The 72,089-nt window shown below is 41.4% G+C and overlaps 3 protein-coding genes and 1 long non-coding RNA gene across 6 annotated transcripts; 1 reads left to right on the top strand and 3 right to left on the bottom strand.

The window, feature by feature from the left end:
- The first annotated feature begins 6,657 nt into the window (after positions 1-6,657).
- On the top strand, positions 6,658-9,206 carry tubb2b (tubulin, beta 2b). The gene is made up of 4 exons (XM_078250298.1): positions 6,658-6,784; positions 7,635-7,743; positions 7,821-7,931; positions 8,031-9,206. Exons 1-4 carry the CDS (start codon positions 6,728-6,730, stop codon positions 9,089-9,091), a joined length of 1,338 nt encoding a protein of 445 aa, XP_078106424.1. The 5' UTR covers positions 6,658-6,727; the 3' UTR covers positions 9,092-9,206.
- Positions 9,207-9,345: 139 nt separating this feature from the next.
- bcl2l16 (BCL2 like 16) lies at positions 9,346-16,326 on the bottom strand. The gene is made up of 3 exons (XM_078250299.1): positions 14,836-16,326; positions 14,119-14,730; positions 9,346-9,930 (listed from the first exon to the last, which is right to left on the bottom strand). Exons 2-3 carry the CDS (start codon positions 14,599-14,601, stop codon positions 9,802-9,804), a joined length of 612 nt encoding a protein of 203 aa, XP_078106425.1. The 5' UTR covers positions 14,602-14,730; positions 14,836-16,326; the 3' UTR covers positions 9,346-9,801.
- A 1,073-nt stretch (positions 16,327-17,399) lies between these two features.
- LOC144517988 (uncharacterized) lies at positions 17,400-31,199 on the bottom strand. Its single transcript, XR_013501986.1, has 3 exons — positions 31,107-31,199; positions 17,913-18,121; positions 17,400-17,570 (listed from the first exon to the last, which is right to left on the bottom strand). It is a non-coding gene; the product is annotated as an uncharacterized LOC144517988 (long non-coding RNA).
- A 24,481-nt stretch (positions 31,200-55,680) lies between these two features.
- lmo4lb (LIM domain only 4-like b) lies at positions 55,681-64,921 on the bottom strand. 3 transcript variants are annotated; one of them, XM_078250301.1, is made up of 6 exons: positions 59,544-59,621; positions 58,767-58,788; positions 58,431-58,669; positions 58,219-58,315; positions 57,669-57,827; positions 55,681-56,526 (listed from the first exon to the last, which is right to left on the bottom strand). In XM_078250301.1, exons 3-6 carry the CDS (start codon positions 58,643-58,645, stop codon positions 56,518-56,520), a joined length of 480 nt encoding a protein of 159 aa, XP_078106427.1. In that variant the 5' UTR covers positions 58,646-58,669; positions 58,767-58,788; positions 59,544-59,621; the 3' UTR covers positions 55,681-56,517. The 3 variants fall into 3 exon arrangements, with proteins under 3 accessions (XP_078106427.1, XP_078106428.1, XP_078106426.1); XM_078250302.1 differs by lacking the exons at positions 58,767-58,788; positions 59,544-59,621 and adding an exon at positions 64,798-64,921; XM_078250300.1 differs by lacking the exon at positions 58,767-58,788 and having other exon boundaries at positions 59,544-59,629.
- Positions 64,922-72,089: the final 7,168 nt, after the last annotated feature.

Raw genomic sequence — 72,089 nt, forward strand, 5'->3', positions numbered from 1 at the left:
TTAAAAGCAGGGCAAATATACCGTTTTTTACACTCCAAATATGTGTTTATGGCTAATGTGGCCTTACTTATAGAACTATATAGTAAGCCTGTCATTGCCCCACCCCTGTAATGCAGTTAGTTTGACACAGATTTGTCATATTCATCTACATTTCCTGTTGTCAATGGGAGGCTCTCATTCCTTATCTATATATTCCACCCTACAGAAGCAGTGAGGTTGAGGGTAAAAAGGTTGACGGTTTTGTGTAACAGATAGAAAGGTTGCTTTGCCTAATCTTATTATTTTAGGCTGATCATTTCACCCCCAAAGCCCACATAATATTAATGCAGATACTCTGCCTTTGGATAATATTTAGGGAATGTGGAGATGCAGTATCTACAAATAAAATGGGTTCTATCTGATTTCTTGCCCATCTTAAAATTGGCTTCATATTGACAATCCTTAGGAATAAAGTAACTGTTTTGCTGTGTGTCTGTCTGTTAGTGTACTAATAGCTAATATTTATAGAAATGAATATGATAAATTAATCTGCAATATAGCCTAATACATTTGAATGCATTTTAAATTTCAAATTTCCCGTTGGCTTGATTGTATGACTTCCTTTTAAGGCAGAAGCTGAGATGCCAGTAACACTGCTGACTTAGTTAACTTTAACAAGAGGTTAGCTGGGGTTTTGTCTCCATAATGACTGGGATAATGTCTTATTTATTTAGATGGAATAATGAAACTTATTACAAAGGTGCCGGATCCTCAAAATATTTAGATAGCATCTTTACTCAGATAACATCTAGGCAAAAATCAATAAACTAAATTTTAGCTTTTGCTAAGGCTAGCTTTTTCTTGCTTTAGCTGTCAAGTTAAAAGTCTCTGTACAACAGAGTGCGTAAAAGTCAAATGGTTTGCTAGTTACTATACATGATCAAACATGTTTATACATCTCTATTGCAGACACATTTTAATGTAGTAACACAGAAAGTGAGATTCCAGAATTAACTTAATGTTGACCAAATCTGTTAATGTTTTGCTTTATTGGTTATATTGTAGTGATTACGTATTTCATGTAGCCTATGTTTAAATACTCTTTTTTTTAAATCTGCTCAATCAGTGGCCTAAATCCAAATTAGGCTTCAATGATACATCTCTGTAAAGACTCCTTTCATTCGGCTTCTTTCTCAGCTGAGCCTTTGTATTTCACAGCATCTTCTACAAAGCCAGCTCAGGGTGTAACCTGCAGTCAAACAATCGCAGTTTGTCTGATGTGTGTATGGCCTGAAAGTGATGTCGTTTGCAGCAGAATGTAAGACAGCTGAATTGCTGCGGCACTGGGGAGTCAGTAACCCGATATGAGAGTGAATCAGTGGTTCTCTGAGCAGACATGCTACATGAGCCCAGCTGTTCCTGTCTAACACCTGTCCACTCCAATAACCCCATTCCCCACAGTATCTACATAACAGCACCAGTCGCACACTGGAAGACCATTCCTCGAGCTGGTGCATTATTGACCTCAAAATGTGTTTACGTGTTTGTGTGTGATTTTCTATGACTGCATAATTATCCTACAGCCTAGTATTATGCAGTTCATGTTCTTACAGGCTTATATATTTTCAGCTCCAAAGGGGGGCATGACATAAAACATTCGGAAACCAGTGATTTACAATCTACATATCAAGGTGGCATTTATTGTACAGTAGGCTTACATATATTGTTTATCCGGTACTGATAGCAATCATTCACCTTTATCTATATGCACTTGCTACTGGTTGCATTTTCTAAGAGAGAAATAATTGAATTGACTTTATGATTTGAAGCTGTAGCCTGGAAATATGAGATAACCATTTTGTAGTCCATCTGTTTTGGTGGGTTTTTTACATTCAAAGCAGTGTACATTAACAAAGCTCCAACTTAAGTGGAAAATATGATGACTGCAGTGTTGGATCAGCCCAAGAAATTACATTTATAAATATAAAAAACAACAGCAACATTTTTTTTCCAGAAACAATGTCCAACAATGTATTGGAGAATCCACAGAACACACTATCAACAGTTTCCTTTGGAACTACTTTCTTTTGAAGAAATACTCCCTATGAAATATTTTGGGATTGAAGTTCTAAATCCTTACATTCAATCTACTTTATCTTGAAAATATTCAAATTAATTCCAAAGACTACGTTCTCTACCACATTTCCTCCCTGTTAGACAGACAGTGAGAGTTTCTGTGATTCTGTTACGGTTTTACTAAGTAAACATGTTTCATGATCAAATGACATCAGTGACTTTGTTACTGTGAAAGCATTAAATCATTACAATCTCTGGTGTGGGTGTGTCTATCCCAGCAGCATCTGTTTCCTTTTTTTAATATTGATCTAGCTGCTGGAGGCTGAGTGCTGAATGCTGCAGTGTTCTGAGACATGCTGAGTCATGGGAAGGAGCACTGATTCAACAGGGTTTCACAGAGACACACTGCGCGGTACCGTATGTAAGAACACTGTGGGAAGTGCTTCATCATGAGGTAATGTACTCATAAAAAGCATCAAACAGCAACATCTCCTTTCAATGCACTGAAAGGTTCATGCATTAATCTCCAGCTGACCTGCTCAAGCTGTCACCACAAACCACTCAATGCACTCCATCGCCCCAAACAAAGAGATCAATGAATAATGTATCAGTAATAGCACAAAGGCAGCAGACTGAAGAGGAACACAACTGACTGAGATCAAAGAAGGTATCCATTAAGTCTGTGATACTGTCAGCGTTATTACTGAAATATGCTTACATGTTACACAGTATAGTCAAGATATCTTGACCTTATTCTATATCCACGACGTTCCTCTTCCTCCCGGAAGAGGAACTTGCTCCGTTGCCGACGGGAATTCCACCGGATTTCACTTATTTAGGCCGGATATCCGTTGCCTTGGTCTTCCTTTGTGTTGGCATTTTAAACCCTGGTCGATTTATGAGGACTATGGCTAACCTTTTCTCAGATCTCTGCAAGGTAAATCGAGACAGCTAGCTAGACTATCTGTCCAATCTGAGTAGTGAAGATGTTTTGAAATATTAGCTTGACATGCCTTCTGTGTCCTCAATGGTACAGCACTAGATGCTTAGATTCACATAAAAACTGAATGATGGTGAAACTGAATCTTTACAATGTTGTGATATAATGTTTCCTCTATACAAAAGACATTGAGGCTGTCTTAACTGATAACAACACATGTAATACACTATATGTGTATATGACTTGACTGGCCTACAAAGAGCCTTGACCTCAACCCCATCAAACACCTTTGGGATGAACTGGAACGCTGAGTATAAGCAGAAAATGAATGCCCATGGTTATGGAGATGTTCACAACCACTTACAGGTGTAATATTTGGGTGTCCACATACTATGTTCGGGTTGGCCGTGTAGTGTCAGTCATAAGCAGAAAACTCAATTCAATCAGTGGACAAATGAATTAAAATATATGCCAAAATTGGCTTTTGCCATTATTAACATATTAGCAGGGCTTGAATTACTAAAACAGGCCCAACTCAAAGGCTTCAGAAGCCACACTAAGTAAGACTAAACTGATTTTAACAGTGACAGTTTTAACCAGCTGAAAACATGTGAGGATGTTAGACAGCAGACAATATAAATATTCAGTGTATAGTGTATAGAATCTTTATTTTTAGAGCTAGTGGAAATAAAGTAGCCTGCTGCTAACATCATTGATAACACTGGGAGTGGATGTTCCCCTTCAATCCAGTTGCTGTAGCCTCTATTTTAGACCTTCCTGGCTAAAGCAACCCTGTTCATCTGTTGTTACAATGCCAGCAGATCATTTTAATGTATTTTTTAAATTTTATTTGACAATTTCATACCTCAGTTACGATGTACAGTATATCAAATGTGGCTGGTGGGCATGCCTCCTAAAAATGAATTTGCATTATGAAGAAAAAATCATACTGAGCCTATGCAAAACATTCGGTGACAGTAGTTCATTTGTCAGCGCTGACTTTAGGAATAACTAAGTAGAAGATGGTTGTACTGTGTGAATAGCAGGGTTTTTCCTGCATAGAGGAAGTTTTGGCGCCCCCAAAAAAGGTTTTAGCCAGCGCCAAAGGAAAATCCCCACCACCAAGCATCAAAATAAAAAGAATTGAGAATTAAAAATATCAATTAAAATCCTCTCTAAATGTGTTTAAGAGCAATTTACCAAACAACCGAACAAGCGGAACATAAATTTGAATATGAGAGCTGGTCTCAGTTTTACCTCCAGAGTCAGGCTGTGTCAGTCTCTCACAGTGATTTATTTAAATATTAATATTATTTCTCTAACCAGTTTTGTTAATTGGGGTTTTATTTACTCAAGCAAATTGTCAGAAATAACATGTAAATGCATAGATTTCTGCCAAATGAAGTAACAAAAACTCATTGCCTTTACTGTACGCAGACCTATCATGCTTTCTGCCATGTGTATAGTGAGACAGTGAGAGTTTCTGTGATTCTGTTACGGTTTTACTAAGTAAACATGTTTCATGTTTCAGTGACTTTGTTACTGTGAAAGCATTAAATCATTACAATCGCTGATGTGGGTGTGTCTATCCCAGCAGCATCTGTTTCCTTTTTTTAATATTGATCTAGCTGCTGGAGGCTGAGTGCCCCACCCAAAGGACCATTCTGAGTCTGGAAAACCCCTGAATAGAGGACATCCTTTATTTGGCTCCAGTGACAGAGCAGCCCCCTCAGCAGTGTGGGGCTGTGAACCCTTTTCTTGTCTGAAGAGTCTCCTTTCCTGTTGCAGGTTGGTTTTGCCAAATAATCCAAAAGCATAAGGATGACTGATTACAGTGCGTGGGTAAGGATCAACTGCAAAATGTTGCCCTACAGTTACAGCAAGCACCTGAAAACAAGGCCCAATGCAGACAAGGGGATACAGTAGGCTACAAGCTAGCTGGTCATATTTCCTTGTATCCTGATTCATCCTCTCTGTGACATGGCACTGTCATGGAGCAAACAGAGGAGGCCTTTGTGTGTCAGATTACAATGCACACACAGAAGAGACTACAAGCGTGACCTACATACTGGTTTGTATGATATGGTAAGCACAGCAGTGGTGTTCCTGTAAAAAAAAACATCTAGGGCCCAGGCAGTGTGAATATAAATTCATAATAATACTACCGTATTTAGATTTAATGAGACTCACTCAATGAAATACTACACACCCACCTAAAGACTATAGTCTGCACAACAACTAATCTACATAAAAATGTATGGTATGCATAGATACTGTGCTAATGGCTGGAGAGGTTCATGGAAAGCTTATACAAAGCCCTGTACTAAGGCACAGAAGTCCGCAACGCCCAGTGAGAAAGCCTAATCGTCATGGCGACAACCACCTAGGATGTATCCCCCCCCTCAGTTGTTAGAGACATGGCCGTGGCCCATGCAGAAGAGCTGGTGTCACAGCCACATTCTCGCCTGGAATTCAGATTAACTATTAATAAGCCCATCAGCCCTCATCCCGCAACCCTGCTTTACAGCAAACAATACATGCACAAACACATACAGGCTTTTGTTTTCTCCAGGCATCCTGTGTCTGAGCCATGTCCTGTGTGTAAACCTTACATTGAAGCTAAATTCTAATATTTTTAGTCTTACATTATCTTAAGAATCAGCCATAAATCTGCAACATTCTCTGTCTCAGATGTGAGTCTGACAGGTTAAAAGCCTATTCAGACTGAAAGAAAGTACTTTACATAATATGGGCTATTAGAGGTTTGGTGTAATGCACATCCTGTGTGAAATAATTGTGAAGTTTTTTTTCTTGATTCTGAATCAGTTCTTCAAATCTGTGTGCATTGGCACATCACCATCACACATGATAATTAGGATTACGTATCTGTGCAGTGCCCTGATAGATAAAGCCTACTATCAGGGCACTGCACAGCTCTTTTTGGTTGCCTGCCTTGTTAATAATACTGTAGTCCTAGCCCTTCTGTCCACACACAAATATCACTGTCCCTTACAGTTTCTGTAAATATGAAGTTATTGCCTAGTGGTTTTAATGATGCAGCTTTTATTTAGAGTAGGCCTAAAGGGAACTAATATGTAGACTTTGCTGCTGTTGTGCTTAGCTGGAATGTAAAACTGTAGACTCGTTGACCTAAAGGCGCATGACTGAACATCACGGTTGTTGCCACGACAGTCGTGTCCAATTCTGTTGCGACAGTTTCCGCTAGCGAACCTCTGCTAAACTGGACCATTGTATGCTGTTACGTTAGTCCGCCACGTGGACTGTGGCTAACTAGCAGTCAACAAAGAAGTCTTACAACTGATCAAATTAAAATAATTTACTTTGATTGTCAAAATGAAATGTTTCACTGTCTTTTACAGACGCTAACGTGCGGCTGTTACATGCAGAATTAAATCTGTTGCCAGTGTCGCTTTTCTTTTCCGCCATCATGAGGAAGTAGGCCAACGTCTTCAGATTAGACGTTAGTCACACGTTTGAGATGAATGTGATTGGCAGGCGGATTAGACCAATGGCGGATAAGCATTGAAACAGTTGATTGGTTTAAAATTGTGTCTGTAGATGACGCGTTCGAAAATCAGCCAATACACATTCGATCTTAGACGTAAAGGGCGGGTCTTGTTGTAGTATAAAATAGAGTTGAGCCGTCGTTCACACACATAAAGAAAGGCGATATCAGTCGTAGAAAGGTCCATCCCACCTCCACAAAGAAAAATGAGGGAAATTGTGCATCTCCAAGCTGGCCAGTGCGGAAACCAGATTGGTGCCAAGGTTAGTAAAACTGTATTTGCCATTTGAGTTCAAAAATTGAATGATTTTATTCATAAACGCCGTGTTCTCTGCTTTAGGAGCCGGTGCTTTGTGCCAATAACTGTAACGTCAACGTTACGTTACTCTTCCGACGAACCACGCCCTGGGAATATTAATGTCTTTGTGTAAATTACATTTTTAACGTTTTGATTTGAACGATTTCTTTTTTGGGATGTATTTAGTACACAATATGTCGACGTATAGACTAATAAAACGATTTAACAATTTTTTTTATCTTTTTAAATGTATCGAAATTCAATGTAAAGCCCAATGTAGCAGAACATCAAACTGCTAAATAGCAATTGAAACACTGTAACGACGTTTACGTTGACGAACTAACCTTGGGATACTGTCGCCTTTGTTCGACTGGCATTATTACTGCAACATTACTGCAATGCGGAAAAAAAGTGAAGTGATAATTGTCCCTTAAAACAAGCGCCTACTCTTGTAACGTAAAATGAACAGTATATAATTGTATGTAAATAAAGAATTTTCCAAGGTAACGTTAGATATAGTAATTTTGGAACGTTCCCTGCTCATTGAGGCCTAGCATTACTTGGCAATGCCTTTTGAACAGCGCCCGGCTTTTGCTTGAAGTAGGCGGTCTTGGCGGTTAGTGACGTAGCAGGATTTTTCAAATTCATAACCATGAGTCGTAGCCAATAGGGGATCAGGCCGCGCGCGCCGTTGTTGCACGGCGGGAAATCAAGTAGTCACTCCAGCCTTGTACATTAAAAGAGACTGTTAAATAAACCAGTTATAAAACATTATTACACGATTTTAAACTCTGTCAATTTTTTTTGTCTTGCAGTTTTGGGAGGTGATAAGTGATGAGCATGGAATTGACCCAACTGGTACATACCATGGTGACAGTGACCTGCAGCTGGACAGGATCAATGTTTACTACAATGAAGCCTCAGGTAAGTATTTTTGTACAGGATAAAGTACAGACTTTTCTTTGCCATTTATTTCCCTAACCCCTGACCTGCTTTTGTAGGTGGAAAATATGTGCCCCGTGCTGTGCTGGTTGATCTGGAGCCTGGTACCATGGACTCTGTGAGGTCTGGACCGTTCGGCCAGGTCTTCAGACCAGACAACTTTGTGTTCGGTAAAAAAAATTTTTTGGTGCGCATTTGTCCAGAGAATTTCAGCTACTCATTATGCATGTTTTAATGTGTGAACCTTAAGCTTGATTCTTGTTTTACAGGCCAGAGTGGTGCTGGCAACAACTGGGCTAAGGGTCACTACACGGAGGGTGCAGAGCTGGTAGACTCTGTCCTTGATGTGGTGAGGAAGGAGGCAGAGAGCTGCGACTGCCTTCAGGGCTTCCAGCTCACACACTCCCTGGGTGGTGGCACAGGCTCTGGTATGGGCACCCTGCTCATCAGTAAGATCCGTGAAGAGTACCCCGACCGCATCATGAACACCTTCAGCGTGGTGCCTTCCCCAAAAGTATCGGACACAGTTGTTGAGCCCTACAACGCCACACTATCGGTCCACCAGCTTGTAGAAAACACAGATGAGACCTACTGCATCGACAATGAGGCTCTGTATGACATCTGTTTCCGCACCCTTAAACTCACAACCCCCTCATATGGTGACCTCAACCACTTGGTTTCTGCCACCATGAGCGGTGTCACCACCTGCCTCAGGTTCCCCGGACAGCTCAACGCTGACCTGCGTAAGCTTGCGGTAAACATGGTGCCATTCCCCCGTCTGCACTTCTTCATGCCAGGCTTCGCTCCCCTCACAAGCCGAGGCAGCCAGCAGTACAGATCGCTCACCGTGCCAGAGCTCACCCAGCAGATGTTCGACGCCAAGAACATGATGGCCGCCTGCGACCCACGTCACGGCCGCTACCTGACAGTGGCTGCCATCTTCCGCGGCCGCATGTCCATGAAGGAGGTGGACGAGCAGATGCTGAATGTGCAGAACAAGAACAGCAGCTACTTTGTTGAATGGATCCCCAACAACGTCAAGACCGCCGTCTGCGACATTCCTCCCCGTGGCCTCAAGATGGCTGCCACTTTCATCGGCAACAGCACAGCCATCCAGGAGCTGTTCAAGCGCATCTCTGAGCAGTTCACTGCTATGTTCAGGCGCAAAGCCTTCCTCCACTGGTACACAGGTGAGGGTATGGATGAGATGGAGTTCACAGAGGCAGAGAGCAACATGAATGACCTTGTGTCTGAGTACCAGCAGTACCAGGATGCCACTGCTGAGGAGGAGGGAGAGTTTGAGGAGGAGGGTGAGGAGGAGCTGGCCTAAATGTGTCACTTCTACAAAGCTCTGCTGAAGTTTCATTGAAATAACGTTCCATGTCTATCCAGTTTTCAGTATTCTGTCTGCTGTTCATGTTAATAAAATCTTATGCATTTTTGAACTATGCCTTCCTGATTTTAATGACTTTGATCTATATAGAAAGCAGATGCTCTACGCTGTACATAAAGTGTAGATGCATAACTGGTATTTTGCCAGTATTATAAATCCAGGTAGACTAATAAGATGTATATAAAAAAAAATTTTTTTTTAAATTGTTAAATTCTCTGAGGGGAAACAAGTGATTAAAATGACAATACAAATGTAGTTAACACATCTCAATTGGCTTTAATAAAGGTGAAATCACAAATGCAGTACATGCCACATTGCTCTACAATTCTGAATACATGTGCACAGCTGACATAGCACAGAGCAGATTAATCATATTAGATCCTATAAATTCATAAACTGTTAAAAATTGTTAGCTCAACTTTTGCCAGCATGTGACTATCACAATGGCTTAATGCTCCTTACATCACAAGTATGTACATGTACTATTACTAGGTATGCCAGCAGTGATGGAAATTATACTAATGTGTATCAGTTACTGATAGTTTCTGCAGAATTAAAAGATGTACTGTAAAATTCCTTTTCCCGACATTTTCATATGGTTCACTCTTGAAGAGTTTTTGGTTGTTGACACTAGGTGGCAGTGTTGGCTAAGCTATTCTTTTCCACAAGAAGTAGGTGAGGATGCCTATGGCCAATGCCAGCAGTGTCCAACAGCACCCTTTCTTCACCTGGCCCTCCAAGCCCTGCTTCTCTCCAAAGCGTGATACAAAACCACTCTGTCAGAAAAAAAATAAGTTGATGAAAGTTTCAAATGAAATGATACAAGTCAGGACAATAAACTGATAATTGGATGTCCCGTTCGAATAATACAGCATTACTTGTGGAGCATCTTCCTTCCTCGATGCAGTAAGAGAGCATTCACGTATCATTTAGGAGAGAAAAAGTAAGTAAAGAAGCAGGTAGTCAAAAGAATGTGGGTTTGTGTGGTTTAAATTGTTATTTTTTAAGTTTTAATTCAGCATGTGGAAACCAGTTAATTAAAATATAATGTTTTTGTTGTTTACAGAAATTAAAGGAGTTTTTGTAGTATATCCTGTGGAAGTATAGGTCAATTTTGATACAACTTCAGTTGCACAGAGGCCCAAAATTGACTGTGGCAGTTAGATTGTGGTCATTTGTACAATTAAAAAGTTGTTTAAAAATATGCACTAAAACATTAAAGCACAATGTAAAGTGAAATAAAAGCAGCCACAATGTAGCATTTCTTACTATATGTGGAAGGGATCCTATCTTAAAGTCTATCTCTAGTTTTTATAAACTTTATTGTTATGCTTAAATGGTGCATATTCCTAAATAAATGTATATTTTAATCAAATTACCACTACCTCACTGACAGAAAAAAGGGGTAAGATAGTATCATCAAACTCTGGGCAAATAAAGAAGCTGCAATGTGTAGTCTGCAGTGTGCATTGTACCCTAGGGCGTAATTTCCAATGTCCGCCCCCACTTTTAAAATTCCCGTTTGTGTCCCCCCCACTTTCAAATATGTTTATTATTTTATTTATACGTCCCTATTTTAAACAATAAAGAAAGTAAGACAACTTCTTATACATGGTTTAGTACTATTCTTTCTAGAAGAATTTATCATTAGGTGCTTTCCGACCGGATAGTACTTGCACTTTTTAGAGGAAAAGTACACTTCTAAGCAGTTCTAAGAACTACTCTCCCCCAAAATCTTTTTTTCCGTTTGCATTCCCACTGGCCAAGTGGCCATAGGGACTGGTAGGAGGGGTAAGGGAGTGACGCAAGCACGGCAACGGTCTTTATAGCATCGTCACTAGACCTTAGCGCCACATACAACAACAACAAATGATGCTAATACTTGTGCACTTTTCCTATATTAAATGCTCGTAGTAATTCACGTAATGTTTTACTCAACACAGACGGGGCTTTATTATACTCGGAACAGACCCCGCCTCTGCCTGCTGCTGCGCTGTGGACGTGTGTGTGTGTGTGTGTGTGTGTGTGTGTGTGTGTGTGTGTGTGTGTGTGTGTGCGCGTCTCGGCCGGCAAGCCGCAGGACACGCTTGTGGAGTTTAACTCCGAAAAGACAGTTAACCACAGGTTCCCGTTAATCTTATGATGGACATGTGTTTTTTATTTAAACAAACAAACCGTCTACGGCGAAATAAAAGTCTCTTATTTACGAGAGCGGTCTGAGAGACCTCCAGCTTACCGCGAGGTGTCTGAGCATGACTGGCCGAGCGACGAGCTAGAAGCCGGGGCAGGCGCTTGCTGGCTGTCGCCTCACTTCATGGAGCTTCTGAACTCCGAAGAGGAAGTGAATTTAATGATGAATAAGATGGTGAAAATTGTTAAAAATGTCCCGTTGTTGGTTGTTGCTCTGCCTGCAAGATCCGAGATGGCAGTGGGCGTGACTTATAAGTTCGACCAATCAAGTACACCTAGGAAAAGGGAAAAGGGAAAAGACCCTGCTCTGAAGTAGGAGCTAAAAAAGTACGCTACAGTGGCCAGAGGAACTTAAAAATCCCCACATTTTTCCTGTCGGAACACGACAAAAAAAGTGTTCTAGGAACGTTTAGTTCTAAGAACTGCAAAAATCCCTCCGGTCGGAAAGCCCCTATTATGATCAACTTAATTATTTCCTGGATTTTGTATCACCATAGTCCCTATAAATGTATGTAGAAATGCAGCAAATTGCATTCAAATAAAAAAAAAAAAAAAATGTTTACGCCCTAGGCCGTTTAAAAATATTTTTTTATTTTAACCGATTCACGATGCATCGTTACATCCCGAATGCTAAAGTCAATTTACTAATTACGAGAAGCACTGCACAACCTGTGAAAACAATAGTATCATGTCGTTTGAGAGTCTGATGGAGTTTAGTCTACTCCGATTTCATTTATACTTTTTTTTTTTACTCCATTGTTAGAACACACTGTACACAGGCCTGAAATACACACATGCTCAGGTCCTATGCATGAACAAATGGAGAGATGTGCATGCAACTGCTGTACAGGCCTTAGTTAAGAGCACCTTGGCAGTGCCTAGGAGGTGAACTGGCACCTCTCCAGGTCACACTCCGTATTTCGGTCCGTACAGGGACTTGAACCAGCGACCCTTTGGTTCCCAACTCCCTACGGACTGAGCTACCGCCACCCCAAGCCAATTCTGAGAAAATTACTGAAGTGACATTACTTCTCTGCTTGGGCATGCAGACAACAAATAACAGATAGTCTGTGTCAAAACCAGGGCCATGGAGTTTAAAAAGAAGTGGGCTTTAACCAGGCTCTGATTAAAGACACTACCAAATTGCATTATGGGAAGAGTAGGATCCAGCTTTTTTGGAGCTTAGCCCATAGGGACTAAAAGGATATCTCTGCCTCTGCTGCTTCAATTTAAACCATTCTTTTTCAAATCTGTCTCTCGCATGTCCTAGATATTTATTGAAGTGCAATATTAAATCACTGCAGTGCTCTCTTAAGGGAACTGGGTTTTCACAGTTTGACATGATGGAGCAAGGTGGCAGCAGTTTGAGTTAGTTAATCAAAAATCTATGAAGTAGCCTAGCCTATAATGACATTATGGTTGCATTATTAAAGTAGGTTGATGCTATATATAAAGTTAGAGAACCAGCTTGTTTAAAGGGTAACTTTGGTATTTTTCAACCAGGACCCTATTTCCCCATGTTTTTGTGACTAAGTAACTGAAGTGACAAAACAAGCTCGCAATGTAACGTTAATGGGCAATTGGGCACCTCCAATTTACATCCACTGAAAGTGCTTGTTTTTACCGCTGACATGCTCAGATTATTATTCTACGTGTCTGACAACATTATGGAAAGGAAGGATCCCTACAGCAGTTGACCCAAGAGTAAGATTCTTTTTGTTTAACATGAAAAGTTGTCATCTAGGCTGCCAATTTGTTAAATTCTCCCCAATTTCGGGTTGCATTCCTGCGGAAACATCTCCGATTGGGTAGTGTTTGGTTCAGAAGCCTTTATCTGCTATCAGTTTTTGACTGTATAAAGTGCTGCTTCGTTCGATTACAATCTAACGTTAGCCTAGTGCTAAATATTAGGTAGCTGCATGCTAATGCGAGATAGCTGTAATACTGGCGGCCAATGCTGGTAATTTCTCCCCAATTTTGAGGTCAAATTACTGCTGGGACATGTCCGGTTGTATAGTATTTGGTTTAGAAGCCTTTATTGGTGATTTTTCACGGTACAAAGTCCTGCTTTATACTCCGTTGTGGTAGCTCCAACTTCAACTAACGATACAACAGCGAGGCTGCGTAGGAGCTCAGATGCCAGGAACGCTCTGGCCAATCAGAGCAGACAGCAGGCTTTGTCGGGAGGGGGGGCTTAAAGAGACAGGCGCTCCTTTTTTTTTAACATTAAAGCATGTAAACACGTTCTAGTACAAACACAAAATACGTAAGTAAAATACTGAAAATGCTATATAATAGTTGCCCTTTAAGGAGGCTACCACACAGCCCACTCACAACAACCTGTTTCACAGCCTGAATATGAAAACTCTCTGGTTCTTTGGGAATTTTTGAGTCTCAATGTCGGTAAATGTGCCAAATTCTGCTTTAAGCGTTCGGATAATTTCAGTTTGAAGAGAGTTGGTTTGGCACACAACTAAGGGGGTCAAAACCTAAATTGATGTGTGGCATAGAAAAAAGGGGTACGGTTCAACCCGTGGGCCGTGAGTTTGACACGTGCTTTATAACAATCTGAGCATGTTAGTGTCAAAAACATAGTAGACGGAAATTGACGTTTAGGCTACGTTGCAGCCTGGTTCACAGCTGCCGCTAACAGCATTCTTACTCAGTACTGGACCACTGTCAAATCATTTTGTTCGCATTGGTCACTTAAGACACCAATGCATGGGAAAATAGGGTCCAGGTTGAAAAATACCAAAATTGCCCTTTAGTCTTACCCATCCTCCCTTATCTCGTATCTCAGGGCAGATGACCCTCTCCACATAGGACCCCACACACTCCTTCAGCTGTGGCAGGACCTCCAGCATGCCCCTCTCATGGCAATGCAGAGCCATCTGGCCAGCCAGCACATACACCGATAGCACGGCGCTCCAGGCCAGGTCCCTGCGCCGCCCCCCAGGGACTGGTGGGAAGAAGTGCTCATCCAGGATGCTCATGAGCGTGGGGCAGGCCGTGTTCTCCGTCACGTCCTGGAAGACCCGAGGCCAGCGCCGGAAGAAGATGGGGAAGCGGGTGAGGAGCTCGTCTCCGGCGTAGCGCAGGGCCGTGGTGCAGGCTGTAGGGGCTGGACCCATGGCGCCATCTGCCCCCCCTGTGGTTACATAGTCTATGTAGTCATGGGCCATCAGAAAAGCCTCTCTCACCAGCGGGTCAGGACTGTTCAGGCCCAGTCGGGCCCCTGGCACCTCCGACTGACACATGGTCTTCTCCAATTGCCACTTCACTAATCACCAAGATGGATGGTCAGTAGGACACAGATAACAGCTCCAGTACCAAGCAGCAAAGCCATTCTCTAAGTCACATCAGTCTGTCATGGCAGTGTGGGGATGCTGTAAATGTGAAATTTAAAGAAATCACAGTATAGAGAAGAGGGGAATGAACATCCCTAATGCAGTGTCATTTTAAAATGAGGAAATAAAGTATTCATAACTTACCTCCTCTTTGCCATACACCATACACAGATAAAAAAGAATCAGCCAGCAGGTGAACGAGTGTTGGGGTCTCAGTGAAGTGTGTCTGTACGTGTTGCAGTCAGACTGGGTCACCCAGTCCCCTCGCCAGCTAAATATAGAGTCCTTGTTGGAAACTGACACTGATCTCCAACCTCGTATATGCACAATCATGGCCGTCCTGACACACAGCCCCATTCCAACACAAGAGGCAAGGCAAGGCAGGGCAGCTTTATTTGTATAGCACATTTCAGCAACAAGACATCTCAAAGTGATTTACATAAAACATTGAAGAGCAGTTAAAAACAATTAAAAACATTTGTTAAAGAGAATATGAAAGCAGCTAAAATAGGATAAGACAGGTATGAAGCACAAGAAGAAAAGTTACAGTGCAGTGAAAGAAATGAACAATTAAAATGGCAGCATCAAAAAGCAAAGTCTTCAGCCCTTAACGCTTTTAGTGCGTAACTTTTTTATATTAATGAACGTCCGTTTCATTCTAGCCATTACCCAATGAGTTGATACAAAGCTAATTAAGACTATCAGCTCCACACAACTCTCTCTGTATTTCTTAGTATGGCTATGTTCAGAAGATTGTGTCGTCCAGCGACTTTCGCACGCAGAAATTCGAGTGAAGATAATTACCTCTTCTGAAGAGTTAATCTGTTTTCTTTAATCCTCGATGTCTTCCTTGGCTACTAGCAACTGCATGGGGGAGGGGGTGGGGGTGGTGCGCAATCACGGAAGGCTTGTATCATGTGGACACGCCGACAGTTTTGTTATTATTACTTAGAATTCCTCATGGGGGAGACAGAAACTACGCACTATAGCTTTAATTTAAAAGAACTTAGATTTGCAGCGGACCGGCATTTTTCTGATATGTTTTTGTTCCAGATATGTGGTGCATAAAAACTGAATGCTGCTTCTCCATGTTTAGTTCTGACTCTGGGGAGAGAAAGCAGACTGGTCCCAACGACCTGAGAGGTCTGGTTGGTTCATAATGTAGCAGCAGAAGATAAATAAACCATTCAGTGCTTTATAAACCAACGGTAGTATTTTGAAATCAATTCTTTGAGAGACAGGAAGCCAGTGTAAAGCCCTCAGATCTGGAGTGATGTGATCCGCATTCTTGGTCTCAATGAGGACTCGAGCAGGAAAAGTAGCACAAAGGAGGAACAGGGTAGCTTTACATGAGCAAAACAATCAAATGCAATACATGATGTTGATCGGTTACAGCTTTAAGTGAGGTATTAACATCATGCACATGATGAATGCACAGGAATATGACACTAAACCCCTCTTTTCTGTTTCATTTAATTTATCGTGTTTGTATTTTAAGCATTTAGCCTGAGCTTTAACTGATCATTTTGCTGTCATAATACCCAATGAGCTTATTCTCTTGAATATTTTTTAGCACTGGGAATCTTTCAAACAACTTGGCATACAAATTAGGTATTAAAGGATAAGCTCACCCATATTAAACGGAAATTACTGAACACAGCTTTGTTTATTTTCCATGGTAATGCTTTTTTGGGATAGCCCAACCAGAGATGTGGCAACAATGACTAATGCTAAATAAGTCAAGGCATCATTTGATTTGTAAAAAAACAACAACACATACTGCATGAAAGCATCATGCATTTACATAACACATTACATTAACACTAGTCTATATCCTTGACGTTCCACTTCCGGGATTGCTCGGGTGCCGCAGGCAATTCCGCTGGATGCATGTCTTTTCACCGATGTCCGTTACCTCCGCTTTCTTTATGGTGGAATTTTAAACTCCGGTGGATTTATGAGTACTATGGTTAACAGCTCCTCAAATCTGTGCATGGTAAATTAAGACAGCTGGCTAGACTATCTGTCCAATCTGAGTTTTCTCTCGCACGACTAAAACAACTTTTGAAGTTCCTTCCTGAGGCTATTTTGCAGCAGCTACATGCGGAGTTTAGCGATTGTGATTGGTTTAAAGAAATGCCAATAAACCAGAGTACGATTTTCTCCCATGCAGGAAGCGAAAATTACGAATCCCACTATGGCCACGCCAAGACCTGCCCTATGAAGCAGCTTGATTGGTTGAGGTTAGGCATTTGACCTCAAGTGGTTAAGGTTAGGATAGCGATTGGTCAGGGGATAGGACCTGTACAAATGGGGTTACGTTACCTTGCATAAGCATGGATGCCTGGCCAATAAATGTTATTGAAGGGCGGATCTTGGCGTGGCCATAGCAGGATTCGTAATATCGCATTGAGGAATGCTGTGTGGACTAGCCAGACCCTCCTCGGCAGTGCTGTGGAGGAAGGTCTGGCAAAGCGAGACTAACTTGACACAGTCTAAGCGAAATCATTAACAGGACTAGAATAAATAATTTTATGTCTAGATAGATTAAAATTGCAATTAAGCGTGCTTTAACCATATTAGTTATAGTTTCTACTTATGGACTATGGATACAGCTCAATGGTACCATTGCACACAGAGGCTCATTATAAGCTTATACTATAATAGCGACAAAATAAATGTGCATGTATTAGTTGTGCAGCCTTAACACAAGTCAATTGTTTTTATTCTTAGGCATGGACATTCAGTAATTCAGTTATTCCTGTATACAAATAGGCAATGGACTTTAATATTTAATTAGAGCAATTATTGGGCTATGCTCATGTCTTTGTTGGCAGCTTCTTGTACAATGGTTGGATGTTGCAGAATGTTCGGCTTCCCTTCAGAAAGTGAGAGAAGGAAGAAATGGTTGAACAAAGTGAAGAGTAGCAATTTGACTATCACAGGAGATGCCACCAACAAGAAACTATGCAAGGTAGTGATGTGAGGATACTGTATTCAGTAACATTTAGAACATACCCTTCATGTAAAACATATACGGTACAATTAACAACTATAAGATATGATCATATATCATATGTTCTTGGGGAGATGGTACAGGTTATTGTTTGTGCATTAATTAATCTCAAAATGAACAAATGTTACTCTGCAGGCACATTTTGAGGCAGATCAGTTTGAGAGATCAAACAAAGGAAAGAGTAGACTAAAAGCAGATGCCATACCTTCCATTCTTGCACATCGGCCCAAGGTGAAAAAAAAGGACTCCTGCACCAAGACACAACCTTGCTCCTGAGCATCTAGCTCCCTGTCCACCGTCTCCATTTCCTCATTCCTCATCTCCCATCTGAATATGCAGGTTGTTCAGATCATTGGGGTTGATTGTGGAGATTCTGCTCAGCTGCCACTCCTCAGACTCTGGCTCCTCCTTTATCTGGATACCAGGAAAGAAGATGCAGATTTAGGGTCTCATACCAATTGGACTATTTATGTCCTCTCCCTGTGTTTACTGAACTCCACCTTTTACTACAGAATTCACTGTGACTGGGGTGGCCTCTAGCTCACCCAGTAAGAGCGTTTGTCCCCATGTTGGCTGAGTCCTGCAGTGGCCCTGGTTTGAAACCGACCTGCAGCCCTTTTCTGCGTGTCATCCCCCATCTCTCTCCCCCTTTCCATTCTATCCATTGTCACTGTTGTATATTGTATATTAAACTGTAATTGACTGTCTGTAAGTCAACTGCTGGGGCAACTGGAGCCCCTGGACCTACAGAGAAGTGGGACACATGTTAGTAATCTGACATCTATTACAGCATAGTCTATATCCACAATGTTTCAGCTCCGGGATTGCTCTTTTGCCGCCGGAAATTCCGCCGGATGTCAGTCACCTTCCACTTTCTTTGTGTTGTAATTCTAAACTCCGGTGGATTTATGAGGACTATGGTTAACTGCTCCCCAGATCTCTGCAGGGTAAATCCAGACAGCCAGCTAGACTATCTGTCCAATCTGAGTTTTCTCTCGCATGACTAAAACAACTTTTGAACGTACACAAGTTCCTTCCTGAGGCTATTTTGCAGCAGCTACGTGCGGAGCTTAGCGATTGTGATTGGTTTAAAGAAATGCCAATAAACCAGAGTACGATTTTTTCCCATGCAGGAAGCGAAATTACGAATCCCACTATGGCTATGCCAAGACCCGCCCTATGAAGCAGCTGGCCAATATTGCAAAAAGGTACTTGGCTACACCTTCCTTAACAGTGCCATGTGAGAGACTGTTCTCTTTGGCAGGCAACATTCTGCAGAAGAAGAGGTCAGCTCTATTATCTGAAAATCTGTTTGTCTGCCTGAGCAACTGGTTGAAAGAAGACTAGACTGTATGATTTGTTGACAGGAGTCATGTTGCACAGATGCACACTGTTTGAAGGAATGGTTATTCTGTTCCCTCTGTCTCTTCACATTCATTATGATATTCTATTTCTAAAATAGTCCTACTTATTGTTGCATTCATTTGAAAAAGTATAGGTAAGCTATTTGTGACTTTGTAGCAAACATTACTTTTACCCCTTTCACACCGATGGCTCAATCAGGGTTATACCCATGTCAACTGTGTGTTTGAATGGGGTAACCCTCCTCGATCTACTCAGCTTTGCGACCCAGGTAGCATATAAATAAATATATAAATAAATGTTGATTGAGGCAGAGAGGTGGGTTTGATAAGAGTAGACTAGGGTTGATTTCAATGTGAATTGCGCATGACCTGGGTCGCTAACAGCCGGGGCGGGACAAATTATGTGATTGGTTGGACATAAGAGTAGGGCAGTTGTCACAGGTCGCCGCACACTTTGAAAAAAACACAACATAATTTTGTCTCACTGGGCTTTGCACTGGGGTTTCACCATAGACTGTACAAAACTAGGATTTTCACAGACGGCTTCAACAACAGTAGAGCGGAGAGGTTCAATTTATTTCCGAACAGTCCGCTGGCAGCGGGTGCCTGAGTGTTCACTAGTCTGCCTTTTGCAGAGCGGTAGCAGAGTTTTACCCAGCGTTAGAACGTAAACGTATGAAAATAAGTCTGGTTTAATTCTCTCGGCACCGACGCTCTTACCCGCAATTTCCACCAACTGCGGAACAGCTGCGGATCGGCTCCGCTGCGTGTCGGCGCCGTGCTCTGCCGTCCTTCAATACCCACCAGGTGTGGATTTGTTGCGGAACGGCTGCGGCCATGACTGACAGCTGAAGTCACGAAGACCCACGAGATCTCGCAAATTCACGTTTGATCGCGCGATATAACAGGATGTAGTTTCTATAAACAGAACCACAAACTTGACTTCAGGCCTGTCTCCGCCCATTATGACGTTTTCAAGGTGTAGTGCAGGGAAATATGATCCGCCGTGAGCACGGTGTATTTTATTTTGAAAATTACCCGGATGTTTTATTTTGTTTCTGTGCTCGACTTCCTGTCCCGCATAATCTACCCTGTGCTGAATTGCTGCGGATCAGTCAAAAATAGAAGCTTTGCGTATCTGCTCCAGAGGGCTACGGATCGCCGGAGCTGGGACAGAGTCGGAACGCAGCCGTTCCGCAGTCAGTGAAAATACACACATTGACTCTAATGGAAACCTATTGACTCCGCCGCCGTTCCGGAGCAGATCCGCAGCCATTTCGCAGTTAGTGGAAATTGGGGGTTACTCCCTCTCTCTAGCACCCGTCTGCAGCCTGCAGTTCTTTTTTTCTCTCTCCGTCTTTTAAAAAAAAAAAAGAGTCGTGAAGCCAACAGCAAAGCCCAACTTTACTTTTAATGAAATCACCAAAGAAATGTTCTCCCCTCGTATTAAAGGGTAAAAAAATCGATACTAGAGTACCCTACAATAAATATGCAGAGGAGGAGAATCACTCAGCACAAAATCATCTGAGAAGTGTTTGATGGTTATTTATTTGTGCTTTAGAACATAATCACTGCGAAACAATTATAAAATAAAACCTCAACAAAACATGAGTTCTGCTGGTATACAGCTGGACTGGAGTATGTGATGTTAGCTGTTCACTGAATATGACTTGTAAAACCCCGCCCATTTCTAGCACTTAAGGTAATTGTTATGCATTGCTCCCGGGTTGACCCAGGTTATCTCTGATGTCATGACCAGGGACAAACCCATGTTGACTGGCTTGGTTTGAATTTCCAAAAGGAGGGTCGAACCCTGATCAGACAACCCTGGTAGGTGGTGTGAAAGTGGTAACAGTTGTGACTGATGGCAGCATTAATGTAGAGCACATAAGTTTCTGCGATACTAAATAATGGACGGAATCGTGAAATTAAGAACTTAAAAAAAGCTATAAGACGGATTCCACCATCTTGCAATACACTGGGGGAAACACTGCAGTCAATTAAAACAAATCAAAAGGGTGTATAATAAAAACCAGGCAAAAGTCATTAAAACAATGATTAAAGTAATAAAAATCGAGTGAAGGTTTTGTGCAAAATTCTGACTAAACAAAGCAGCAGTGACCCTCTGCTCTGCAGGGACACAAAGACATGAGTTAGTGTTCACAGTTATTTAAATAGCATTAACATCAACCAGTTCCGACAAAATAGTTTACCTTGGCTGTATCAACGCTCCTAATCAGGGATTATCAATAACTCTCGGCCAAAGCCGACTTCCACGTTGGACTTTAACAAGCTGTTCCTGACTGTGGCGTGCAAGCAAGCAGCACACGGGGACATCAGTCTGGAATACATTTTATGAGCTTAATGATATTTAAAGAAACAAACAATGATGCTATCACAACCTCACCAGAGCACGCTACATAGCCTGCCTCACACAGGAGAAACAGGAAATCATGCAGAGCGAACGAACGGGGTTAACGACCACCAGTCTTTATTTCTGAAGGACTGATCTGGAAAATTTAAACTTTATTTGCATATTTTCACGAATAGCATGTGATACAAACAACTTTTTAACAATTCGGCATCGTACTTGAAAGATATATAATGAGGCATTCAATGAGCATTATAACCCTACACAATGACAAAATAAATAAACTTAAGGTACTTCAGGTACTAAAATAAATTACAATAAAAAATTACAATACAAATACAATGAATTGAAAGGTAGGCTATATAATCACATTTCATTGAAAAAAATATTGTAGTACATCAGCTATATAAATACTTTTCTTATTAGATCTGGAACCTCACGGCATTGGTTTATTGTGAGGGCAAGCTAAATGGAAAGGGCATGACAGAGGTGGACTTAACCTGCCGGTTATACAAACAAACATTGTGATTGGGTCTATAGAACGTAGATATCGTTAATCTTATTAGTAACACTTTTTTCTTCTTACACACTGGACTATTATTTTGGCAATGGTGGCCTAAAACGTACTGAAGCGAGTTTGTGACCGGGAGGTTGCCGGTTCATTCCCTGGACCGAACAGGATAAATCTGGGTGGGCACTTACCACCACTGAGGTGCCCTTGAGCAAGGCCCTTAACCCCAACTGCTCCAATGAAGCTGTTCAGTGGCCAGTAGATCAGACTGTGGTTGTACTGGGCAGCTTCCAAAGTGTGAATGTGTGAATGGGATCAGAGCGTTCCTGCAAAGGAGAGAGTTCCTCTCAGAGAACCTAATCTGAATAAAAAAAAGTTTAAAAAAAATCCCATTCACATCAGGCAGAAATACAGGTATCTCAAATCTGAACTAACAAACCCAAAACCCTTGCATGGAGAGATGTCTAAGGTGAGAAGGTATGTTGTTTTTCTTACTTGGCTGAATCAACCCTTAAAAAGTGCAGATCCAATTTCACCACATGGGAGCAGTAATGTATTACTAGAGACACACTAACTCTTATTTACCAGTGTGTGTGTGTGTGTGTGTGTGTGTGTGTGTGTGTGTGTGTGTGTGTGTGTGTGTGTGTGTGTGTGTGTGTGTGTGTGTGGCGTGCATGTGTGTGGTTGGAGCTGGGGCAGGCTCACATGGAATTTCATAGCTCTCCCTTGGATTTTAACTCATAACTTGTAATCTTACCTCTCTATAATTAAGAAATACATGTAAATGCAAACATGAAGAGCCATTCTAATTAGGTGCAAGCTAAAAGTATTTAAATTGTGGCTACTGCCTGTGAGATCTGGATTTACACACGGCTAAATCTACATTGTCCTTTAAGTGTTTACTCTCCTTAATTGAAAGCTCTGTGTATGGCATTTATGTACGTTGTTAGTAGCCTATACAGCGAAGACATGATCAAGTGGTACCATTAGCAGCTCTGTATGCTCCGGCCATCTGGCCATCATCCCATGCACATTGTGAATGTGCATGGGAGGGGAGATAAGTCTAACCATCCAGAAAGAACCCTAACCCAATCCCTGCAAACACACACACAAACACACACCTTCCGATGTACTATCAGAGTGTGTTTGTGTGTGTGTTTGTGTGTGTGTGTGTGTGTGTGTGTGTGTGTGTGCGTGTGCGTGTGTGCGTGTGTGTGCGTGTGTAAAATGGCTACCTAGTTGTTCCTCTATTGCTGAGCCAGGGAGCAGGGGAAGTGACATGGTTGATAGAGGCTCCTATCAAGCCTCTCACATGTTAATCTGGCAACATCTGCAAGCAGGGGGAACTTCCTGTCTCCTTTTTATGTGTAGATGATTGTCCTAAAAGGGGAAGGTGCAAGATGAAAAGGAAACATGATGTAACTTACAGTTGCTTCTACAGTAGACTACTACAAGTGTCTACGACTACACTCGCAGCTTTGAGGCTGTTGCTTAATGCTAAACGTCAGCATGCTAACATGGTGATATTTAGCAGGTATAATGGTCACCATGTTCACCAGCTTAGTTTTGTATGTCAGCACGCTAATGAGCACTAACCATAAAGTACAGCTGATGAGACGGTATTTAGCCATAATCAAAAGTATTGGTCAAATTACATTTTTATCTGATAATGGAAAATTTCATGACAATCCAAAAATTGTTTAGACATTTCACTTAAATCCACAAATATAAACCTCATGGTGGCGCTAGAGGACAATTCAGGGGATCACCAAAGTCCATAGCAATAATCTTCTGGATAACATGAATGTCTGCACAGAACTGAAAAAATATAATAAAATAATCCTTTCATAAGGAAAAATGCCCAAAATAGTCAGATTCAAGCCTCTCAATATGAATATGAGCATATTGGCTGGTTTTCTTTGTCTTCTACGTTAGCAAACTCAATATCTTTGGGTTTTGGAGCTGTTTGTATATTATTATATACTTTTATATATATTTTTTTTTTACAATTAATCAATTATTTGAGTGTTGCCTGGTCGGTTATCCAGCTTTGCCTAACATGGGTTAACTTATATACTTTGTGCTTGCTTTGCTTTATTTTTTAGCTTTTAATACTCTCTTTCTGTTCATTTTACCATTTGTTTCTTCCTATGGTTACTTTCTTATTCACCAGGAGGAAAAAGTAAATCAATTACAGTGTTTTATCAACAATAATTCATCTGCATAGCCTTAACCACGGGTCAGGGGATAAGAGTTTCTCACAACAAAGAATGAGTTGATAAGGACTAGACAGGCCTGTATGGGTGGATGCTATTACCATGGTTCACACCCCCCTCCTTCTAATGAACACAATGGCTCCATTTCTGTCATTTTCATCCCTGCTGAAGTGTTTTTGTCAGTACATATCTGCTCCAGGGTATCACACACACAAAGTACCTGCAATAATTTAATCCAAAGCATTACAAACCTACCCTTTCCGCTGATAGAGGAGCACAATGGAAATGGTCTGCCATGCAGAGAAGTTTTTAACCGAGGGCAAAAGTCATCAGTGAGATGAAGCGTGCATCATTACAGAGCTAATTTAACTACTTTGCAAAACAGAAACAGCAGTGTGGTTCTGCTGAATGGAACAATGCAGTGAGTGTGTGTCTATTATCTTCAATTATCATGCGAGTATCTTTTGCTCTCAGGAAGTGGCTTATCAACATCTACATAGAAGTTGAAATGCACTTTGAAGTTCCTACCCATTGCAAAAGAAGAAGAAGGCTCCAATAAAAGCTGCAAGGTGACAGAGAAAGGTTGAACAAAGTAGACGGATGAAAACCGACCTCCTACTGCTCCTCCCCACCAACCCTCAAACAAACAATCGCGATCTCCACGCCTCTTGTTCTGGACTCCCATCAGCCTCGCAGTGGGAGCTGTGGTCAGAAAGAGGAGGAAATTGCTCTGAATTTGTGGGTAATTGAAAACACCTTTATCCCCCTGTGTCTCCATCTCTACCTGCTTTAAAAACCTCCTCCCCGGTGCCCACCTTCTATACCAATACACTCCTAATGGCACCCCTTTCCCATCCTGTCCTCCATCTCCCACTGGACTGAATTGATGCAAACGATTGCGCACCCATTTGCTGTCTGGAGGAGAGGTGACCCATTGTATGGTTTGCTCGCTGTCTCCTGGCCCACCTTCTCGCAATTGCAGGTATTGATGCCCCGCCATTGTTTCCCCCTGCCCAGGGGGTGGAGTGGTTTGGGGGAAAATTGTAGGACCCCTCAGGTGTTTGATGGCTTTTATTGATTCACACCAGACTCCCCAGCTCCCATTTACCCTTTGCTACGCAGAACAAGCTTTTTAGATATCGGCTGTATCTGCAGAAGCAGCTATTGTTAAGACGTATTATTCTGTTCCACCGATGCATAAGCACACATTTTCTTCTCATGTGTGGCTGATCAATGCAGACTGGAGGAAAAATGGTGGTCTTTCTGCATCTCAAAGTGAAGCTGCTCAACTTTCAAATGTCTCTCATTAATTGCAGTGTCTGTTTTAATAAGAAATAAACAACACTTTTTCACGGGTTTTTTTCAAGGATCTTTAAAGTTACACAACCATCCAACAGTTACAGGAATATTTTAAGGACACCAAAACCTTTAACTTTGGCTGCTTAATTTCGGTTGTGTGCAATGTAATCTAGAAAATAACATGTATTCTTTCATGTAATTAAAGGCGATGGTTAATTAAGGGCAACCAGGGCAAAGCCCTTCCTGGTGGCAGCACATTGGTTTTGAATCTGTTTAAACAGGTTGTGGTCCAGCTATTTATTTTCTACCACCTAAAACACACTGATGGTAATTCTGTCTGGTCAGCTCAGAAATGGAAAATCAGAGCTAAAGCAAATTACTAATTGTTTTGATGTCTTACAAAAAAAGCTGTCACTGGTGATAATTAAATGCTAATTTCAGGGTACCACAAAGATATGGCGGCAACTAAAACTTTAAGGTGTAAGAAGCAATGTTTTACTTGTTTTTTTGCTCAAATTGATCAGCAGGGCTCACAAGATTTGCTGATCAATGCCAGGCACTTCTCTTTTTATATCATTGGCAGCACAGTTTTCAAGCTTTCATAAAGGCCCTGTGCGTTGAGTCACAACAGTGATGTTGCAGGTTCATTGCATGTCACACTTTGCAAGATGGGTCTGTCTCGTAACGTCTTGGTCACAATCTGTGTCAGAAATATGTATACATTGATAAAACTGATAAAACATTTTGAGGCATGTTAGATGTGAATGCCTGGTGAATCGTAGTGTAAATCCAAGAGGAAATGCCAGCAAAGACTCAACTCACGTCATCCATCTGCGTGATGTTTACAAAATGCATTAAAAGCTTTGGCCATAGCACTTGCACAGTTTTTTTCTGAAACGTCGTGAACATCAGTGCAGAACAATATTGTTGAATTGCTGTGAAACAATTCAACAATATTAGTTAGTAGGTTAGCATTTAGTGTTAATGATTTTAAGTGCACCTTTGCATTCCTCAGATCTCTGCAGTGGAAATCCAGACAGCTAGCTAGACTATCTGTCCAATCTGAGTTTTCTGTTGCACGACTAAAACAACCTTTGAACGTACACATGTTCCACCAAACCAAAGTAGCCTCTGCCATATTCACATTAAAGAAAATTAGGCCCTTGCACTGCACGTTCCCCATTGCTCTGCTCAAGATTATTTGAGGATGTGGGGGAGTCTGTGCAGCTAGCTTATTCGCAAGAGCAGTTTGTAACAAATTGACATACTTTATTATTTCCTGTTGTAATTACCAATTGAAATGACCTGCAAAGTCATTTCTGCAGGTTTTTAAAGTCAAGACTACATAGGCCTGCACGCTACAATGTGAATGTTGTTAGGTAAAGGATCCTGCATCACCCTGTCAGGGTTTCATTCGCAATAATCACCCTCTTAATCTACATTATCCCGTTTATTACATGGCTACGTACTAGAGAAGTCAATCACTTGACACAGAATATTGATTTAAAAATGATTTCATTTAAAAAGAAAAATGGTCCTCCATATTCTAGGATCAGAACTGCGTCCATGGCAAGAGTTTGTTATTCAAAAATAACATACTGTAGAATACTATAATTGACCCATACTGTTTTATAACAGCAGTTAAATCACTACTAAGACTCAAACAGTACAATGTAACAAACCTAGTAGACAAATCTGAAGGCTGATATTTTGACCAGTAAATGTTTTCAGTTTGGCCTCATTATGATGAAGATTTACTGCATAGTTTGATACAGAAATACTCCTTATGAATGTATTCGCAATTTATTCTCTCATCATCAACACAAGCAGTGGCTGATCAGCTATGGGAACACTCACAAAGGTCAGCGCAGCTTACGTTCAGTCAACCGTCTTAAACATCTCATTTTGTGTGTCACAAAATAATATCAAGCTCCATTTACCAGCTTTTTCAGAGCTTTCAGTTACATCTCGCGGTATTCATCACCAATCTGAACTGTGCGAGTAGGTGGAGTCACACAAACTAAGTCTAGAATAAACCTCCAAGCTCAAATCTCAACTGACTTTTGAGCTAGGTTTTAGCGACTTATTTCTAAAAGGCGACTAGGGACAAATTTAGCGACTTCAGACTATCAGGGGAAAAGCAAGATATATTATATTGTAGTTAATGCATGCTGCTCAGAATAATTACATTCTATGCTCTTCTGCCAACAGCACAGGGTCTCTCTCCCTCTTTTCTTGGGCCGTGGAACAGGCAGTTAGCCGACACACAGTCACTTAGCTTTATGAATATGATACGTGATGGCATCACCAATCAACACCTACTCATGAACGGGTTAGTATGATATCGTACGAAAAGTTATGCACTCTAAAACATAAGACATACAAAAACTAAGAGACCGCTGGCTGGTCACATGACATCGGCAATCTGTGACACAGAGCAGCAGTTGCTAGCCGAGCGGCCGTTGCTAGCTGTTTAAGCTGCTACAGAGCTTCGTGAAGCCGGCTACAGACCTCCACCACAACCCGGTCGTATTGCCTGGTCATATCAGCGGTTGTTGGTGGTTCAGTTACCCGAGAATAGGTGACTTTGAGCTGGGTACAGAGCACCGCAAGCTGCCGGTTGTGTCGGTGGACGTTACGGTTAAGTTTAGGCACTGAAATGACTAAAGTTAAGTTTATGAAAAAGATTGTGGTTTGGATTAAAACACTCCCAAGGAACACACATTTCCTGGGTGGAAGTCTTTTGTTTTCCCCAGGAAGTGAACTCCACTCCCTGGCTTGAAAGTCCTGTGTGTTAACACCCATCCATCTACACTGACCTCCTCTCTATGTGGCCAGCCACGCTCTTATACAGCAGCAATGTGGTGGTACAGCAAAAAAAAACATGGAAATCATACAAATTACTGTGCTTAACTTTTCATGAGAACAGGCTGCACCAATATGCAAATGAGCGTATGACGGCATCTGGCGACTTTTAGCGACTTTTGGAGCTAGTGCTAGCTACAGTGGGGCAAAAAAGTATTTAGTCAGCCACCAATTGTGCAAGTTCTCCCACTTAAAAAGATGAGAGAGGCCTGTAATTTTCATCATAGGTACACTTCAACTATGAGAGACAAAATGAGAAAAACAAATCCAGAAAATCACATTGTAGGATTTTTAATGAATTTATTTGAAAATTCCTCGGGAAAATAAGTATTTGGTCACCTACAAACAAGCAAGATTTCTGGTTCTCACAGACCTGTAACTTCTTCTTTAAGAGGCTCCTCTGTCCTCCACTCGTTACCTGTATTAATGGCACCTGTTTGAACTTGTTATCAGTATAAAAGACACCACAACCTCAAACAGTCACACTCCAAACTCCACTATGGCCAAGACCAAAGAGCTGTCAAAGGACACCAGAAACAAAATTGTAGACCTGCACCAGGCTGGGAAGACTGCATCTGCAATAGGTAAGCAGCTTGGTGTGAAGAAAGCAACTGTGGGAGAAATTATGAGAAAATGGAAGACATACAAGACCATTAATAATCTCCCTCGATCCGGGACTCCACGCAAGATCTCACCCCGTGGGGTCAAAATGATCACAAGAACGGTGAGAAAAAATCCCAGAACCACACGGGGGGACCTAGTGAATGACCTGCAGAGAGCTGGGACCAAAGTAACAAAAGCTACCATCAGTAACACACTACGTCGCCAGGAACTCAAATCCTGCAGTGCCAGACGTGTCCCCCTGCTTAAGCCAGTACATGTCCAGGACCGTCTGGAGTTTGCTAGAGAGCATTTGGATGATCCAGAAGAGGATTGGGAGAATGTCATATGCTCAGATGAAACCAAAATAGAACTTTTTGGTAAAAGCTCAACTCGTCGTGTTTGGAGGGGAAAGAATGCTGAGTTGCAGCCAAAGAACACCATATCTACTGTGAAGCATGGGGGTGGAAACATCATGCTTTGGGGCTGTTTTTCTGCAAAGGGACCAGGACGACTGATCCGTGTAAAGGAAAGAATGAATGGGGCCATGTATCGTGAGATTTTGAGTGAAAACCTCCTTCCATCAGCAAGGGCATTGAAGATGAAACGTGGCTGGGTCTTTCAACATGACAATGATCCCAAACACACGGCCTGGGCAACGAAGGAGTGGCTTCGTAAGAAGCATTTCAAGGTCCTGGAGTGGCCTAGCCAGTCTCCAGATCTCAACCCCATAGAAAATCTTTGGAGGGAGTTGAAAGTCTGTGTTGCCCAGCGACAGCCCCAAAACATCACTGCTCTAGAGTAGATCTGCATGGAGGAATGGGCCAAAATACCAGCAACAGTGTGTGAAAACCTTGTGAAGACTTACAGAAAATGTTTGACCTCTGTCATTGCCAACAAAGTATTGAGATGAACTTTTGTTATTGACCAAATACTTATTTTCCACCATAATTTGCAAATAAATTCATTAAAAATCCTACAATGTGATTTTCTGGATTTATTTTTCTTTCTCATAGTTGACGTGTACCTATGATGAAAATTACAGGTCTCTCTCATCTTATTAAGTGGGAGAACTTGCACAATTGGTGGCTGACTAAATACTTTTTTGCCCCACTGTACTTTCATGAGTCTGCAACACTGATCTCATTTTGTTTTTACAGCATCCTACCTACAGGATCTTATGTTATCTTTATAATTCATTCCCCATAATATTTTGCTAGTATAAGAAGTATTGCCCATCCGCACTACTTGGAATTCTGACTCGCTGCACCTCTACACATTCCTTAGCAGGAAGTCAGACTTTCTGCCATGTCTGAAACACAAACTAGCATGAGAAAAGCCACACAGCTGAATACACGAAAGTGTGCCACTTACAGAAACTCAAACATCAAAAGGGAAAAGACGTCAGAGTACGAGAGACGCTGATTGATCTGCGGGATGTGCAGTGCAAAACTGCAGTAATGAGCGCTTAGCACCACACACAGAGACAAAGGAAAAAAGGAAAAATAACAAGGAACTCGCAGATTACCACTTTAACAGCGCATGGAGATGTGGAACAATCAGCAGAAGCGTGATCCAATTGGAGCATACAGAAATAGAAATAGAGCTTTAGAGGCTGTTATGTTCATTGTTGTGAAGGAGAGGCAAGGTGAGAATTGACTCTCCAGTGCAAGGGAGAAGGCTCTCCATGCCAATAACCACCTCTTCATCAGCATCCCTTTGACACCGGTGTTCACCCACTGGAATATATATCACTTTCAAAAGCATTACGCCTGCTCTCCAAATATTTAATTTTGAACTTGAGGTGTACCTCTTGTTTATATAACTAAGGCCTCCTCTCAATTAGAGCACCTAGGGGTGGGAGGAAACGAGGATGCATATCTGTACACCCATACCCCCTCTCGCTCTCTACCTCTCAAACTCGTTTATGAACAGTCATACATACACATATACGCACCCTCTTTCCCTCTCTCTCTTCCTGCATAGCTGTTAAGGAGATAATGAGATTAAAAATCTATTTTTGTCAGCTACCTGCAAGTGATGCATTAGTGGAAACATTCTGCAACACTACGGCTATTACTAAAATGAATGGGAATGAAATTGCTTTCCCCATTTACCCACTTCAATGCCTGTCACACTCACAGAGTTGTTAGCAGAGGCTTATCTCACTCACCTGGCCATATTCGTTTTTACATTATTCCAGCATGAGAGTCTCGACCTCAGGGACTCGGAGGGTAATGGTGTGTCACACAGGGTTGAGATTAGAAGAAGCATTGTAACACTACAGTTCTGCAATGTCCACATGTATTTAGACATAAATAGGGGGAAGTAGGAGGAGAAAACACACTACTGTATTATGTGGTAGAAAAAGTACACTCTTATTGTAAATATTGTATTAGATATTGTTCTGTTAAGTTCAGTCTTGTCTATAATGTCTATCATATATTCAATTATAATCAAGAAATCAGATAAATGTAACTTTACTATGTAATTATACTTTGGGATCAAGATATTTACCAGGTCCCACACATATATTCGCTTTTATTTCTACGTAACATAAGTTTAACAGGATTCACTATCAATCATGTATCACTATGGGTGTTTATTCAATGCACACTGGGTTCATGTTTTAAGTTAGTGTACAATGTTTAAGCACAATTTAGGCCCTGCAGTCTCGGAGATGAGACTTTTCTTTCTGTGTCAAAAAGACAGGAAGTGCAGTTTGAAAGCTATCTTTAGTTTAAACAATGATGATGTGAGTGAGCTAACGCAGGGAAGTTAGCATTGCAAGGTGTATCCTGTCAGTGAGTGGAGGAGTTCGCTCTTTGAGATAAAGCTGAGATAGAAAATGAGTATAGATATAAAACTGTAAGAACTTGCTTGTGCATTGCTATGTTCCAAGGTAATAGGATCAATGACACAGAAATGATAAAGATATTTCGAAATGTATTGTGTCTTCCACTTCACTAATTAGGCCATAATATAATACAATTAAAGCTTTAGTGTGTAACATTTTGATATTATTGAACGCCCGTTACATTCAAGCCATTGCCAAATGAGTTGCTACAAAGCTAATTAAGACTATCAGCTCCACAAAACTCTCTCTGTATTTCTCAGTATGGCTATGGTTCAAAAGATTGTGGCGTCTGGCGACTGTCACGCGCAGAAACTCGAGTGAAGATAATTACCTCTTCTGAAGAGTCCATCTTGTTTTTTTAATCCTCCGTGTCCTCCTCGGCTACTAGCAACTACGTGGGGGAGCGGTGGGGGTGGTGCGTGATCACGGAAGTTTTGTATCATGTGGACGCACCGACAGTTTTGTTGTCATTACTTAGAATTCCTCATGGGGGCGACAGAAACTACGCACTATAGCTTTTATAAATAATAAAATAATCAGTTATCAATATAATCTTTTGATTTGCCCTGTGTGGGAAACCAGGAAATGGTGAGTACCCATAATCTCCAGAAATAGCTGAAAATGTGAAATTATTCGAAGTACACCATCTGGTTTGACTAGCATATACGTTAGAACCTAACAGACAATGAACTGTCTGGGTCACGAAGACCTTGGTGCACTCAAGAAGAAGTGGAGACAGGTAGGAAGGAATAGAATTAAAAATATAACCAGTTTAAGGTCATTCTTAGATGAAGGAAACCTGAGGTAATTGTGTGCGTAAATGTGTCCAACTGACACAGCCCAAATTGCTGTATAAAAAGAGAGTCATATGCGACTTATATTCAGTTGTCTATTCGATTGACTATCGCCTGTGGTCAGTTGATGTGTCCAAGGCAGCTCGGTTTACTTGTTAACATGAAACTGTTGCAAATAAATCTGCATGGAGTGAACTTCTGCAATCTCTGGTGTCTTCATGGAGTTCATTTTCTTCTGTACTGAGGCCCCACAGCGGCGAAGAACAGAAGAGGAAAACAGAGGACCGAACGCAGCGAAAGGCGCGACCCTGCCTTTTCCAAATGTACCCAGACGGGTAGCGAGGCACAGTCGTCGGTCATCCAGTACAGGAGCTTTTGCAAGTTAGCTGCCCAGTAGTATCGACTGAAGTTAGGGAGCACCAGACCCCCCCTCCGCCTTCGGGGACTGTAATATCGCCTTTCGGATCCTAGCAGGTTTGCTGCCCCATAGAAACTTAGATATTGCCCTGTCCAGTTTGTCGAAAAAAGATTTAACGATAAGTACAGGGATGTGCTGGAAAAGATAAAGAAAATCTTAATCAAATTTATCCGGCCCATGAGGGAGAGTGGTAGGACCAACCAGCGGTCAAAATCACTTTCAGGTTTTCAACCAGAGGTAAGAAGTTTTTGCGGAAAATGTCTGATACGGCCGTTGTAATAAAAAAACCCAAGTAGGGAAATCCGTCCTCTGCCCACTTAAATGACGATAATGTAATGTAAATTAGGCCCTGCTTCACTAGACTACCTGTTCTTGAGATCCTGTCTTAAAGTGGATCACTGTGTCTACATTTTTTTTCAGGACGTCATTATTTAAGTGTGGGGTTAAATAGCATGTTCTTAAAATCATTTTTTTCAATATGTTTTTATCACACAGCAAGCGTTGGGCCAGATAGTTTCCCAACATAGAAAACCTGTACACAGTGCAGAGAGAATGGGAGGAAAAGGAAATTAGTAGGGGCCAAACGGATCATTGTTGGCCCATTAGTAAGTTAATCTGGCCGTGCTCAACAGACTGATATCAATAGAGCCCAAATCTTTGTGGTGCTGATAATGTAATGATATCAGAAACATGACTATACTGTAAGCGTCCAGCATTGGCCACCCAGTTAACTTTACTAACATCAGTTCCAGACTTTAAAGTCGCTTCAAATCCAGTCCTGAGCATCACAGAGCCAGCAGGTTCACCTATTTGATGATCCAGCTGCACCCACTTCACATTATGACAGGTTGTGATAGTTTGTTCTGCTTTGAGGTAATGTATTGTATTAGTATGAGCATTGGGCAGCAAGCTGTGCAAACAGAGCCGGCAGGATGTGTGGGGATTGATCTGAGGCTAAAGGTGGGGAAGTGGTGCCAACAGGTCTGGACCCCACAGAGTGGAACCAGTCAAATTTGCCATTATTTGAGTTTAAACTAAGCAAAGGTTAATGGAGTTTGTGACTTTGGGAATGCAACTTTATTGTTGTTATGTTAGATGGTAAAGGGGGAATTTATTGGTAGAAAGATTTTACATTCTGCCTGCACTGTAGCTGTTTTTAAGCCATGACCTTACTGTTTTGTCTACTTTATTGACACATGAAAGTTTGTTGGCAGGTAAATACCATAATTTTGTATCATTTATGTCCAAACCAACAACTAAGTCTACTAAAGCACCTGTTAACATTTGTCAGTATATCATCATATGTATACCAAACAAAAAGTAACAAAGCCATTTTTCAGACAAGAGTTCTTAACAGAACCTATTTCTCTGGGAGTCCCTTAAGAAGTTTTCTTGAAAAAAAAACTACAGCCAAAAGTGTTTCTATAGTTTTCACAACAGTGAACAGTAAATTGAGATTTCGGACACTTTTATTTGCATAATCGCTGACAAATGTGCTGTTGCACCACTGCAATTTTTGCCTCTATCAAATCGTGTGAGCATTATGGGATTGTTAATGAGAAGAAATACATACAGACCAACTAGTTTGTCCATATACAGTAGGTAGACACTTTGTCATTGTCCAGGACAAGCACAGGTGTTATTATGTTCTAGTCAGTGTCCCAGTAAGTCACGACAATGTGACAAAGAGCGAGAATGTGCAATACTAGGACCTGAAACTGAAGCAGTCAATTATTTTAATATTTACACCTGTGCCTTTCCTACTGTGACAAATATCTTCAGTGAAAATGGCCTATGGTGGAAACGTTTAAGTACAATATATTGCACATGTTTTTCACACAAAGAATTCTGACACTCACTCACACACTTGGTTGTCTAGTGTCTAGTCTAGTCATGTGTTGCAGCCATTAAAGGTATTTCTACCATGGTATGGGTGTATACTCTGTTTTGATTGGCTTCAGGGTGTCCATTGAAAAGTGATATAGGACACCTACTAACTAGTTCCGGTGAAACTGACTGTTAATCTTTCTAAATGAAAGGTTACATTAAATGAAAAAAAGACAATGTGAATGTTATTTCCACCACTGAGTGTAGTCCTTCACAGCGATCATCTCTCATCCTGTTTGCTACTTTACAGTACACATGGCACATCATTTGTTTGTGAAAGTCTTCATAGTGATTTGAGGACAACAACATGGCTGGATACCTAGCTTGTCTTGTTGTTAAAAATACTGTCCAATTACAATTACTGATTGTCAACCATACACAATGTTTTGACTTTGAATCTTGCTAGCATAATGTTAGCTTTCTGACATATAGCTGAGCCAAAGAATTCTATGATCTAAGTGTACTAGAAATATCTCCAGTTGCCAAGTGTGGCAAGTTGTATCTAAGGTCCAGCCTATTTACTGAAACAGTGAAGAACGTTTGCATTGCATAAGAACCTTATGGGATGGGAATGATTGTTCTAGGTATTAGTCAAACCCTCAGGTGTTACCAGTGAAACTTTTATGTTTTGAGTAGAGTTGTTTGAAATAACTTTAAATTTAGATTGTAAAACCCATTAAAATATAAATAAATACTCTTAAAAAAATGTTATTTGGCAAGTGGCCATGGTATAAGCGTGTTAATGCCCTATGAGGTATCCATTGTCAGGTAATTAATGGACCTCCACGGAGGCTGGCCTCCCCCGCTGTCCATTTCTTGCTGATAATGGACACCTGGTCGGGCATTAAGCCTTACGTAACATTAAAGGTGCTCTTGGAGTGAAGATCATCTCAGAGACAGATATCTCAAAACCTGAACAATTAAACCTGAACTATCTTCTTGGCAAGACACCACGAGAGGTAAGTGAGATGAAATGTTTTTTTGTAATTTGGGTGATACTGCCTTTTAATTGATTCATCAGTAACCTATAATTGCAATACTGTTCTAACTTCTCCTGTTTTAGTCTCTGATTCAGCTCTGATTAGAACTCTTTCACCCCACTACACACATCTGCCTCACCCCACACTTTTCAGATCCAAGCTAAATGGCAACACCTGGCTGAGCAGTCACTGAGTCTTTCATACTGATTAACAACACTGTCATCCTCATCCCTTCATGTTGCACTGTGGGATCTGTCTACACTTTCAATTTCTTCAGGCTCTATATGAAGTTTTACCTCAGTATTTCATTTTTCATTATCTCAGGCATAACTGTTGCACACAACTTCTCAAATAAAGGCCTTAGCCGAGGGCATATTCATAATTCAACCATTAAGGGAAGGGTTGGTACCTACAGTTTTTTAAGTGTTGATCTAGAGGGCTGTAGTTTAGGTTTCAAGTTATGAGTTCAGCTTAGGTGGTCTCGGGTGTCAGTGGGGCCGTGGGCTGAGCAGGCAGCTAGGGGAGCTTAGCTGGGAGGGAGCTGCTATCCTGCTGCCTCACCGAACAGCAAATCAAACCAGATGGGCTCATTTATGGCCAATTAGCAGTGTGCTGTGAATGGAGCGCCACGGACTCACCTAGCGTTGTTATTATTACAGCTTTTATCTGAGCTCAAGAAAAACCTGGCGGCTACTAAGTTGGGGTTTTGATGCATGTTTGACCCCAGAAGCGTGAAGAAATTGGAGACCTGGTCCCGAGAAGTGGAAGAGAGGCAGATTGCGATGAATAGCTCTGGGAATGTTGACGTTATCTGTGCTGTGCTGTATGACTGAATCTTTTAAAAAACTACACACAATTGTAGCGAATGTGTAAACTCTGCACTTCCATCTTTACCACTCAACTAGGAAAACAAAAGAAAAGGTAGCTGGGCTGCTTCTTACTTGCTCTGGGCTTTTTCTAATGTGACACCCCCACTGCAGAGACAAGAGTGTCCTGTTACTGAAAGGGGGGATCGAGTCCTATGCAGGAATGTTGCCTTCCTCCCCCCGCTTTCATCCCCCTCTCACTCTCCTCTAATCGTTCCCTCCATCACTTATTTGGCCTTTGCTTGACTCCCTCTGTGATGGTCCACTTCACTTAGCTCATAAACAATGCCCCCAGCCCCTTCCACACCTTCATATTTCTGCCTGCCTACAAGCTCCAGCCTCTCACTGCCTGCCCACCTCCGAGTCATATCAGACCTTTTAGCAGTAATTAGTTGAGGGACTGCAGCACAGCGAGATATTTCCCTAATTCTTCGCCATCTCTGGGAGAAAGAGAAAGGTAAGTTAGAGCTGTGTTGGTAGGAGCCTGCTGAGATAATGATCATCATCATACAAACAAAGCAAAGACATGGTGGGGGGAAATCAAAGCTTTTTGTTGTCTTTATTGTGTGCAACTGGCATCACAAGAGAACTACATGAAAAGGAATAAAGCGAGCTGCTGCACACATCTATTGTCTCAGTACATACTAAAGGGCTGAATGCTGTTTAGTTGAATGCAAATACAAGAAAAGACGGTGGTTCTTTGAGAAGGTTGTTGCTGCTCCCAAACACTGGACTTTACCTCTAAGCAGGGGTGTTCTCTCACTGAGGAGGGAGTCATGTTCAGCGCAATGGTAGGTCCCGAGGGGCACAGCCACCAATGACAGCTCAGCGTCGTTTGAAAGCCTCTCAATGAAAACTCCTACCTCTAATTGTCTCTGCGATGCTTATCAACACTGCCGATCCCAACTAGAGCGGAAAGACAGAGCAATTTTCCCATTACACTGGGAGCAGAAAATGGAGGAGAGATGAGGGAGCTGGGTGTCTCCGGAGAGCAGTGCAGATGGCTTCATCTCTAAGTTCAAAAACACAGACAGGAGGGATGGGGGCGTGGGACACGGCGCATGCACTCTCACAGGCACTTGTAATGTCCCTGTGCACATATCCGTCTGACGTTCACGAGCACATGCAGAGACACGATTCATGCACTCTGACAACATGCAATCAATTAGCTTTTAATCTATTTTCTGTCCAGCTTTTAATCTATTTTCTTTCCAGGCCGTGGTGGATTCATTTCAATGCGCACCGTGATCATAGCTCTTTTATGCTTGCTGACCCCCTGCCACAGTGGTTAGATAAGCCTACTTCAACATTGCCTGTCCCGCGCTTTGATCTTCCACAACCAGAGCAGAGGCTCTACAGACATTCACATTTAGATTTTCCTCTCCCAATATGGAGCTAAACTTCAGTAAAGGATGCAGCACCACTGCGCCACTGTGCTCAGATGGTTATGACAACAAATGGCATCCTGATAACATCACCAGGATTCAACCAGAGCTCTACCCTCGATCCCAACAGCGATGAGATCAACCTGTTTACCTGCTTTCTTGAAGGAATGTTTATTCAGACACGTGCAACTGTGTATACAGTTCACTGTGGCACAGCCACACAGTTAAAATTGATAGATTGAGTGTATTGTGTGTGTGTGTATGTGTGTGTGTGTGTGTGTGTGTGTGTGTGTGTGTGTGTGTGTGTGTGTGTGTGTGTGTGTGTGTGTGTGTGTGTGTGTGTGTGTGTGTGTGTGTGTGTGTGTGTGTGTGTGTGTGTGTGTGTGTGTGTGTGTGTGTGTGTGTGTTTTGAGGAGAGTTTGACTATACTAAACTCTCCGTTTATTATCAATGCAGACATCTCTAAGTGTCTGCCGTCTGGCTCCACTAGGCTTATCAGTTCCTCATTGCCTTACGCAATTATAAGAAACACACACAAAAGTGTGTAGCCACGCATACACTCAAACTGCTTGTGTACGCACGTACACACATATGCAAAGAGGCATTTAGCAGCCCACCTAAATCCAAAATAGATCAACTTAACCTCCTCGAGGCAGCAGAGTGGTTGCACAGACCATTACAGCCTAAGTCTTACAGGCCTAACAGACAACATACTATATGCTTGTTTTATTAAAAAGATCCATCATAGGGTTCACCTACCAGCCCAGAAATAGTGCTCTGTTTCACTCCCTCCTTTTTCTGAGGTCACGACCAGCAGAATAAGCAAACAGAGCAAAAGATGGGGCCAGAGATTAGGGAGGGCTGTTGGCCTGATCTCTTTTCTAGCAGCACCTTTACTAACCTCCACTGTGAATAGAAAGTACAGTTCAACAGCAGATACAGTGAGAGGCACACTAACTTGACAAACCTCAAACTGCCAGGCCTGCTTTTTGTGTGTAGAAAAGGTGTACTTCTTCATACATCCAAGAGTTCAACAAACCAGTAAGAGGCCACCTGTCTACTAGGATTTCCTCTGTCCGTCCATCTGTTACTGCTACACACAGACACACATCCATGGCCTCCTATTGTAGTAGCTGTGCAGGTGTGTGGGTGCTGATAAGAAGTATAAGTGTCCCATGGTTCATCAAGGTGAGGCAGCGTTTGGCGAACTCTGCCCTCGGCCCTGCACTGGCATTTCCAACGGGGAGGCTCTACCAAGGGGGGCAGAAGCGATGCCGCTTATCAAGCTGGGGACTGAGGACCAGGCGCCCAGCAGAGCCACGGGGACTTGAACTCCTAGCCTGCACCGTAGCATCTCACCGTACGTTGTCTGGCAGCAGGACCATGCATGCTTAAGGGAGGAAAACCACAGTCCACCACCCTCATGGTGAGATTAAACACCCCCCTCCCTTTCTGAATAAGGATTGTACACCTCTCACCCTGTTCTGCAATGATATCTCTGTCTGAAATGCCAAACCTCACACACACACACACACACACACGCACGCACGCACGCACACACGCACATGCGCACACACACACACACACACACACACACATGCACGCACGCACGCACGCACATGCGCACACACACACACACACACACACTGACATTTCAGCTGCACCTCTGATCAACATACTCTCCTGCTTGCACTTGGCTCTTCAGAATTGTATAGATGGTTGAGTGGTTGTAGGTTGTAGGTGGAGTGTTAAGTTATCCCTGCATCAAATGTGTAATCAAAGTAATGGGTTTGTACTCATCAACAAAAGGACATTTTTAAGTTATATTTATTTCATAAAGGGCAAAATGTCTGTGGCACTCCAGCCTGTATCAGTGTTATACGTTTCATCTAGTCAATTCTGTTGCTGGGATATGAGTGATGCTTTTGAAAGGAAAGTAACGTTACAACCTACAACCTTAAGGCAAACTAAACTGTGCTTTACACCATAATAAAACCAAAAATAAAATTACTTTTGGCATGTTTAATAGTACAAAAGACCCTCCTCCAAAACGCTCTGGAGGAGAGTCTGGCTACTCCACATAGCATTTGGGGATGGGAGGAAAACATGCTCTGGTTTATTGACATTTCTTAAACCAATCACAATCGTCTTGGGCAGTGCTAAGCACCGGAGAAAAGCCTCAATGCCACTGCAAAATAGGCTCGAAAGGAATTTGTCATTCAACAGAAAACTTACTAGCTGTCTGGATATACCTTTCAGAGATCTGAGAAAAGGTTAAACATAGTCCTCATAAATCTACCGGAGTTTAAAATGCCAACACAAAGGAAGCCAACGGATATCCAGCCTAAATCTGTGAAATCTGGCGCATTTTCTGGCGGCAACGGCGCAATCCCAGAAGTTGAACGACAAGGATATAGACTACTTTCCTCCTGAATAGGTAAGCATTAGCTTCAGGCTAATTTATCACGGCTACTAGGGACAGGCATTTTCAGTCATTTTAACATTTGTGTACTCACATTGAATTATATAGAGTACTCAAGTTAGTTACTCGCAAAAACAAATGAACTACAGCCAGTGAAGAGATCCCAACTGGTCACACCTTAGCTAACTGCTAACATTACCGGAGGACCAGGCAAACGGGCCACGGCTGATGACAACGGGTAACGTTAGCCTGTTAAGCAGCTGTAGCCGACAAACAGTGAGTCATTTTAAGCCAAGAAAGGGTGGCTGTAAATCGGTAGAGAGGACTGTGAGTTTGAACTGTTTTTAGCGGTTGTTTCCGTAATTTTAAGCAGAGGAAGTGTGTCTGTCAGACGGGGAGGGAGGACGGCGAGGTAGTGGTGTTATTAGTGGCTGTTGCCATAATTTTAAGCCGAGATATGGTGGTTGTCAGTCAGGTACAGAGCTTTGTGTGATCACAGGCTTTTAAGACTGTCAACATAGCCAGCATCTAACGTTAGCTACTCCGCTGTGCTGTAGAGTAATGTCTGGCTATGTTAGACTAGCGTCTAGCAACGTTGATGCTGTGTTCTCAACCTGGCAACCTCCGTAAACTTCGAGTCTTGGGGAGACGACTCTGTCCAGTATTTTGAATTTGGACTGCAGTAACCATTTTAAACGCTAGCTGTCAGTATTACATATTTAACCTTTAATTCAGTATGGTTTGACAAATATTTTGCCTATAACAAATATTGCCACCAAAACAAATGATGAATTTAGTGCTGGTGCAACTGAGGCAAACAGAAAGATCCCATTGCACGAGTGCTCATAAGGTATATCTTTTCAGTTTTCAGTTCCAAACTGGCAGTTAAGGAAAGATGTGCTGACTTACACTTGACTACCAACATTTTAATGTAACTGTCTAGACTAAGTAACTAAGTTACTAAGTAACTGTAAGCACCCAAAGTAGCAACTGCAGTCAAAAGCCCACTACCAGTATGTTGGCATTAGACTATCACTGCTGCTCAACACTGTCCACTGATTCCCCTCATCAGACTTCGCTTATCAGCCTATACACACTATCACACTGATTTCTTATACAATGAAGCATATTTCTAAATATGATTTCCTGCTTGCCAATCATATAACACCAGTGAGTGTCAGCTTACTAACGCCCCGGCTGATGAAATGGTGTTAAGTTATGAAATTCAATGTGATTTTTGAAGCTGCTAGGCTTACACCTTCATTCACATGCTCATTGTCTGAGAATTCATGGCCAGATATAAAAAATGTCATTCATTCAATTAATCATTTTCAGCTGAAAGCAGACTCTAAAACTTGCTATAATGTTTTCAGGTTGACAGGGATGTCAGGCAATATGTTAGCAAGGACCATTATTTGTGCAGAAGAAGGTCATTTTATTTAAAATGACTTATCTCCGAACATATTTGCTTCAGCAATGATACTGACTGCGCCTTCTTCCTACCACATTTTGCTGATGTTAGCTTAGCTCAGGGGGTGCTGCTGTGTCTAAATCCAGCGTGGCAGTCCGAACCCCACCTGCTCCCCCAGTTCAGAGGCCTCAATTAGGGAACAAGGCTGGGATGTTGTGAGTTAACTTTAATGGGCAATAAGGGGATTGTGTCTTTAAAGTCTGGCCCTCTGGTAGAAAGCAGTCAGGGTTGAAACACTCTCGTGGCAAGGTTTTCTAGACAAAACAACCGAATAGTTTAGAAAACAGATGTTTAGAGAAGGTTCCTGTCCGTAACAGTTTGACTACTGCATTTGCCATATTTACCATGTTCCAGATGCAGATACTGGTCTATAGACTGGGATAACCGTCTGCCGTGAAACTCTTTCAAATGTTGGGCTGTTGGATAACTGAAATGCATATAATGATTATTTTAAGCCTCTGAAAAGTTAGCATTTGGACATTGGAGGTTTTCAGAGACAATAGCTAAATAAAACTGATGGGATTTTATCACTGTAGACTACTACAGTGATAAAATCCCATCAGTTTTATTTAGCTATTGTTTTTAGCTATAATTTTTACAATTATAGTAACAGTAAAAATAATATAACTATGACTACATAGTTATATTATTTTTACTGTTACTATAATTGCCACTGTTCATCATGTAATTTCATTATACCCACTGTTGTAATTATTATGAGTCATAACACACACACACACACACACACACACACACACACACACACACACACACACACACAACCACTCGAGGCAGATGGCCGCCAACCAAGAGTCAGGGTCTGCCTGAGGTTTCTGCCCGTTTAAAGGAAGTTTTCCTTGACACTGTCGCACCAAATGCTTGCTCTTCGGGGAATGGTTGTGTCTTTGTAAATTATAGAATGTGGTATAGACCTGCTCTATCTGTGAAGTGTCCTGAGATAACTTCTGTTATGATTTGACACTATAAATAAAATTGAATTGAAAGATTTTGCCATTGAAAGTAAAAAAACAAAACAATTAAGGATCAGTGTAGTCTTGCATTGCCAGACCTCTCTTCATAGCACTGTGTCAGTGCTGAAGTATGTTGTGTGTGGCTACACCGCATATCTATTCTGGGATAGAGGAAAAAACGCTATGGATTGTTTGTATTTCTTTAAACCAATCACAACTGTCCTGGATGGCACTCAGCCCAAGATGCAGCGATGGTGCCCTTGCAAAATAGATAGCGGAAGGGGAGGGATTAAAGCCTGATTTATGGTTCTGCGTTGGATCTACCCCATAGGTCTGTAAGTATGTAAGTACGTACCCAGGTTTGTGTAGATACGGATCCTACGCCGTAGCCTGTCATGCACCTCCCCAGAAATGTAACTTTTAAGTCGCAGCGACGCAGGCCGACACGAGCATTTCCTCCTACTCATTTCCGGCTGCTTCTTCTCCGTGAAAAACATGAAATCGGGGAGAGGTCAAACTTTTCCTGATACAGGTTTACGACTGTGATCAGAAAGCACAGGGGAGACACTTTGTTTCTCCATCTCCACTGCAGGAGTCTGTACCTGGAGCTAATCCCCGTCACTCGTTCACTCGCTTTCCCACACTCTACCCACGCACACACACATACACACACATTGAGTACCTGTTATTCTCTTCAAGAGATATGCTAGTATGACGCAGACACACCAGCAAACAAGTATAAATCCTCACAACACTATGGCGTAGGCGCTGCATAGAGCCTACGTACTATAAATCAGCCTTATGGCTTTATCCCAGCAATGTACATCCATTGCACCGGACTAGCATCAGTGTTACCTTAAAGGAGAATTCTGGCCAATGTTTACGTTAATCTTGCTCGCTATAAATATGCGTGTACTTTCGATTGAAAAAAACCTGACCCGAATCGGTGCAGGCAACACGGAGTAGCTGCCGCTACATGTACGAGCTTCCACTGAGCTAAAACGGTAGTTGTCGGGGCAAGTTTTAGAGTGCCTTTGTGCCTCTTAACAGACACAAAATGCAATTAAAATGTCTGTGCGCAACATGAATAGGGCCCTTACGTGACAACAAGATGCGTTTTCAACTCAGATATTGTTTAAATTCACCTACCCTGTCCTGATCCTGCTGGTAGGTAGCTCGCCCTATTAGCTGCTAGCTGCTAGCTGCCGTCTGTGATAATTATCACGCAGCAGTTCCGTGTGTATTTGTAGCTCATCCATTTTGTGTGTGATCGATCTGGTGTTGGTGAGTAGGAGGCTTGGCAGTGTTGATTTGTGTGGCAGTTCCATAGACAGTATATAAGAATTGACCAACAGATCCCGTTGCTCTGGACGGAGACCAGTGAAGGCCATTAGAAGCACTTTTCCAGTGAGTGCTGAGCGTTACTGCGCAGCCTCCAACTGAGAGAGACGACGTAAATGTGACGTGAGCAACCTGTCTGAAAGTTGAAAGTCTTCTGGTAGGTATATGTAAGGAGATAACATGGACACAGGCTAATTACTGCTAACTAAAATGCTAGTTAACATTAGTAATTAAACTTATACAGCTAATGTAAGTCGAAACTGTCTGCGAGCTTCTCCTGTACTATACGGTAATTCTTCTACTATGCGACAGTAAGTCACGTGGTTATGACACAATCGTTAGCCTATTTTTACGAAAACTACGGAGCCATAACGTGAGGTACAAGGTAATGGAGCCTTTTATACATTGTCGTGTTTCTTTAGAAATAAACAATGGACAAATAAAGTCTTTAAACGCTTCAGATGTAAAGTTATTCGCCGTCAAAGTGACGTCAAAATTAATGGCAGTCAATGGAATGCTAACGTCGGGTGATCGCTTTGTAGCATCAAAATGGCACCATAGGAGGTTCGAGCTCTGAAGCGAAGCTTACCCCCTTGGGTAGTTCTGTTAGCCGCGCTAGCAGGCCCGACCGGGCATCCTTGCTGGTTTTGGTCTCTGTGTAGAAACAATGGTACCAAACCTGGCAATCTCAAAAACACTACGCCTGATTAACAAAGAAAAAGGTTACACAACATCTCCCTTAAAAAAAAAAAATATATATATATATATATATTTCTCTTAGTGAACAGATTAAACAAACCAGAAACAACATTAGTTTGCTTTATTTATCTAAAATATATGAGCTTTGCCTACATTAATATAAATCGACTTTGGTAAAGGAATATACTTTTCCAGAATTTAAGCATTTACACAAGCTGCTCGAACATTAACTGGTAACAATAACAGCCAATACAGTATGTTCATCAGCAGTTTGTGTGTGTGTGTGTGTGTGTGTGTGTGTGTGTGTGTGTGTGTGTGTGTGTGTGTGTGTGTGTGTGTGTGTGTGTGTGTGTGTGTGTGTGTGTGTGTGTGTCTTTCCTCCCCCTCTCCCCCCATCTGCTTCTGTTGTGAATGATGAGAAGTTCAGCCTCTCACACTAGTAAAAGCTCAACCCAGATCCACCGACGGGGCATTTTTCTGGCTCCTGCAGCTCGCTAACATCGACTTCCTTCGAGATAAAAATAGTCTGACATAAGGGGAATGATATATGAGCTCAGTCATTCATCTAAATTGGACAAATGAGGCCCACACGTCTGAGCTGTGAAAGACCCCCCCAATAGGACTGAATGAATGGGCCAATGTATGGGAGGTGGTGTGTGTGTTGAGTACATGCACACACACATTTAGTGTGGATTTTCATGTGAGAATCTATTTATTTTAATGTGAGAAAGTCTGTGCCTGTGTGTGTGCATGAATATAAATACACATTATCATTGCTTCCATGACCTTCCATAGCATTAACAGGAGTATCTATATTATGTGTGTGTGTGTGTGTGTGTGTGTGTGTGTGTGTGTGTGTGTGTGTGTGTGTGTGTGTGTGTGTGTGTGTGTCTTTATGCACGGCTCTTCGTGTTTGTGTGTGAGAGTGAGAGAGCGAGAGGCGGCATTGTTGCATCTGCTCCTCATTAAAAGGCGCTAATGAACGCATGTGTGTTCCACCTGGTTCGGTGGAGTGGGGGGTTGATGAGGGCCTGGCCTTTCCCAGCTCTCCTATCGTAAAAACTGTCTCAAGACAAACAGGCGAGCTTGATCCCCAGACGCTCATCTGACAACAGTTTGGCAGTTCCTCCTCTAATGATGAAGGTGATGCTCGGCGGCGGCCCTGCTAGGCAGGCTTGTGACTACCTGGAAAGGATTTGCATTACAGAGGAGGACTTGAGAAGAGCCAGGGCAATATGTATGGGAATTACTCTTACGGTTTCTATAAGGCTTTTACTGGCATATGAGCTTTTGAACACTAATACTAATGTTTTTAGACAGACTTTGCCAGTATACAATATGTTAGAATGAGTTCAGGATATGAACCCTTGCCTTATTGGATGAACAAGCTTCCAATTTTAAAGAGTAATTTCACCCACATTACAAACAGAAATGGTATTGTCTCACTTACCTTTCGTGGAATCTAGACATGTAGATCGTTTTGCTTTTATTTGTCCAGGTTTTGACATACCTTTCCTCAAGATATCTGCCTGATCTGCCTAATTGTCAAAACAATGGAGGTAAATGGCATTGGTTTGAGTTAGGGAACAATCATGGTCATGGTTAAAATGTTGACTGTGGATGGCAAATGGGAAACAAACAGCAGTCTCATGTGTCGAAGTCAGACTTTTTGTCGACCCATCTACCCACCCTTACACTTGGTGGCGACCCAAAATGTTACCTAGTTCGGTTACACTTTACTTGAAGGTATCTAAATGAACGTGTCATAAACATTATGAACAAGTCATAAATGTTTATGACATAGCACTTCTTTTAGTAAGTGTCATTCGGTTTTTGTCATGACAAGTTAGGGTTAGGGTTAGGGTTCATGTGTCATGACTGTGTCATGACAGTGTCATGTGTTTATGACAGTGTCATGTCACTCTTATGCAGATACCTTCAAGTGTTACCCCAAGTTCTATAATAGCTCCGACATCTGTCTGCTACAACAAGTCCTCCAATCTATTCAACCACATAGGTTGTTTGTTCCAACCCTATAATACGACCCAAAAGAGCGTTTTATAAATTAGCACCCCTACCGGTGGCAGGAGATCAACACATCCTTAGTATCACATTGCCAGACCTTCCTCCACAGCGCTGCGGAGGAGGGTCTGGCTATGTGTGTATGACTGATTTAGTGAAACACAAATAAGACAGAAGTGCTAATGACTGTATGTACTACAGCTTTCACAACTGCTGATACACGGGGAAGCCATGTTGGATTTTGAGCTTGGGTTACTCGGTGGTTGTCTGAGATCTGAGCTCGGAAATCCGAGGTCAGGGGGCGTGTTTCCGACTTTGACCTCAGAAAATCCGACTTCTGAGTACAAATGGAACGCACTATAGTCCACACAGCATTCCGGGATGGGAGAAAAACATGCTCTGGTTTGTTTTCATTTCTTTAAATCAATCACAATCTGCGCCAGACTAGGGCCACGGTGCCGCTGCAAAAAGCCTCGGTAAGGAACTTGTTTTTGGTGGAACATGTCCATCCACCAGAGTTTATCAAAGAACACAAAAAAAAGGGGAAGGTAACGGACATCCAGCCAAAAAGGACATCCAGCGGAATTTTCAGTTTTCAAGTGGAACGTTGTGGATGTAGACTAACAAGTCCACAACAGTCACAGTTTTAAATCATAATAATAATAAACATGGTTAACGTGAAATGTTTGGTTAGGTTTTGGAAAAGATCGGTTTGGGTTAAAGTAAGTGTAGGTATTTGTTATGTAACATAGCGTAACTTAGTTTTACATACAAATATATATATATTTTCTTTTCTTTTTTAGATAATTTTTTGGGCATTTTAGGCCTTTCTTTTTATAGGGCAGCTGAAGACTTGAAAGGGGAGAGAGAGGGGGAATGACATGCAGCAAAGGGCCGCAGATCGGAGTCGAACCCCGAAGCCCGACCACCTCCCTACACGGACTTTGTCACTCTCTATACTCATAAGTCACCTGACTTCCTCTTTTGCTCCTGTCGTAATTACTACGGCCACTAGAGGTTGTCGCCACAATAAATGTAAATATGGGTCGTAATAAGCTGCTTGTACAAACAACCTCTTGGGTCGTTTTTAGGGGAGGATAGTTTGGTCTGCTAGGCTTATTTGGTTGTCAGTGTATGCTTCTTAGACTTTAATTTCATGCCATGTTTATAAAATGATTTCTGGCTTTCCAAAAGCATAGTATCCGTCCAGAATACATGCAGTCAGATAAATTAATCTGCATCCTGTCTCTTTCTGAAACTGTGCTTCCCATAAAATGCCCTCATAAATAGTTTGTTCAAGCAGCAATTACTACCCACGTTTACGTTCATAGTGGCGGTGACCTCTAGTGGCCATAGTAATTATGACAGGAGAAAGCAGGAAGTAAGGTGACGAAATACTTTTTATAAGGGGCTTTCACTGAGGGGGGAGACTGGGGTTTGTGTCCCTTTTGGAAATAAAAGTAAACAGTGAGTTTTTTTTTTACTTTACAGAACAAACGTTCTGAGTAAAGTGCGTAACCGGAAGTGAAGTATCGTAACAGATGTACTGATTTTAACCCAAACCAAGATCCTATATTAAACTTAACTAAGTAGTTTTTGTGCCAGAATGTAAACTGCTACCGTTTCACAAAGTTAACGCCGTGTTTAAAACAGCGACATTCTCTATTTTAGATAAGAGGACGGAAAACGCTCCTGGGTCTTATTTTCTGCCACCGCTAGGGGCGCTAATTCATAAAATGCTACTATGGGTTGTATTAGAGTGAAGGAATAAACAACCTGGATTGTCCTATGGTTTGGAGGACTTGTTGTTCTTTCTTCCTGAAGAATAATGGGTGAAAGAGATTGTTAAAGAAGTCCTGCATTTAATTTCTTCTCTTTTCCTTGATTGTTTTCCAACTCTCAATAAAGGTTAGGTTTCTCTACTGGCTCATTGAGATGGACGTGTGTTTTCTTTAAGAGAGATACTGCATATGAGAAATAACGTTCATTACATACAATAAAGTGAAATACAATACATTTCAGTTGAAATAGGTTCTGTAGGCTCAGATAATTTCAGTTGTTTTCCATGGCATCAGACTGAAAAAATAAGCTTATTTATAAATCACGAGTAAAAGTAAAATGAAAAAGTGATACAACTGCAACGATATAATGAACAGATTATAAATCACAGAGGACAGTAACAAAATGAACACATAATAGAATGACAATCAGAAAGAGTATAGTAATCAATCAAACACAAAAACAAAGTAGAGGCAAGTTTGTAAAGGTTTTGAAGGAGTGATTTGCAGAAAGTGACTGAAGAAGTTTGGCAGCTTCTTGCACAGAACTGGTGCCCGGCTGAGGAGGCCCGCTCTACTTAGCACTTGTTTCCATCGTAAACCAAGTTGTTACGAGATTTCTCTTCTAATTAAATGATGACCGTCTGCTCAATTTCAATATTCATTTGCTTCTTTTTGAGAAAGAAGATGACATTTAAATGAAAATCATAACCATTGTTCACAAGATAACTCAGCTTCTGTTACTGTTATCATTGCCGTACAATTACACAGGAGGAAAAAAGCAAATCTACCATTATCATGCTTTGCATTCTGGATACTAAGCTGATGGTGTCAGCGGAGCACTTCAGGGACAAGGGGTTTAAACTGGTTCTTCAATCACTTTGCAAACAACCTTCTGCTGTCTGTGAGTCTCTGCGGTGAGATCAGGTTTCTCCCAAAGCTAAGGTTGGTATTGATACAACACCCCTGTGTGCTCACCTAACACACGGCACTGATGGGAACAAGATTATCACAATCACAGAGTGGAGGTGTGACCTTTTAAAAGTTTTAAATGTAAAAGTGATAGATATGGTTGACAGATACAAATAAAGATGTATATTTTGATGCCATTGATGGCTAAAGTAGAGCCAGTAATCTTGAGATTGCTGCTAAGTGGTCAATACAATCATATTGTAGTAAAATGTACAAACGTATATGCGTAATATACAGATATTTAAATAGATAGTAAAACAGTCAGTAAAAGTAAAGTAAGTAAAGTGACAATATAATGCTAAAGATAGAGTGGATCCGAAACCCTGGGTGGAAATACAAATATTTTTTATTTATTTTTTTGACGTGCATTAGTAACCACTGGCATGGTGTGGCCATTCCACTAGGTGGGGCTCTGGCTTTATAGGTCGCTCTGTATATTTTGGCCATCTCCTTTATGTTTGCAGCTGTGAACCAGGAAGCCACAGATACTCAGCGGCAACGTTTAGATGGTGAGTTTCAGTTTCTGTGATTGATTATCATGTTATTTATAGAATATTAGCTTACAGTGAAACCCCTTAAATTGTGCATTATGTAACATGTTAAATAGTGGTAACAACATACATTTAATAGTGTTCCATGACTGCTGGTTCTTCTGGTAAATAGATAGTAAATAAATCATATCATGCTAGCTTGTTGGAAAGGGGGCTAAATAAATTGGCAAGGGGAAAAACTGGTTCTAATGGTTTTGGAAACATATCCAGACAGATTTTCATATCATAGAAGACTGGACTATTGGCCTTAGCAGAGGTCTGCGCTCTCTGATCGACCCTATAGTTAGTATTGCATTGTGTACACTGGTGTAGTGTTTTGAAAGAGGACCCCCTATTAATTGTTATACCGCCAAACGGCATGCTGGGTACAGCTTGCTCTCCTACATTCAAGAACAGATGATGTAACAGAGATTGGAGATGTTACACTATAGCAAACTCAAACATTTCAAGCACCAGTGATCTAACTTTCGGAATGAACGCTTTTGTTCCCCAGAAATAGCCTGGTCCCAAACTGCTAGCTGTAAGCAAATTACGTGTAAATAGCATGGCTAGGAGGACGCAACTACAAAGTATGTCATGGAAGGTGTATTGCTCAGGACCCAAGAAAGTGCAGTGTCGAGTGTGAAGTTGTTTGGATGAGCAGTTCTGGAGAAAGCTGCAAGCAGCAGTACTGGAGGCCAAGCGATCGGCCCATTCCAAAAAGACACGTTTTGAACAGGAAGTGCAATAGTAGACACTATCATAGAGAGGATTGTTTATTCACTTTAAGATACTACTAGTACCTCCAAGACTCCCTGCTACTTAGAGAACATACTCATCCATACATGTGTGGAGTTTGATCTAAATGGCTCCTTATTATCAGGTTATGGTCTTTCCAAAGACCAACAGTTTAGCACTGATCAATTCTATAATAATTCAATCATATGGCGACACTGACTGATTGTAATGAAAAACCAGTATCAGCCTTATTATCATCAAACCGATGCATCATTCTAACCATAGTTGGGACATGGGGGTTGGAAGAAGATTTGTTGACTCTGTCACATTATCTGTTTCTGTGTGTCTCTCTATCTCTGCATACACCATTCCTCAACCGTGTCCAATGGTGACAGCCATGGGTAATGACAGTCGAACGCTCGCTCGCTCCTCATTTACTCGGAGCTGGCAGTGTAACAGTTCGCTCAGAACTCTTAAGTGCTTGTTAATTTAATATGCAAATAAGTCTCTTGTCAATCTGAATGTATTTTAATGAAAAAGCTGTTGCTTCCACAGGGCTGGGGCTCCCGCAGGTTTGACTGTGGCTCTGTGTGCAGGGGAGAAAGAAAAAAGGCCAGGGGCAGGTTGAACAGAGAGCACAGGAGAGGTGTGGCTGAAGGATAGCAGTAACACTGAGGTACAATGTTTTAGGGACAGAGAATGGAAGCCCAGATGGCACATTATTGAACATGCATGGCGGCTGGTTGCAGCCCGAGCAAGTGGAACACAAGGAGGTGATGCCGCTGTCACCTCCGCTTTGGCCTCCTCTGATCTGTGTCAGCCAGTGTTCCCAGCAGATAGAGCTTCAAAACGGAATCCGGGGTTATGAAAGGGAGCAAACACAAGCATCGGCCTGCACAAACATGATAGAGTGAAACACACACACACACAATCCTCTACCCACATCCCTCTGTTAATGACAGACCTTAGCTCAACCTTTGCCTACATATGGGTGGCGCAGTGTGCTGAAAGTAAGGTGAGCGTGTTATTGGGAAGGTGGGGGGTGGATTGCAGGCGGTGTTAAGTCAAGCAGGAACCCTCAATGTTGCTAATTTATTTACAGATTTAATTAGATGGATAGAGCCCTCACAGATATAAGAAAGAGAGGAGAGATGTTGCCAGCGTTACAGCACTTTAATTATGGTAGCAGGCTCCTGATCCCTGCGCTCCGCTGTCTGGGGAGCCAGTTAATTAAAATCCTCATTATTTTACTTTTAATTAGTTCCCCCCTCTTTTGTTTCCTTTCACCATATGGCCATGTTCCGTGGTCAAATTAACGTAATTGAGCTAATTAAGCCGATCACTTTAATTATTCAAAGCGTTCCGATTGGCCAGGAGAACTTTTCTCCTTCTCCCCTCCCTGACATTCCTCTATGAGGTTCAGAGTTGTAAAGTCGCTCTCTTTGTCATTATGCTCCTCTACTCCCATGCTGAAGGCTGTGAGTTATGGCTGCAACATGCCTCACTTCCTACATGTTCCAGCAGTGTCTCATGTTTCACTCCTGTACAATGCGGGGTATGCAGTGCAGCACTGGAGACCTCAGCGAATTCAAAGAGGATCTAGAAATCGTCATAACATTTAACACACTATGGTTATGACAAATTAGGTGCGTGTTGGTAGTTGTTGGTAGCTATTTCTCAACAGTCATCCGGTGCTCAGGGATTGGAGTTCCCAGAAATAGCTTTGGCAGCCCGAGCAGCTTTCAGAAGGATTGTCAGCACAGCTAAATGCCATATATATCCTTTAAAACACTATCGTTGCATTTAAATGCTTGAATTTTGAAAATGGTGACAACCAGATGGCAGTTTTCCAGCAAACATACTAACGTGGCGCTCAATGCCTAAGGGTGTACAAGACCTGTCTATCAGCATTCATCTACAGCACAAACTCCACACACACACACACACGCACACACACACACACACACACACACACACACACACACACACACACACACACACACTACCTTTTCATTTCAGTCATGTGGAATCGTTTATATCCATAATCTATTCAAACAATAGGAAGCTCAACTGTTGGCTAGAAGTTAAATACAAAGTCTTGGCTCAAAGTAATGATATGTTTTTATATTCATTATTTCATGATGGATGCAACAATGTATGTACATTACACTACTACACTACTTTTACATTGCTGTTCTAGCCACCCAGTGTGAGCCTTTTCTGGGAAAAATCCTCAGACAGGAAGCAATGTACTTTACATTTCTAGTTTGTTTGGAATATTCAGAGCATGAGTAATGATGGGCATCATAGCTTAACAGACAGAAAGTCAAACTTCATCAACACCATACAGAACCAAGACAAATTTAGTCCATAAAGATGATGGTGCTGGCCACAAATCTCACAGAGCTCAATTGAACTGATAAGCCTTGCACATATTGCACTGTGATTAAAAGGGCAAAAGTCACTGAAAAGATCAGTTTACTCAAACATTTTCATTTACCAATGGCGATATGGAGATCTGTGTTATTTGTGTCTAGATTTATCCTCCACCCTAATACAGTCTATGGAATTTTGATTGTGGTGCATTACATTAAAAAAAAGTGTCCATGGTTACTTTAGTGTTGATTCACCAAACCATTTCTGGCTGAGATTTTCTTTTTGTCTCTCTCCTAACTCTGTCAACTCTCCAAATTGTACACTGCCACCAAATCTGGCACAATTCTGAGAAATGTCACCGCTTCAAAATACTTATGTGCAGCGATGTGCACTAATTTATTCATCACGAACCACCAAAACATGATGAAAAAATGCAATAAAGAACCTAGAAACAGTGACATTTCCCTTCACTGTGACAAGGCCAATGCTTTTCTAATTCTGTGGTTGTTTGGGTGGCAGTGAACAGTTTAGAGAGTTCACATATTCAAAATGTGAGCTATGAATGGTTTAGTGAATCCCACATTATATAGAAAAGAAGAATAACCACCCTAATACAGTTTAATATTACTATTGATGCCCCATTAGCATAGCGTCTGTACAAGCTAAGATGTAGTATCACTAACAGCAGTTGACATGTAATCTCATGGACATGCAGTTCAAAAACATCAAAGTAATAATGAGCATTCAGCATTAAAGATGGAGTCAAAATTAAGTGAGCGTTCCATAACTCCATTTTGAAAACAGTTATTAACCAAGTGGGACCTGGGCCCCTGTATTCTCCTGCTGTTCAGACTTTAGTTCACATCTGGCCACACAAAGCAGACTGGAGCGTCAGAGATGTGTAAGCTGACGCCAGCACATCGTCCGATTCCAAACACTCCGTCTGGCGAGTCGTTCAAAAGAGCTTCTGGCTGACAGACCTGCGGATCAGCATCAGAAGGGAACTGGGCTAAAGGAGGGCAGCCATCTTGGATCTATATCATAGGAGTGTCTGGGCAAGAAGGAGGCTTCATGGCTCCTCTTCATCATGAGCATGTAAAAATATCCTGGCATCATCTTGTGTCTTCACACAGTGTGAGGTGGAGGAGCTCAGGCAATTACACTCATCTGCATGTGTTAATATGATTAATTAGCAGGAATAAACACTTTCCTATGACACAGGCTACATGGTGAGCCACACACCTGCAGAAGCTCTGATAAAAGACAACGCCTCATGGCAAAGAGCCTTTTCACGGGACCTGCTAATTGGCATCTGAAAACGTTCCGGCTAATTAGAAAAAAGGCAGATGAGGCTTGATTAGTTTGAATGCAAAGTGTAACTTGTGGTGCGGTGGGACTGGGGAATGTGCCGAGGTTTTATTTCTTCACCATCACGATACAAAGATAATTGTAATTGTGATCATTTGCATACGTTAATGAATTTGTGTGACGCTTCTTGATCAGACGTGGAAGAAATAATTGATGCCGTATCAGCACCTACCATGACAAGTGGGACGTTTTGAAATAGCTAAGCGCATTAAGGTGTGAGTTTGATGGCTGCCATGCTCCCAGGCAAGGTGTGAAAGTAGAGCAGATCCTATCTTCTGCTTCCTACCGCAGCTATCACACTAAGATTAACTTTTAACCTCCAATGCTATGCTGAGACTATAAGTTTTTACATAGCATTAAAAAGGGACACAGAGTTAGAGCGAATTAGAAGCAGCTTAGGAAAATAATTTTCAGAAGCCATGCAGAGAGCAGCGGAGAACAAAGAGCTGCGATTGGAACAAACCAGTCTGTGTCGGAGCTTTAATTGGAACATGGTAAACAGTAAATACATCAGATTGTTTCAAATGCCCTGGATGTAGAGGGGGCCACTCCCCTTTAATTAGCCTGCTTTAAGATTAGGCTTTATTAGAGGCAGACAGCCACCGAGCCAGTCAGCCACGGGATATGCCCCAAGTTCAGCCTCCCAAGAGCTCCAGCAGCACAGATACAGGGCTCATGTTTAATTGCTTCTGTAAATGGTCAGAGCTCAAGCCCCCTAATTCCATTCCTCGGGGTAATCAGGCATGTTTTCACCATACAGGGCTAAAGAGAGTGAGAGAGAACAGTCACGTTCACCATGCTAGGTACCATGCAATACAATGCCACTTTTATGCCGCTAAGGGGCTTCAAAATGACCTCAGCTCAGTAACATGTTACAGAAAAATCATTTTAATAGGATTTTTGTTTTTAACTCCACAATTTGTTTTTCACACATTGAACCGGGATCTGATAAAGAAATAAAACTCTACAGAAGAAATTAAACAAAACCTTCACTGGATCATTTCAGTTATTTGTGCAGGGTGTCTGAAAAAAAAATAGTAATCATACAGTAACATTGGATTTCTGTGATTTCTGAGTGTTTAAAAAGTTTCTGGTGTGTTTTTTTTTTTTTTTTTTAAACTAGTTTCAAGGTTTCCTATGACTGCACATTTTCAGATACTCAGATTTTTGCCTGACACCCATCAGTTTTGTATTGAATCCTCAGTGTGTACGATCTCAGATTTACATATACAAGAGCGAGATCAAGAGTTCATTAAAAACACTGACGCTCAGGGGAAATAATGCCACATGGCACAAGCAAAGCTTTGACAGTCATTTTACAGCAGTCCATCAAGTGTTCATTCAAGCATCTTTTATTCCCTCTTCCAATCGGCGCAGGCTTTCATCCTCATTGTTTTCCTCCAGCTTTCTCTAAATCCCGAAGAAGCCTTTTGCTAGTGCAGTCCACACATAATGTAAGTTTTTGATGATGCACAGACCACTCTAACATTGAACACAACATAAATGTAACTTTGTATGCAGTATATAGAGTCTCTGATATGGTGACAAACGGGGATCCTGGTGAGAAATTGCGTCCTCCGCCGGGGAAAAGAGGCGGGGCAGTGACGAGAATCCACAACAATAACGACAGTAGCAGGAGGAGAATAGTGCACCGAAGAGAAGTGAAGCTCGGGTAGGAAGGCGAGGGTAACACACAGCACTTCTGCCACTCAGCATACCTGCAGACAAGACAAGAGAGAGGTAAAAGGGTCAGTGTCACCGCCACAACAGACACTTTAGGTTCATCTTTATGGCCTTCTGGTTGTGTGAATACAAAGCCCCACAGCAGTTTGTTTTGTTTTGTTTTCATGTTTCTGTTAGCTTATAGACCACCCACATTAACACATACAATCAAATCTATAATACAACACCTATTTCAGGCTTAATTAATCTTAAAACAAAATACAATATAACATATAATAAGCATTTGTTAGATTATAATTATGCAAAAGTTGTAAAGAGCATTGTAAAATCAGATTTCTTTCAGCTCAATCATATTTCATCAGATTTCATTTTTCAGTGGTGGAAGAAGTATTCCGATTTAAATGCAGCAATACCAAACTATATGAAAAAAGTGCCATTACAAGCTAAGTAAACAAGTATTTACAGCAAAACGTACTCAGAGTATCAAAAGTGAAAGTGCTCATTATGCCGCAGAATAGTGCCCATCACTGTTATGTTATGATATATTATAATATTAGACCGCAAGTATTTATATAAGTAATATCTTAGTGGTGTAGCTGGTCATGATGGAGCTAGTTTTAAACTTTAAACATAAAGGGCATTGTTTCAGATTGTATTTTATAAGATGGTGTGTGTAAAATATTAATTTATAGGAATAGAAGTATAAAGTAAGCATAACACGGTACTCCAGTAGAGCACAAGTACCTCAAAAATGCATTTACAGTACAGTAATGTACATTCCACCACTGCTATTTGTATGTACATTCTTTACGGTCGAGTGTTTTTCCAACTATTCTTTCTACTGTTATTTTTCAGACTCTTACAATAGTAAAGCTTTTTTTTTTTTTTATTCCTGCTCTGCACATTGTACAGTAGTGTAAACACTGTTGACGTTGTTGATGCACTATGAAAATCGCACCTCTTGATATTTTTTTTTTACCCACTTTGCTGCATCGTTTTCTTTATATTAACAACATGGTCAGCTGTGGCAGCCATTTTCCCATATGTTGATTCCCTCTTGGGAATACATATTCTATTATTCACATTACAGCACAGTGATTTTTATGTAAGGAGGATGTATGCTCTGCGGTAAAAACAGATGGTTCTGTAAAGTCATGTCAACAACCCCTTTATTCACCTTCTGGTCTGTCAGCACAGCGTTGCTCTGAAGTGGAGGCATGTGGCTGTTGAGCAAGACAGCGCCGGGTCTGTCGTGCTCACAGAAGATTGTACCGTTGATGTAATGGAAGCGATCGCCAGGCATCAGTCTGTTTCTACAGGTGGCACAGCTGAAACACTACAGAGGAGCGGGAAAAAAAAAGACAAAGGGTCAGGAATGGAAATAGATCAAGTTCAGGCCACTAAAGTGCATTAATATATAATGAGCATAATACCAAGAGTTGAAATAAAATTGTGTGAGAAACTGAAAAATAAATATGAATTAAAATATGAAACATTGTAGTCTAATCTGTTGTAAAAACAGCTTTAAAGATCTTAAATTATGCATCAATCAAAGTTTTAAACTGAGTACATGGGGTAAAAAAAGATGGCGGGCACAACTAATTTCTCTCCTAATACTGAGGGGACACATCTTCCCGTCTCATTGTCTCTCAGCACCAAATCCCAGATGTTTCTGTCAAACAAGCAGCGGGAGACAAAGCGCAGTGATGTGAGAGCTGGGGATTTACCTTGAGGTGGTAAACATTTCCCTGCGCCCTCATCACCATTTCGTTGGCTGGGATCGACTGGCCGCAGGCGCTACACGCCCCGCTGTGCCCGAACAGTCTGCAAACACAAAAATCACAGATTGCTCAGTCTGTACAGCCTCCAAAATCTAAAACCAGCAGCTTCCTCTCCTCCTCCTCCTCCTCCTCCTCTGCCACCTCTTCCTTCCTCTCACCTGATGTAGTCACTCCGACACAGAATCATGCCCCCTTTGCTGTAGCAGGTGGTGCCAATGTCCCCCAGCTGGGCTTGGCAGCAAGAGCACTTGAGGCAACGAGTGTGCCAGTAGCGCTCCATGGAGAAGAGCAGGAAGCGGTCGGCGATCTTCCCCCCGCATCCTGCACACGACCTGGGGGCCGGCGGTACACCTGACGCTTGGCTGTTCACCATGCTGATGTGGGCCCTCAAAGGCTCCTAGACACACAGAATAGAGGTTTGAGAACTGAGACAGGTAGAACGCCTAGACCCAGCTAATGATCACCTTTTCACCATTTAAAGATGACATACTCACATGCTGAATTCTTGTAAAATGTCTGAAATAATAATAGTATTTTGTGTGAACTGTATATATTTCTGTTTCCATTAGTTGATCATTTACTTTGCAATGATTACAAGCAGAAGCTTATTAAACCGTTTGCATTTACGACCACACACACACACACACACACACACACACACACACACACACACACACACACACACACACACACACACACACACACACACACGACTTCAGCATGACTGCAACTGATTGTTAACATGGTCACTTTAAGAGCGGTAACAGGTTGACCTAGTCACTAACATACTGATCAACACAAGAAAGAATAACTGATCATTTCAAGGATACTTCTCTGCACACTGTAGGCAGCACATCAAATGTCAAATATATTTTTTACATTTGCTCACTATAGCACTATAATGTCAATATATCACGAGTAATTATTACTTATTTTTTAACTGTGGGCCCAGGGTACAGGATTTACAGGCATTAACATTATGTTAACGGTGTATTTCGATGTGCAGGGGGAAAAAGGGAAAGTCACCTAATGGGACTTTTGGAAGAGTGCCATTAATGAGAATACATGTAACGTGAATAGCCTACTAGAAGCATTATAAGCGTAAGTATCTGCATTTAATAGTTCTACCTCTTAAAATGTACCATACTATATAATATCTAAATTGTTTTTTAGTTTTACGTGACATGCTGTTTACAACCACCTAGCTTAAAGGAAAGCTGTAAATGCGCGCGCAGAGAAAAGGAAAAGAAGAAAAACAAGAGACATGTTACCTTGCCGAGCCAAAGGTTTCCCTCCTGCGTTGAAGTTTGAGAAGGTGGAAAAATAATCACAAGAACCTCGACACGCGTACAGTTGAAACACTTAGACTTGACATGTTCTGGTCTCCATAGCTTTCCAGAAAAAAGGAAAAGCAACACAACATTAAGCCCGGGACGGCACGGTGACTGTAATAGTTGAGCAAACTCTCACCGACATCCAGCTCCGAAGATTAATAACTAACGTTGCATGTAACCGTGAGGAGGCGACATGACGCAGCTTCTCTTCCTGTCCTGTCTGTTACAGCTGTCCATCTATCAACATTCCTTCATCTGTTTCTAACGCTTTTGACAGCGACACTATTCATCAAATTGCGCAAGGGGCTATTTAAATTACCAGGGGGGGACGTAACCGACATGAAGGGCGCAGCAGCCAATAGGAGTGCAGGGGGCGTGACCGCAGTCAAAATGATTTATGAGTTTATAGTGGCTTATTAATATGCACATTCACATCCCAGAGGATTTCACTGTGTGTGTGTGTGTGTGTGTGTGTGTGTGTGTGTGTGTGTGTGTGTGTGTGTCAATATAAAATATATATAAATATAAAAGTACAAAAGTATAATGTATGGAATATGAGGAGGGCACATCTGATCTCTTTTTTTCTAATCCCCTCCATGTCACAGGAAGGTCAAATAGCACTGCTGATGTTGATAGCATAGGGATTCATTGTTGCTCAGGGGCACTACAGCAGGGCAGAAGTCTGCCACCCTGCTGTACTTTCAGTTGAGTTCCAGTAGAGGACAGCATCACATAATGTTGCAAGAAGCAGAGATTGGCAGGTACTGTAAATCCTGATATATGGAATGAGGGAAAACCCAAACAGAGCAGGAAGAAATGGCACGCAGTGACTGTGAATAGTTTCCTTAAACAATCAGCAATCCCCTTTATTTTATTTTCCTGATAGAAACTAGGCTTTCCAACTCTGTTTCATCTTTAAATTAGCTTCTTAAATTTGGTGTTGCAAAAATGTATTTAAAATGTTTTTAAACATGTCAATAAATCAACATGTTGGCATTACTCTATTGTTGCCCATTCAGTTACTTACCACTTTTGTATGAAAAAGACATAACAGGTTAGACACCGAAAGTATTAAAATGACTTGTTATTGATGCTGCAGTAGATATAAACACTATGTAATTTAATGTTGCAGTTTCCCAATGTGACCACTGGAGGGCAGTGAACACTCATGATTCTAAAAACATTTCCAGTGAAAACTGTCAAGATAAAACAATCAATGTGATTATAGAATCTTTCACGTTTTATTAAATGGTTATTTGTTGAAAACAATCCTATGAAAATTGGTGTAATCTATGTGTGTAATCATTTCAGCTCTTTCACTAGGGCAGTGTGCCCACAGATTTGACCCAGGGACACAGAGACCACTAAGTCTCCAAAGTCTATACATTTCTTGTTTTGCAGATGGGGCATTTACCTAAACGGATTGCATAGATGAAATAGTTGCTGTTGTTCTGACAATTAGTAGTTGTAGGAACAGCAGTGCCAGTATGATAAAACTGGTAGTATTTTAGAAATATGATAATGAAAACTAGTGTGCCAACTACTTGGTGGACATCATTACACAAACACTGGCTTAAGTGTGAGAGAGAGGAAATGCAATGGTTGAGTAAAGGCCATTGTCACCACAAGTATATAGTTAATATCATTACTAACTTGTGCTGAGCTACCATAAATCTGCTGTTTGACATGTTCTGCAAAGAGAGCACAGCACGGTCTACATTAAAGATGGCTCCATGATATAAAGAGTGCTTGCTATGGTGATTTGCGCAGTGAGGGAGTAGAGGAAGGAGGGGTAGACAGTGTCTTAGACAGGTCAAACATGTTCATTTAATGATTATACCTCCAAGTTCCTTCTTTAATTCATAAACCGTGAGTCCAAACGCCAAAATATTATCATCACCAGAGAGATAAGTGTCTGCCGAACGCATTGGTGTGGTTTTTGTTTGTGGTGTCATATACAGTATATGCGCCAAAGAGCAGGTTATAAAAAAGGAACCATCTGCCGCTTTTCAGATATTTCTTGTCCTATGCTGCTCATCAACTCCCGATCACCATAACATGATAGACTAACGTGTTTTTGATTATGTTATTTATTATTATGTTACTGTTGGGTTGCATTTTATTATGCAATTCTGTCTGCCATCGGACACGATTCTGGGAAAAGGATGCTCACTAGCGCGTTAACATTAGCTACGCTAGCTAACATCTGCAGTCAGAGACAAACATCTATGAGCCAATGTCTTTTTGATAATCTACACATTTTCTTGCAGTGGCCTTTCTACAATAAGCCGTGGTAAAAGTTACTGTATTGTACTGTAACAGTTACCTTCATTTAATATTGTATGTGGCGTTTTCTTTTGCGGGGTGCAAATGTTCCGCCAAAACAAGTTCCTTCCAGAGACCATTTTGTGTCCGAACCTTAGCCCAAGACGATTGTGATTGGTTTAAAGAAATGCAAATAACCCAGAGTGTTTTTTTCTCCTATCCCAGGATGTACTGTATGTGTGGAGGGGGCAGACCTTACTCCACAGCGCTGTGGCAATGCAAGACTAACGTCACAGTGTTTGCTTGACTGTGACTCCTCAGCCTAAACAGGATCCTTTGTGGAAATGTTGACTTTTGTTCCATAAAAGATGTTAGCTGTGACACTCTTAAAAGAGCATGAGTCATGTTCCACACATTCGTTTTCAGCACAACAAGCCAATAACAATTCATAAGGAGACATATTATTATCCCACATTGTGTTGAAAAGGAACCGCTTCCATACATCCTTTTTCAGGGCATGGCGGGGTTGGGGGGGGGTTTCCTCTGCTGTGGTCAATGTGGCAGCCCGGGCCACTCTCTGAGGCCCCGTTGATTTCCGACATATTTCCTGTTCCTCTGTCAAGGCCATGCTGAAAGTAACAGCTCTCTGTGAGGCTGGATAACACCTGTAACTTCCAGTCTGGGTTCCCACCCAATATAAACCGCTGTGGAGCATCACAGCATCCCAGGCTGCCAAGATAATCACATTTATGAAGCCCCCACACTATGATGTGTGATCCTATGACTATGATCCTTCCAGCCGAGGCTCTATTTTCTCTCTCTTGAGGGAAAGCACCTTGGTGTCACCTGAGTTTTGCGGTATTAGTTTAGAAATGAGTCATCCTAAATGCTTGATAACTCCTATTACTGTCATGGAGTTGGGAGTCGGGTTTTAGCAGAAAGGAAACGTCAGCAACTTGTTAATTTCTCAGTGAAAATCAATGAATATCAGTGGGATTCTTTACAGTAATGGTAGAAGAATGTTGTTTTTGACTCTGACTGCAGTCGTAACAAATGATCAGGTCATGGAAGAGCTAGTTATGGAATGTCATGGACAAGTCAGAAACTATAGATCAGGACCAAGAACTGGTCTGTCAGTTGGCTTTGGTAGGCAAGTCTAAAGCCACAGTCACACCACAAAGTGACATTCGCATCGCTTGTCCACATGCAAAATGTGGGGCACAAAGATTGGTGACATAGTGACTACTTACAGGGCTAGTTGGTGAACTGCTGTAGCTGGCACGCTAACTATTAACTCTTGGACTAGTCAGTCACAATAGCTCCCGGAGCTTGTTTTTATTGTCTCTCTACCGGTGATGGGAGTAACGCGTTAGAAAAGTAACGCAATTACAGTAGGCTGTATGTAATGTATGTAATGTAATGTATTCCTTTTTGCTGTAACGCAGTAATATAACGCATTACTAATAAAATGTCGGTATACCTGTTACAATCTCAGTAACGCAAGTTCATTGTCAGTGACTTGTGGTCCTTTAGATTGTGGGGTTTTTCAAAGTTGTCTTGTCTAAAATGATCACTACACATTTTCCACTTGAGTAGAGTCTCCACCGGTGTCTTGATGTCCAAGCCAGCAGCAAGAAGCCACAGTTGGTTCCTTTCTGGATCTCCCAATGGAAATTTGTGGAAATTTTGTGGTGTCCATCTGTTTGGTTTATTTTTACAATTTCTAAATGCACACTGAATCACCATGTTGCCTAGTCCTTAGTTTCCAATCCAATGCTTCAATACCAATGTACTAGGCTACTACTAGGTGTACCGACTGTAGTGCGCTTCTCTGTTTACTTTTCGGCGCAGTACTACTAGGGGTGCACGATATATCGACTCAATATCGTTATCGCGATATCACGTTGCGCGATGTTATACCGAAAGTCTCGCGATAATTACGCGATATTTTGTTTGATGCGTTGCATCCCGCCCGACATGTACCCAAAGAGTATAGAAGCAACAAGAGGCGAAACTCAAAAGAACGTTGTGTTACATTCAGTCCAAGATGGCGGAGCTGCAGTTCCATTGAGTTTCCCCTCTTGTTACGTCTATACTCTTTGATGCACCTCTCGAAAAATACAGATCGCTTGGTAGCGTTGTATTTCCCCCGACTCATTTCCTGGTTCTCCTTCTCCATAGACAACATGAAATCAAGGAGAGGGTTAACTTTTCCTGCTCCAGATTTCCCACCGTGGTCAGAAAGAACAGGGGAGACACTTTGTCTCACTATGACTCTAGAGTTGCTACTCACTCCGAAGAAAATCGCCGTCACTCTCTCACTTCTTCCTCGCTCTACCACACACACACACACGCACGCACGCACGCACACACACACACACACACACACACGCACGCACGCACGCACACACACACACACACGCACACACGCCGGCTCGACTATGGGCTCAACGCACACACCAGAGCACGTATAAACATCAGCTGCGTGGAGCCTCCGCAGAACCATAAAACGAAGCGAAAGAAAAGAAAGAACCTAAAGAGAGAGCGAAGAGTGGAGCAAAAAGAACACAAAAGTAAGAAAATTAGTGTTGCTCTGGGAGACGACGAAATAACAGAGATTGAAAGGAAACTTTAGAGGCCAAAAGCAGGCGCGGAGCTGTGGGAAATTCACAACAAAAAAATACTACTCTGTATAGTTAAACATGGTCAGGAAATTAGTACTGTATGTGGTGTATTTTATCTATAACGTGTTAAAAACAGTAAAATTATAAGTAAGCCTGATAACTATTTAAAAAGTTAAGTGTGTTTGTGTTTTCATTATTCATTGTGTTTCACTATTAAATCTGGCACGAACAACGGTAACGTTCGCTAGAAGTGTCATAGTACCTTGATTTTGCTTTAGTATGGCTAAACAAGTTGCACTCACTCATTTTTGCTGAGGCTCAGCTCCCAGAAAGTGGACATAGTAGGCTACTGGGAGTGAATGTCTGCAGCTGGGTGTGTGTAAACGCTCACTGTGTGCGGGGTGAAGGCTGTGTTTCTCCCCGCAGGTCAGAAGCAGAAGCTCTGGCAGCTTTCTGTCGGTTTAAACCAGTCCAGAAGAAGACGCACAAACGGAGGCGAATTTATGTTTTCCTAGGAGGGCGCAGCCATATCCCGCCCTACCCTGCCTCTGATTGGCTTACTCTGGTATTCTCACCCGAACTTTAACCAATCTCCTTCCTCATGCCTAAACCTAACCAATCCAACAAACGAAAGCAGCGGGTACCAGCCAATCAGAGGTGGATAAGGGCGGGACATTCCTTCGCCATCCTTGAAACGCAAATTCGCCAACATCAGAGCACTTTATGGTCCTCTTCTGCTCAAATTCGTCCAACGTTCAACATAAAGAAACACATTTCTACAGGGACAAGAAAACAATACATGAGATCAAATAATGTGTTGCTTAAGGTCAAAACTATGACCTAGTATGTTGAAAATAGTAGATATTTTGTTGATGTGTTGGCTTATTTAGCCTAGTCAAAAATATAAGATAGTTAATCATAATTGGAAGTTGAACGAGCAGTATCTTGAACAACGAAAATGATAATCCATCTATAATGAATTCCCTTTTTCTCCTTTAAGCCCTGTGAAAAATGTTTCATCAGGCAACTGAAGACTGCTGCTGTAGTTTAATTTCCTGGATTCGGGAACTATGTGGATGATCCGGGACAACTGCCCACCTTGACTTAATCCAGGCCCATCTGTCACGTTCTGCATCCGCCACTGGACAAAAGGAACATACAGTCACATTAGCTACAAAAGAGAGCGACATGCACTCGCTTGTGGGCGCTCCTGGGCGTGCCTAGCCTACACCTGGTTGCTTGGCAACAGTAAACAGAAATTCTCCGGTGCTACCTTAAACCACGTCTTAAAAGTTACTTCAGAGGTATTGTTAAGTCACAAGAACGATGTTTTTGGATTTAAAAGTATTTATTTCTCGATAAAAGTAACAATATATGAGATGAAATGCCAAACATATCAGATATATACATAAATGCGATGTCCTGAAGCGTTTTCCGCCATCTTGAATTATTTTCTTCGACTCACTCGAGCCACTGACATACGTCACGCTGCCCTCACGCGGCCTTCACTCTGATTGGCAGTCACTCGTGGCCAAACGGCCACTCCCAGAGTGCTAGAGAAAGACATTATATATTTATAATCTCTATGACATTTATATCTCTATGGCTCTGGCCACTCCCATTGAAAATGAATGGTAGCCTGGCGCTTTGTCTCTGTCTCTTGTAGCTAATGTGACTGTAGGGTAATGCCTCCTCCTCGGTAGCTTGGAAATACTTTGGCTTTAAGCCAACAGATGTGCATTGCATTGTTTTTATACTGTTGTGTATATACAACCAGTACAACATGTCCTGTTCTGTAGACACATGTTGTACCAGTCCAATATGACCGTCAGTTGAAATAACCCTTGTGTTGTAAGAAAACTTGTTTTATTTGTTATAAATCTATTTTGATGCGTTTTCCCATAACTTTGGTAATTTTAAATATTCTTAAAAATATCAAAATTAATATTGATATCGTAATATTCATTATTGATATCGCAATACCAAATTTTTTCAAAACTGGCACCCCTAAGTACTACTAACCGGAGCAAAGTAAAATTCCGCCGCTGCTGAGAAACTAGTCCCTCAAAATGGAATGCGATCATTGAGATGTAAGGGTAGTTTTATTTCTAACATTATTCTATCAACACAGACATTTACATCGATAGTCTGGCGTTATAATTTATTTGCCTCGGGTGTACTGTGGAGTGGGTTAAGTGGATTTTTAGTGGCAGGCTAGCAGATGCTGTTGACTTGTGCTAGCCTAGCACCAGCGAACTCTGCAACTGGAAGGACTGGATGAAAAGTGTTGAAAACGGTTTCCACTGATAAATAACACACTGGCTAACTTGGAAATGAGGTCCTATGTCCAAAATTCTGAACCAACACCGCAAAACATTTCGGCACAGAAAAAAAAGAAGTCTGTGAGTGTTATTTCCTGTCGCTGGATTCGGCGGTTGAAATGACTGCAGAGACGGACATTATTTTCAGGAGCTGTCCCGTCACTGTTCCCGTGGTCAGAGCCAGAACCAGAGACGGTAAGCTAGGGACATCTGTGTCCTGTCAGTGCCGACAGCAATGTGCCCGAGCAACTGACAGATAACATGTCAGGAATTAATGTTTAGTCTTGCCACACGTATTATCATTACATTTTATCAGCGGTGGAAAGTATATACCGTAGGCTACTTCGATTCAATTGTAAGGTGCTTTTAATTGAGTATTTTCATTTTCTCCTACTTATTAGGCTACTTCTAGTCCACCACAATTCAGAGTCAAGTAGGCTATTGTACATTTTACTTAACTATTTATTTTATAGCTTTAGTTACTTTGCAGATTTAGATTAATAATACAAAATAATATGAATAAATTATGATGTAGTTATACAGTGGATAAAGATGAGACTTTGTTGATCCGGTGGTGAAATTCACAAGCTACCTGCCAAGTCATACTTCCGCTTTTATTTTGGTCAAAGTAACGCAAAAGTAGTGTAAAGCATTACAATTCAGAGACCGTAATATTGTAATATAACTAGGGCTGTCAGCGTTAGCGCGTTAATCGCAAAGTTATTATAGTTTTGCATTTTTCATTAGTTTTTATTTTTATTTCGTTTTGACTTTTTGTTTTAAAATTCAGTTTAGTTTTAATTAGTTTTTAAAGCGGGTTTGCTAGTTTAGTTTAGTTTTTATTTTTTGAAAATGCTTAGTTTTAGTCTAGTTTTTATTAGTTTTAGTCTTTTTTAATATATGGGTTATTTGTCGAGGGATTTCAAAAAGATCAGAAAAAGTATTGTGTAATAATAACTCAACAAAAACATCATACAATTTTATAAATATGTATTCACAATGTATTCAACAATAACACCAGTGCATAAAATGTAGCCTACATATGGTCATAAATATGTAAACAGTCTACACAAGATGCAGTATGTGCAAAATGTGTAAGTGACGTGTTCCAGGAAAAAAAACCTAAATAGCCAACAGACTAAAGAAGACAAGAACAGGTGTTTTGAACTTTGGTTGGAGTAAAGTGGTGAACTTTTTGAAGTCAATCGAGTCACACAGTTGTGTAGACATCCCAGTATCAATCCACATATTAACCCACGCTTCCTCCCGCTTTTGGTGTTCCTGCGTATTTACTAACCAGCAGCTGTCAGGTCGCCGGTGAAAGCCCTCCTGTAGTGTTCTCTGTCCTGCTGTTGTCTCCGTCATGCTGCCTGGCCCTGTATCCATACATCCATGCCCGTAACGTTACCGAGGTTAGCTTCTGTTTCGGGGAAAGGGGGCTTTGCGTTCTCCTTTACCTTGTTAAGGTAAGCTAGGTTAGCCTCCTAGCTTGTGTGCGCTTCTCAAATGTACTTTCAAATTCGTGGGATTTTTCCCTTTAATAAATTGACCACATATTTTACCACCTTCCACTGCAAGGCGCTTTTATCTGACACAGTCATAATCAAATATGACTTTCTAGTCCGCTTTCTTCCGACTTTCCGTACCGCTATGATGCCAGACGAGAGGGACGGAGCCACGGACATGTTGTGTTCAATTTGACGTGGAATGTCGGAATTTCTGGATTCCCAATCAGAAACTATACATGTCTACGGGAAATGTCATGGTCGGAGAGATATAACGTTATTTGCTCTTTGAAAGATCAACAATTATTATTTCAGTTAACGACAATGTTTTTTCCCACCTAGTTTTCGTTATTTCGTTTGTTTTCGTTAACGATTATAACCTTGGTTAATCGTGATGCGATTAAGGGCCGACGCGATGCGATAAAAAATGTTTTATCGCATTAATAGCATGCCGGCATTTATTAATTTATTTTACACTTTATACTATTTTGACCCTTTGCAGCACCATTACCTATCATCAAGCTGCCACTTCCTTGTAACACATCCTGCTGCTGCAGGCTGCGGGCATGATGGAGAAAGACAGCAGCAATGAAATCCTGAATGACGCTTTTTATTTTCCAAAACTCCCGGACGGCTCGTAGACAAGTCGAAAGCCATATGCACATTGTGTAAAGCCGAATTAAAATATCACCGAAGCACGTCAAGCTTGAGCTACCACCTACGGAGCTAAGCATAGTAGTACAGTTAACGTGATGCTACCCGCTAGCATGCTACCCACTCAGGCAAAGCAGTATTTTGGAGAGTGCTACTTGCCGACCTGTGGATGAAACCAAATCCCAAAACATTACTATAGCTCTTGCGAAACGGGTGGCAACTAACTTCAGATCTGTCAGCATCGTAGAGGACTCAGGTCTTAAAGACGTACTACGGTTGGCATGTTAAGACCCATCTCATTGCCGTCGAGGGGGACAGTAGTTTTCACGGATACACAGCCTGTACGACACGGAGAAAGCAGCCCAACTGGAACAGCTGCAAAGTGCTGCAAACGCTGTCTCATTAACCGGTGATCACTGGACGTCAGTGAGTAATCAACATTATTTAGGAGTTACTAAACACTATATGGACTCTAGTAAGGATAGGGATTTTTAGTTTTTTAGTTAGGTACTTGGAGGAATTGTGCAATAATGACAGATTCACACATTTTTCTTTTGTTTACAGTAAATACATTATTACAAATCTTAAAATCAAGTTCATAAAGTAACTTTCTTTGCATTCATTTGATTCCCAATCAAGATGCACTGGTAAAAATTGCTTTCCATTGTTAATATGTACTTAAAAACTGTTCTGAAATGCAAAATAATAGAATTTTAATCATGTGATAAAATATGCGATTAATCGCGATTAATTATAGAAATTCAGCGATTAATCGCGATTAAAAGAAATTAATCGTTTGACAGCCCTAAATATAACTACTTACTCTCAAATGACAGTAACTATTAATCAATAATGTATTACATCTACTGTTCTGTTTACTTCCTCCTAGCATTTGTTCACCACTGTTAACAATTCTGTTTAATTAAAAGTTATTAAAGAGGGAAAATAAAGCTAGCTAACAGTCAGTTAGAAAACGTGTATGAAGATTCCTGTCTCATAACTGTGTGCAAACACAGCGGCACAGCTAATGGACTACAATACCATTTTGGACATAAATCCACCTACCAGCAAATAACAATTAGCAAATACTTGCTAATTACATTTAGCAATAAAATAGCCCTAATGTAAGCATGTGCTGTTTCTTTCTGCATCTTTGGTGCAAAGCTCTTACTGCTGTGTAAGTTCCTTGAGATCACCCAGAGTTGCTCCAAAAATCACTATCTATAAAACAGTTTAGGTTGTTCTGCTTATGTAGTTTGGTAACAATTTATACAACAGGTCCAAGTCAAGAGTGTATTATATATAGTGTTAAAGCATAGAACTGTAAAATGAATTCCAATTAATTTCTAGAGTAGGATTGTGAGTCTTTTACTCATTGCAAAGTAGGTCTGAATCTAAAATGTATCTTTTCCAACTACATTGTAATTTCCAGGCAAGAATGCAATTCAACATATATGGAGTATATAAATATGTATTTATGTGATTTAATGGATCTCTCTTTATCCAGTTATTGAGATTTTAGAAAACCTTTCCAGGAAATCCATCAAAGCAACTACTTATAAACTGCTCCCAACTCTGTAAACTACCCCAGACATTTTTATATATCTGCCCGCCTCTGATTCTCATGCATTTCACTGAAATGCCAGGATGGCTCTTAAACAAATAAGCAGTCAAACGTTGTCATGGGACACCAGCTCTTGTGTACAACAACTCTGTTTGAAGGATCATTTCCGTGAAATTTACACCAACTAAACAGCCCAAGCAGACAAACATCGTCATCAAGGGTAATGTTGAACGGTCTGAGTCAAATGGGAACCAGTGACGATAGCGAATGGTAAGGAAGTCTCCATGGTGAGATGGTATGCCATGTATGCTCTTTGGTTCCTGCCTGTCGGTTGGATGGTAAAATAATTCACCGTCGTTTGAAGGAGGACGCAGAGGGGGATGCTAATATTTGATCTATTGGCAGTTGAATTTACGATTGCCAGTCCCAATAAGAAAACATGCCAAAATCACCAACATTTAATCCAGCCCAAGTTAGAACCCCCATGATGAAAAGTATTCACTGGATTTGTGGGAGATGGTACTGACAAATGCATTGAAAAATGCTCTAAAATGTTTTTGTCTTCGGACTGCACTACAGCCATGTTCTGTGGACAGGTTTTCATAAGAGTTTTCGTTTATATTACACATCACACTAGAAACTAATGTTCTGTATTCTGAGACTCTCAGCATTACATTATCTATTTATTCTGAACATCACATTTTTGGCCACTTAGAATCTGTAACAATATCTGACATATTATCACCTCATAACGTTAGTGTGGTGAACAAGTTAGCTTACAATTGCACATGCACAGATTTGTGTCCACCTGATCAATGCCAGTTCAATCTTTACTCTCCTTTTAGCTCTAGATTGGTTTCCATACAACTCCTGATTATATCTGGTTCTTTAGCTGCTCAATGTCCTAATGCATTCCACTTTATTCACCAGGTAGTCGCTAATTCCGTCTGTCTGCTGTTGGGTGCTACATGTAGTGTACAGTGGATTTTACAGAGATTTTTCACCAAAAACAGCTGCATTCTTCTGCTGGAAACCAGGTTGATGACAGCTGAGTTTGTGGTGTAAAAATCCAAACAATGAGCTAAAAGAGGCTAAAGAATTATGTAGAGTTGCGGGGAACTTCAGAGACAGGTGATCATTGACAATCACATTTCAAATCATACACATTCGTTGGAATCATTGTTGATATAAAAAAAAAATGATTAGTTTGATACAACTTTAACATGCATTCATTCAGGCTAGTGAGTTTCACCCTCAGGTTGAATGCAACGCGTACGGAAACGGAGGCATGGGGATTCTTTTTGTTACCGGCTAGGCTACAGCTAGTAGCGGTGTTCTTTGGGGTTTAACAAGCCCGCTTAGCTTTAACACGTCCGTTACACCATTCATCGGACTGTCCATCCGCCCAACACCATGTTTCAGAGCAATATATCTTGTTGGATTACCAAATTACTATGACATTAGCCACAGTAATCCATGGTCCGTTGACAAAGAATCCTAACGACTTTATTCACCCACATCAAGCTTACCTCTAGTGACGCCATATTGCA

This window comes from Sander vitreus, chromosome 5 (genome assembly GCF_031162955.1).
Source record: "Sander vitreus isolate 19-12246 chromosome 5, sanVit1, whole genome shotgun sequence".
Classification (NCBI taxonomy): Eukaryota; Metazoa; Chordata; class Actinopteri; order Perciformes; family Percidae; genus Sander; species Sander vitreus.

What these genes read in the sequence shown, in the direction of transcription:
- tubb2b (XM_078250298.1), top strand. Translation starts at nt 6,728, where the DNA reads ATGAGGGAAATTGTGCATCTCCAAGCTGGCCAGTGCGGAAACCAGATT. An exon ending in TTACTACAATGAAGCCTCAG is followed by an intron (nt 7,744 to 7,820) that starts GTAAGTATTTTT and finishes CTGCTTTTGTAG; the next exon opens with GTGGAAAATATGTGCCCCGT. An exon ending in ACCAGACAACTTTGTGTTCG is followed by an intron (nt 7,932 to 8,030) that starts GTAAAAAAAATT and finishes CTTGTTTTACAG; the next exon opens with GCCAGAGTGGTGCTGGCAAC.
- bcl2l16 (XM_078250299.1), bottom strand. Translation starts at nt 14,601, where the DNA reads ATGTGTCAGTCGGAGGTGCCAGGGGCCCGACTGGGCCTGAACAGTCCT. An exon ending in TACGAGATAAGGGAGGATGG is followed by an intron (nt 9,931 to 14,118) that starts GTAAGACTAAAG and finishes TTTTTCTGACAG; the next exon opens with AGTGGTTTTGTATCACGCTT.
- lmo4lb (XM_078250302.1), bottom strand. Translation starts at nt 58,645, where the DNA reads ATGGTGAACAGCCAAGCGTCAGGTGTACCGCCGGCCCCCAGGTCGTGT. An exon ending in TGTCGGAGTGACTACATCAG is followed by an intron (nt 58,316 to 58,430) that starts GTGAGAGGAAGG and finishes TTGTGTTTGCAG; the next exon opens with ACTGTTCGGGCACAGCGGGG. An exon ending in GAAATGTTTACCACCTCAAG is followed by an intron (nt 57,828 to 58,218) that starts GTAAATCCCCAG and finishes GCTCCTCTGTAG; the next exon opens with TGTTTCAGCTGTGCCACCTG.